The sequence below is a fragment of the Rutidosis leptorrhynchoides genome, chromosome 11 (assembly GCF_046630445.1).
Source record: "Rutidosis leptorrhynchoides isolate AG116_Rl617_1_P2 chromosome 11, CSIRO_AGI_Rlap_v1, whole genome shotgun sequence".
Classification (NCBI taxonomy): domain Eukaryota; kingdom Viridiplantae; phylum Streptophyta; class Magnoliopsida; order Asterales; family Asteraceae; genus Rutidosis; species Rutidosis leptorrhynchoides.
This window is the reverse complement of record NC_092343.1, coordinates 129,486,835-129,558,923: the sequence shown is the minus strand read 5'-3', so window position 1 is coordinate 129,558,923 and position 72,089 is coordinate 129,486,835. Positions and strand designations below refer to the sequence as shown.

At 31.3% G+C, this 72,089-nt stretch overlaps 1 non-coding gene across 1 annotated transcript; it reads right to left on the bottom strand.

The window, feature by feature from the left end:
• Nucleotides 1-32,618: 32,618 nt before the first annotated feature.
• LOC139878954 (small nucleolar RNA R71) lies at nucleotides 32,619-32,725 on the bottom strand. Its single transcript, XR_011769814.1, has one exon. It is a non-coding gene; the product is annotated as a small nucleolar RNA R71 (small nucleolar RNA).
• Between the last annotated feature and the right edge of the window lie 39,364 nt (nucleotides 32,726-72,089).

The window sequence follows — 72,089 nt, the reverse complement described above, 5'->3', positions numbered from 1 at the left end:
ATATAGATTTGGATGGGTCATTTCAGTAACCTTATTCATAACCTTGTTCGATTCATATATATATAGCTATCTTATTCGGAGTATATAACTGGTGATCACTAAAACATAGTTTAGTTAATTCTAAACTTGTTTGCAAACAAAGTTAATCCTTCTAACTTGACTTTTAAAAACAATTAAACACATGTACTATATCTATATGATATTCTAACATAAGGATTTAAAACTTGTAAACACGAAGAACACTGTAAAACTGAACATACGCCGTCGTAGTGAAACCGGCAGCTATTTTGGGTTGGATAATTAAAAATTATCTTAAACTTTGAATTAAAAGTTTGTTTTCTGGAAAAATTTTATTTCATATGAACATGATAATATATCTAAAAATTATGGTTAAACTCAAAGTAGAAGTATGTTTTTCAAAATGGTCATCAAGATGTCGTTCTTTCGACAGAAATAACCACCTCTTTCTAAATGGACTTGTAACCTATAACTCTGACTATAAACCACCACTTTTTCAGTTAAGTTTTAGAAAATTGAATTCATTACAAAACCATAGCAAATTGAATCACTCAAAACCGATTTGTAATGAAGAAATTATGGGCAAAACAATATTGGTTAGAAATAGTTTAAATGGCTACGTGATTTTTTTAACAAAGTCTATACTAACCTTATCCTAGCTAACATTTCCTATATCCTACATGTATTTAAACATGTCATGACTATTTCTTTGTAGTCTTGGTTAAGTCCGAGACAATATAATATAATCTTGATTAGTTAAGACAATAGCTATACAATACGTTCGGATAGATCGTAAGACACCATGTACACAATACGTCTGGGTTAATTATAAGACAATACGCGTACCATGGGTCATGATTGAGTCTATAAAAATACGTATACAATACATCTTGATTAAATTCTAAGATTATATATTGGACTATTGGACTATTGGACAACTAACGTTGGACTAATAACGATGGACTACTAACTTGACAACTTAAATCACCACACGTAATTGAAAATATGATATGAATATAATTGTATTAAATTTTGATATATAAATATATATATTTATTATAGGTTCATGAATCGATTCGAGGCCAAGTCTAATTTTCAACGATTTTAAAATCTGTTCAAGTGAGTTATAGTCCTATTTTTACTATCTAATATTTTGGGATGAGAATACATGCAGTTTTGTAAATGTTTTACAAAATAGACACAAGTACTTGAAATTACATTCTATGAATGAATTATTACATCGGATATTACCCTTTTTGCTTGGTAACCTAAGAATTAGTAAACTGGCCACTAATTGACGCGAATCCTGAAGATAGATCTATTGGGCCTAACAACCCCATCCAGGTTATGGATGCTTTAGTACTTTGATTATTATTAAACAGATGAGTGTTCCTGTATGATTGGGGATATTCTAGATGCATTTTGTTAATGTCGGTTACCAGGTGTTCGTCATATGAATGATTTTTATACAGATGAGTGTTCTTGTATGTTGTTATGAAAATGAAATCTTGTGGTCTATTATTAAGATTTATTATATAGGTTAAACCTATGACTCACCAACATTTTTGTTGACATTTTTAAGCATGTTTTATTCTCAGGTGATTATTAAGAGCTTCCGCTGTTTGCATGCTATCTTGGTCAGGATTTTGAAGTCAGTATGCTTGTATAATATTAAAACTTGCATTCGGGATTCATGTTTTGTAATATAGTTTGTAAACCATTATGTAATGGTTAGTGTGAAAACGTTGTATTTTAGATTATCTTTGATTTATAATCTAGGTTATGTCTTTTAAACCTTTGTCGATAAAATAAAGGTTATGGTTTGATTTTAAAACTAATGCAAGCTTTGAAAAACATCTCATATAGAGGTCAAAACCTCGTAATAAAACCAATTAATATGAAACGTTTATAATCAATATGAATGGGGCATTTTAAACAATACCCACAAACTATACCCATAACCTCCTTAGATATAACAAGTAAATTCCTTAGCTTTAACCCGTTTAAACTTATTTTGAGATCACCCGAACATAACCCCGTCGTAATATTTTATGTGTATTATTTATAACAATAATAATACTACTACTAATAATAATACTAATAATAATACTATGACTAATAATGATATTAATAATCTTAATAATAATAATAATAATAATTTAGATAAAATAAATACGGAGTAATAGATGAGATAGATAGATATATGAATGAATTGAAACCAGAACACGTTCGAGTTTTATAGAACTTTTCTGGAACCCACACCCCCGCGATCGCGGAGGGTTTAAAGGCATTTGGCCCACGATCGCGTGGCCCACCATTACAGCTCAAGATCCATTACAAATTCTGCTGACACTTTTATTTATATATATATATATATGTATATGTATATGTATATATATATATATATATATATATATATATATATATATATATATATATATATAATTAAATCACGAACCGTTACCAATAATAATTGTCAAAAAGTCTCGAAAAAATTCCAAATTTTAGAATATTGTTAAAATCTTTATCCTTGTCATGTCAGTTGAGAAACGAGTTGTTAAAAGTGGTTTTAGATATTTATAAAATTGTATGCATTTTAAAGAAGACGTAACACTCCAAATTATATATATAATTTCTATAATTTATAAAAATAAAAGGTAATGACATTTTTAATAATATTGGTTTCTTTTATATATTCAAAACGTTTTATATTAAAGTAATATATATAAATATTTTCTAACAATATATTTTGAATCGTTGTAAAATATATTATCGTTTTGTAATATAAGTTTGTACGTTTTATATTTTTGAAATAATACATACACACACACACACACACACACACACACACATACACACACATAAAGCTTTAGTTAGGTTTTCTAATTTTATATACATATTCAAATTACATTATAAAATGTTTTAATAACAAAGTTCTTTTAGACTGAAAAACATTTTCGTATGTTTGAAACTAAATCAAATAAATATTATAAAATTTAGTTTTCCAAAACTAATTATATTAAAAATCATTTTATTAAAAGGTTATAATAATAAAAATGGTTATATTATAAAACGATTTCATTTAAAAAAGTAAAATTATATATAAATCAATACGGGTTTCAGGTTTTAAATTACAGTTTGTTCGTGAATCGTAGGATAAAGTCCAATGGATGATTAAACGTATGAAATCATTTTAATGTAACACGTCAATTTACTTAACTTGTCAGGAATATCAAATCATGGAATAGTTCGTTAATATATATAATTATTTATATATCCATATCTATTTACAAATAATTGTTCGCGAATTGTCGGAAATAGTCGAAGGGTAATTGAGTATATGAACACAGTTCAAAATTTTTGAGACTCAACTTAACAGACTTTGCTTATCGTGTCGAAAATATTAATTCATTTAGAGATTTGAGTTAAAAATAAGTCAAAATTTTCTGGGTCATAACAGAAATGACCCGTGAAATCACGGGTTTGTTTAAACGAAACAATTTAATGACATGTTTTAGCTATTAAATGAATGTAAATGTTAAAGTCATTTATTTTAATGACCCGTTTGACTAAGAAACTTGTCGTTGTTTTTACAAATATATAGAGACATGTATTATTATTTTTTGGGTAAAGGGTTATACCCGGGGAATTATAGCGACATGTATTTTCGCATACATATGTAACGTAATTAGTTTCGTAAAAAGAATCCATATTTGAATATTAATAATATAACAATTATAATTATAATTATTATATTAAAAGTAAATAATAATAATAAATTTAGCTCAAAGTTGAGTATTTATATTTATAATAATAATTATTATTATTAGTAATAATAAATGACTTTAAATTTTTTTTATAAAATTAAGATACAATTATTATATAAAAGTTATACAATATGCTTTAAAATTTGGGTGTTCTGTAGAAGATTTTACAATTTAGGAGAGATTAGTATTTTCTTTTATAAAAGATTTTATATTATTTTTTTAATTAAATTAATATAAAATTATGACATCATTATTATGAAAATTAAAGGATACTGTAATTAACTTAATGATGATATCATCATTTTAGAGCTTTATATGACTATATAGATTATGGAATATTAAAATATTAATTTCACCACACATGTATTTATATATTTTAATCACCAAATATTTTATTTACTATGAAAAAATAAATAAATAAGCCAAAAATGTTAATATGTACAATTTTTTTTCCATACATGTAGGCTTGTTAGCTACATATATTTATAGTTATCATTAATTCTTTATGAAAAAAAAAATATGTCACTATCACGTACTACTTCATTCTTTATATTCTTCACATATTTGAGTGTTGAGTTTTTAAGATTGCTTTCATCATCCACTAGTTTTTAATTTTGTTGTAGTGCTTGTTTTTCGGCCGCAAAACCTTGGTTCGTAGTTGTCTATCATAATGTCAACATTTTGAAAGGATTATGGTTGTCCATTGGTGACTTCTGATTTGGTTTGTGGTGGGTTGTCCTCGTTTGTTGGTTCTTTAGTGTTGTCAGAAGTCAGTTTTGGTGACATTGGGATCTCGATAAGTGTTTCAAGTGTTAGTTCATTCAATAAGTGGTTTCGTTCAATTGAATGACTGTAATAGTTTATGTTTGTAATTGGTTGGGTATAGTTTTTTCATTGGATTGGTCTTTAGTTTAGTTTCGTGCAATAGAGTCTAGATCAATTATTAATTCAAAAAATCGTCGTAGCTTCAATCGGGCGGTAATAAGTTATAACACATTTTGATCTTTTTGGTTTCATTATATTTAATTTTCTGTGTTTCGTTTAAAAAAAATAAAGGTACGGACCTTTGGGCCTTGGGGTGGCAGGGTGGGCCTTATTCTTCCCAAAACTTATTTTGAGATCACCCGAACATAACCCCGTTGTAATATTTTATGTGTATTATTTATAACAATAATAATACTACTAATAATAATACTAAGACTAATAATGATATTAATAATCTTAATAATAATAATAATAATAATTTAAATAAAATAAATACGGAGTAATAGATGAGATAGATAGATATATGAATGAATTGAAACCAGAACACGTTCGAGTTTTATAGAACTTTTCTGGAACTCACACCCCCGCGATCGCGGAGGGTTTAAAGGCATTTGGCCCGCGATCGCGTGGCCCACCATTACAGCTCAAGACCCATTACAAATTCTGCCGAATCTTTTATTTATATATATATATATATATATATATATATATATATATATATATATATATATATATATATATATATATATATATATATATATATATATATATATATATATATATATATATATATATATATATATATATATATATTTATATTCAATTAAATCACGGACCGTTACCGATATTAATTTTCAAAAACTCTCGAAAAAATTCCAAATTTTAGAATTTCATTAAAATCTTTATCCTTGTCATGTCAGTTGAGAAACGAGTTGTTAAAACTGGTTTTAGATATTTATAAAATTGTATACATTTTAAAGAAGACGTAACACTCCAAATTATATATATAATTTCTATAAATTATAAAAAATAAAAGGTAATGACATTTTTAATAATATTGTTTTCTTTTATATATTCAAAACATTTTATATTTAAGTAATATATATATATATATATATATATATATATATATATATATATAATATTTTCTAACAATATATTTTAAACCGTTATAAAATATATTATCGTTTTTGAAATAATATATATATATATATATATATATATATATAGCCAAAAGTTCAAACGAGAACCACAAAAAATGAAAGAACTGCGAGAACTTTTAATTTACAAAGATTTTCACATGTGAATAGACGAATCACCCATAAATGTTAATAGAGAGTAAAAAATGAACATAAAATAGTTTGAAAAAACTTATATTTTACCTATATAATCAAATATATAGTTTTCTGTTCACATGTGCATACTTGTTTGTGTAACATGTGAACACTTTATATAATTAACAATTTAACATGTAATTTATGGTAATGAACATATGTTTGTTAATGATATGAACATTAATTAATATTTTCATGTAATTTGTTACATATTAATGCATAAAAACTATGAAATTAAGAAGTTCTCGCAGTTCTCGCCTTTTTGTAGTTCTCGTTTGAACCTGCCCATATATATATATATATATATATATATATATATATATATATATATATATATATATATATATATATATATATATATATATATATATATATATACTTGTAAATTTAATATTTATAACATAAAGCTTTAATTAGGTTTTCTAATTTTATATACATATTCAAATTACATTATAAAACATTTCAATAACAAAGTTCTTTTAGACTGAAAAACGTTCTCGTACGTTTGAAACTAAATCAAATAAATATTATAAAATTTAGTTTTTCAAAAATAATTATATTAAAAATCATTTTATTAAAAGGTTATAATAATAAAAATGGTTATATCATAAAATATTTTCATTTAAGAAAGTAAAATTATATATAAATCAATCCGGGTTTCAGGTTTTAAATTACAGTTTGTTCGTGAATTGTAGGGTAAAGTCCAATAGATGATTAAACGTATGTATGAAATCATTTTAATGTAACACGTCAATTTACTTAACTTGTCAGGAATATCAAATCATGGAATAGTTCATTAATATATATAATTATTTATATATAATTATTTATATATCCATATCTATTTATAAATAATTGTTCGCGAATCGTCGGTAATAGTCGAAAGGTAATTGAGTATATGAACACAGTTCAAAATTTTTGAGACTCAACTTAACAGACTTTGCTTATCATGTCGAAAATATTAATTCATTTAGAGATTTGAGTTAAAAATAAGTCGAAATTTTTCGGGTCGTCACAATACCTACCCGTTAAAAAAATTTCGTCCCGAAATTTGACAGAAGTCGTCATGGCTGACAACAAGAATATTTTCATGAAGAATATGAGTTGAAAAAAAAATAGAGTTTTATCATCATTAAGTAATATGGATAAAACAATTTAATTACGCGAAGAGTATGGGTGAAGCTATCGCAAAAGAGTGAAATGAGGTAATAAAGGTTCGTCTTATCTTTTGACGTAGTCACGGTTGATTTCCAGAATTCAAGGAAAAGAAAATCTTCATAATATATATAAGATTTGATTCTTCGGTAATTAAGGAAATTAGGATTCTCTTTAATTAAATGCGGTAATCTTCTTCAATTGTTCTGTCTGATATTTCACTATAAATTTACCTCTTCCATTCCATTATTTTCACCACTCCTATTTTTTCTTTGATTCTTATTCCAAAAATGCTCAATCCAGTCCTGATCCTTGATATTATCCTGACTATCGCATCTGTTATTCTTCTTTTTCATCTACCACCGGAGGAATTTATTTACTTCTACTATTAACTTGGGGTTATAGTGTTTTTCATTCTCCCGTGTCTTTATAGTGCTATACGCATTGATATACACTGTCTGTAATTTCTATGTCGTTGCCGTGCTTATATTTTTCCTTATATTTCGGAGCACCATGCTTTTGTTTTTCTCTTTTTGACTTTAAATAAGGCAAGTGAAATGTCTAGAATTCGTGGGTATGAAATTTAGAAGGAACATAGCTAATGTTCTAAGCAGAAAGTAATTGAAATAACACGATTTTATTTGTTAAATTACCAGAAATCACGGAAAAGATAGAACTATCAAGAAAATATTTTCTTGATATGTTTAGAGGTTAAGTAAAATGAAAGAGTTATGTAACATGGGACATGATGACGGTATTGTCTGTGAATCATCACGTTCCATTAGAAATTCGGCATGTGTAACACCCCGCCAAATTTCCATCTGATGGCGTGTTAATCATAGGTCCAACAGTTAACTGTTACGCCCTTTATATGAGACGTTTTAAAGTAATCGCATTTAATTTTATTAAAAAGTTGACTTTCAATACATAAGTCAATAAATCCAAAATAAGTAACACTATTGTGATCGTAACCACAAGCCAATAGTATTAAACATATGCAAAAGTTTTAAATGCTAAAGTAATAATTGTCTTTATTAAAAGCATGCTGACTCTACGGCCAGACCATATCATCAAACACAGCGGAAGCATATACCTCTTAAGGACCTGAGAATAAAAACAGGTCAACAATAATGTTGGTGAATCTACAGGTTTAATAATATAACGGTGTCTGAAAATAGTTATCGGAAAATAGTTTAATTTCATTGATCACAAGATTTTAATAGGCACAACCCGAAGTTGCAAAATGTTACATAATCCATGAGCACCTGAATACTAACAATGACTAGAGTATAGAAACCACTACACTCCCTTTACCCCATAAAAAAGTTTACAATTTTCCGAGTGTATAAAAAGTTCAAAGTAAATGCACCACAGTTAATATTGTTTGGGTGAGATTTGTCTAACCTAACGGATCCGTCCATCTAAATTGTGCTTACCCGAAGGTAATAAAAGTATTCAAGCTAGGGGCTTTTTGGACACAACTCAATATGTATAATAAGTACTCGTGTCAACATAAAATCATTTGTACAATGTATAAGTAATAATGTGTATTCTCATCCCAAAAATAATAATTAAAAGTGGGAGTGTAGACTCACCTTTGAATAGCTCTTGAACAAACGTAAGCAAATAACTTACACAGTTTATATCCGACTAAAGCAATCTAAGTACACGTATATAGGTTGGTCATTATTTAAGTCTTATAACATAGTGGTTTCATAGAGTAAGTTGTCTTATTGCTCGACTTGACTCGTTTCAAAATAAAAGTCAACTAATTCATGCAAGTCAACAAAAGTCAACCCAAGTCAAACCAAAAGTCAAACTTGGTCAAAGTGGTCAACTAAAGTCAACATAAGTAGGTTCATGTCAAATGTTGGTTAACATATCAAACTTAGGTCAACTAACACGTTTCATATCAAAGTTTGTCAAATACGCGATCACAGTTTATAGTCTAGCATAACGTTCATGTACAAGTTGCAAGTAATGCACAATATCTCATAGAACATAATTCATGGTAGTATGACAAGCTCCAGATCTTAACTAGACATATAAACGTTTCCAAAAAGCAATATCAGGGTGTCATACGAACTCTATATATCGGGTTTCAGAATGGACGCATTTATGATTCATTAAATCAGTTTCTGACTGCGCACCAATCTCGTATTGGATATAACCGGAGCTAGGGACATGAAATTAATACAAGGTCAGTGGCCATGGTTCAAGGACAAATCAAATTTTCACATATCCAAAAATTAGAAACTTTGGTTTAGCCAATTGGTACAGTTTATTTAATCAAGTTGGACTTTCTGTTTCAGCTCAAATCAGAAGTCCCCAAAACTATGGCCTTAGTGTGCAAAATAGATCAGTTTTAACGCCTTGACATAAACTAAAAATAAGTCACAGAATATACAAAGTTTCAATATCCAAAAGGTCAAGGTCTCAATAGATCCACAACTCATGCTATAAGACTAGAGGTGCATACGTTACAGATTTGGACTGAATTCAGGTTATCGTTTTGATTCGCATATTACTCAAGTTTCGCAAATCCAAATGGTGCAAAGCCTAGGTGAAAAGTTAACTATAACATATAAATTTTCCATAAATGCAAATACCTAAGTCATCAACTCATTGCAAATGAATTAAAAAGTCAATTTCAAGATAATGAGCAATTCAGTTTTTCATGTTCATTCAATTAAGCATAACGGAAGCTATACAAATCCAAACCGCATGAAATCCTAGGCTAAATTGAGTGTTTTTAAGTCATATATACAATTTTTAACATGTCATAACATAATTCACAAGGTATACAACTCATAAAATTCGGATTCATGGCAAGATCACAACAAAACTTTGATTTAACATATCTAGAGCATACGATAACGAAATCCATTGATTCTTGAGCCTAACGTTATTAATTTTTCGACCTCTTTCCATCTAGATAATAATAATTTACAGAAAAAAAGTCCATCATATCATTATTATCAATAAACAATTCGGTTTTCACATGAAACAATCAATACGATCAAATTAACGATTAATAATACATACAAACGCGATGAATCGAGCAATTGACCAACATAAACTATAAAACTTTATGAAATCAGAATTTTTAGAGCTAGGGTTTGTAAAATTATACCTTTGATCAACAAACAAATTTTACCAATGCGTAGAGAACGAAGAGAATTGCAAGATTCGTGTTCGAGGTTTAATCAAAAGTTGAAAATTGATGGTGCTAGGGTTGGTGGTGGTTCGTCGATCAAGAGGGAGGGAGAAGAAGTCGACTGCCAAATTTTTGTGTAGGGGATTATGATTAAATTAGGTTAACACTATGTATTTATATTAGTCCCTAAAATCAATAATTACCAACTAAGTCCCTCAAGTATGCTCAAAACTAAAATATAAGGGGGAGGTGGTGTGGGTCAGCCAAACATGGCCCACATGGGGTTCCCGGGTTCTCGTTTTGCAAAAGCGTGTGTTCGTGGTTCGTTTCAAGTGCCGTTTTGAAGTACCGAAGGCCTGGAGCGCTAAACCAATCGTTAAAACGCAACCAAACGTTTAATTTATTAAAAACCCAATAAATTAAATATTTTTAAAAAGTTAAAAATTTTTAAAAAATATTAAAATAAACCCGAGCGTTTCGTTGCTCGAAAAACAGTTTTTGCAGTTATTCAAATCGTAATGTTTTTATCGTATTTCTCTTATCCAAAATATTTTATCGATTAATATTAACCCATATTAATATAAATAACCCTCCAGGGTTCACGTATGCATTTAATACACTTAAACACATAAAAAGTCAAATAATCACCGTTAAATCAACTAACGGACAGTTAACAGAAGTGACGGAAAAAGCAGGGTTGTTACATTACCCACCTGTTATTGAAAATTTCATCCCGAAATTTTAGTGAACGTCCGCGGAAGTAGTTCCTTCTGGAAACTGTTGCGTGTATTTCAGCCTTATTTGATCTTCACGCTCCCACGTGAACTCTGGTCCTCTTCTAGCGTTCCACCAAACCTTAACGATAGGAATTCTACTTTGCTTTAATTGTTTGACCTCACAGCCCATGATCTCGACAGGTTCCTCAATGAAATGAAGTTTGTCATCGATACGCAGTTCCTCTAAATGAATCACCAAATCCTCGTCGGCTAGACTTTTCTTCAGGTTGGACACGTGGAAAGTATCCTGTATTCCACTAAGTGCTTGTGGCAATTTCAATCTTTAAGCCACTGGCCCAATTCTTTCAGTTATCTCGAATGGTCCAATAAATCTCGGACTCAATTTTCCTCGTTTCCCGAATCGTACCACACCCTTCCAGGGTGATACCTTAAGCATGACTTTGTCGCCAACTTGGAATTCTAAATCTTTCCGTCTACATCGGCATAACTCTTTAATGACTCCGAGCCATTTTCAGTCGTTCTTGAATCTATATGGCTTTCTCCGTTGTCTCCTGAATAATCTCAGGACCTGTCAACTGGCTATCTCCCAATTTGCTCCAACACACGGGAGATCTACATTTTCTTCCGTACAACGCTTCGAAAGGTGCAGCTTTAATGCTCGTATGGTAGCTGTTGTTGTACGAGAATTCAGCTAATGGTAAATACTTATCCCAACCATTTCTGAAATCAATGACACATGCTCGCAACGTGTCCTCAAGAGTTTGAATCGTTCGTTCACTTTGGTCGTCTGTCTGGGGATGATATGCTGTACTCATATCTAGACGAGTCCCTATTGCTTTCTGTAATGTCTGCCATAATCTAGAATAGATATAGGCACTCCATGCCTAGAGAAGACTTCCTTAATGTAAACCTGAGCCAACTTTTCCATTTTGTCAGTTTCTCGTATTGGTAAGAAGTGTGCAGACTTAGTGAGACTATCCACGACAACCCAAATGGTATCATAACCTCCCACAATTCTTGGCAGTTTCATGATGAAGTCCATTGTAATGCATTCCTATTTCCACTAGGGAATCTCTGGTTGAGTTAGTAGCCCTGATGGCTTCTGGTGTTCCGCCTTGACCTTAGCGCAAGTCAAACACTTTCCAACATAAGTAGCAATGTCAGCTTTCAAATTTGGCCACGAATAAAATGCTTTCAAATCTTGGTACATTTTATCTGATCTAGGATGAATTGAGTACCTTCACTTGTGTGCTTCCTCCAACACTAGTTCTTTCAATCCACCAAACTTTGGTACCTAGATTTGGTTAGCAAAATATCGTGTTCCATCCTCTTTGATGTCAAATTTCTTATCCATCCCTTTGATAAATTCAACATCGACGTTCTCTTGCTTCACGGCCTCCTGTTGTGCTTTGAGGATCTATGATATGAGATTCGTATGGATTACTATGTCAAGAGCTTTAACCCTGAGAGGTTTCTCTCGCTCTTTTCTGTTCAAGGCATCCATCACAATAATCGCCCTACCATGATGGTATTAAAGTTCGCAATTATAATCGTTAAGTAATTCCATCCAACGTCGTTGTCTCATGTTGAGTTGTTTCTGGTCGAATATGTGCTGTAAACTCTTATGGTCGATGAAAACAGTAAACTTGGTTCCATACAGGTAGTGTCTCCACATTTTAAGTGCAAAGACAACAGCTCCTAGTTTAAGGTCGTGCGTAGTGTAGTTCTGATCATGAATCTTCTTTATTCTTGGAGTACACCAATATATCATCAATAAACACAATGACGAATTTGTCTAGGTATGGCTTACACACACGGTTCATGAGATTCCTGAACACTGTTAGTGCGTTCGTCAAACCAAATAGCATCACTGTAAACTCATAATGTCCATAGCGTGTTCTAAACGCCGTCTCAGGGACATCAGCTTCTTTGACTCACAACTGGTGGCATCCGGATCTCAAATCAATCTTCGAGTAACAACTAGATCTCTGTAGTTGATCAAATAAGTCATCAATCCTCGGTAGCGGATACCGATTCTTGATTGTCAACTTGTTCAATTCTCTATGGTCGACACATACTCTCATCGACTCATCCTTCTTCTTAATGAACAAGACTGGGGCTCCAACTCAGAAATTCATGGCTATGCGACTCACCTTCTAGTGCTTGTCACACGTTAGGGCATTACAACCCTATTGTTCTTCACCATGGGAAGTTCTTATAGTTCTAAAGGTGCAATTCTGTACATTGTACGCGTAACGAGTGCATTTACTGGCACCAAGTCAATCCGCAAACTGGACGTCCAACTCCAGTACGATCTCTAATGGTCGGGACATATACGGGTCTCTTAATTACTAATTCAACTTGGCTCATATGTGCCAGATTTGTGAGACAACTTTCTCATGTATTTCTGGACCTTCTATTAGTTAACGTAACATAGTGATGTATCGCTCTCCACATCAATTTACAATTCCCTAGTTCTATAGAATACGCATTGTCTAGAGGAGAAATAGGGTTCCTAAGATGGTGACCACTATCTTTAGATATAAAACTTCTATCAGTGCCAGTTGTGAGGGCCAGTCCTAATCCATCCGGACGAACACTTCAACATTTGGTTCTATTGCGAGGTACTGACCTCTATATGATACGTTTTACAAACATTGCATTCGCTTTTAAAAGACATTCTTTCATTACAATGATAATTGACAAATAGACATACCATTTCACAATATCCAAACTATAAATGACTTAATCTGTCATTTACTTTATAATAATCTTTTTGAACTCAACGACTCGAATGCAACGTCTTTAGAAATATGACATTAATGACTCCAAGTAATATCTTTAAATTGAGCAAATGCACAGCGAAAGATTTCTTTCGTACTTGAGAATAAACATGCTTAAAAGTGTCAACCAAAAGGTTGGTGAGTTCATTAGTTTATCATAAATAATCATTTCCATCATTTTAATAGACCACAAGATTTTTATTTTCATTTTCATTTTTATAAACATCATACAGGCATTTCGCAATCTGCATAAAGATAAAATCATTCATATGGTGAACGCCTGGTAACCAAACTAACAAGATGCATTTTGAATATCACCCACATACAGGCATTTCACAATCTGCATGCTATATACCGGCCGTCGTAATCAGTATATATCAATCGAAGTACTAAAGCATTCGTAACCCAAATGGGACGTGTCAAGGTCCATAGATCTATCTTTAGGATTCGCATCAATTAGGAGCTATTTCCCTAATTCTTAGGCTACCAAGCTAATAGGGGCGATATTCGGTATTCGTAATTCAACCATAGAATATAGTTGTAAGTACTTGTGTCTATTTCGTAAAACAGTTATAAAAACAGCGCATGTATTCTCAGCCCAAAAATATATGTAAAAAGGGAGTAATGAAACTCACAATACAATATTTTATAGTAAAAATATTCATATGACTGAACTAAACAATTGCAGGGTTGGCCTCGGATTCACGAACCTATATCAAGTATATATATTAAAATATATAATCGTAATCGAACAAGTTTACATATATTATTATTAATAATATACTTGTTATATCATATGTTATATAGATATAGATAAATTTAATATATTTAGTTTATATATTTTATATAACTAATATTTATCATTATAACATATTAATAATAATAATTTATATTAAGGTCTATATATGATAAAAATGTATATTTATATATTAATTGATATCTTTTATTTATAGCTTAATTAATATCATTTTAATAATGAAAATATAGTGATATGTAATATTAATATTATTGTAATGTATTTTTATATAAAAATATCTATTTGTAATAGTACTAATAATGATAAGAATGATAATAATAATGTTAGTAATAATAGTAATAATAATGATATTGTTAATTTTAATAATGATAAAGATAATAACTTTACTAATAATGTTAAATTTTGGTAAAAATGATAGTTTTAATAAAAGTGATAACTTTGATAATTTTAGTTATAATAATACTTTTAATAAAAATGATAATAATAATAATAATAATTCTAATAATAAATAAAATATAATTTACTTTAATAATATAATGATAATAATAATAACAGTGTTAATAATAATCAGATTTATCATAAACTTCGTGTTTAATTTCTAAACTTATAACTACAGTTTCTATATCTTTAATTCATAACCATATTCATAATTGTACTTGTATTCGTGTAATTATAACCATTTTCTAACATTCTACCATAACAACTTTTATTATAATATAAAAGTTATTAACATGTTCATAATCATGTTAATAATAATAATAATAATAATAATAATAATAATAATAATAATAATAATAATAATAATAATAATAATAATAATAATAATAATAATAATAATAATAATAATAATACTATTAATAATAATGTTAGTAATGATAATACTAATAATATTTAAATGATAATATTAATATAATTATATTAATGTTATTAATAGTCATATTAATAATATTAACATAATAATAATAATAATAATAATAATAATAATAATAATAATAATAATAATAATAATAATAATAATAATACTTATATTAATATTAGTAATAATAATAATAATAATAATAATAATAATAATAATAATAATAATAATAATAATAATAATAATAATAATAATAATAATAATAATAATAATAATAATAATAATAAGTGATAATACTTAGTAATGATAATAATGTTATTAATAACAACATTAATAATAATTATAATTACTATAATCATAATAATAACAATAAATGATAAATAATAATTATAATAATTATAATACTAATAATAATAATAATAATAATAATAATAATAATAATAATAATAATAATAATAATAATAATAATAATAATAATAATAATAATAATAATAATAATAATAATAATAATTTTGATATTGAAAACTACCTTCCAAAGCTTTTCTAAAAAAAATTACCACGAACCGGGCTCGAACTCGAGACCTCTCGCTCACCCTCAAACACTCTTAACCATTCTGCCATTCTTGTTTTTCTGGAATTATAACACCTAAATATATATTTATATCGTCCTTTCTGTTTCTACTTCTTCTTCTTCTTTTCAATTACTCAATCGACCCAAAATCATTTTAATCTTAATAATAATTACAAAATTGATTTAGGATTTAATATCCAACACAGAAACAATTATTTGTGATTAATTGGATTAACCAAAAAAAAAAAAGGTGTTGCTGGTGCTCGCGTTAAATAAAAAAAAACTTTGATTTCAAATTTGAGAACATTTTAGACAATTATTACAACATGAAATAGGTTGCATATCATTCATATAAACTTTCCAAATCATCAATTTAATAGAAAACATCAAAACGAGTTCGAATTTCCTCAAGAACAATTCGGTTGACTTTTATTTCAAAAACTTTGACTCGAAAATTCGAATTCGTTTTGAAGAATTGAGAGATGAAATTTTGCAGATAGTTTGCATAAAGGATTCCTAACAACTCTATATTTTTAGATTTTGAAAATTGGTTCGAATTCGATTTATGGTAAAAATTATAAATAACAGAGTATATCGAGCTTTATTTCTATTTTTCTGTTTTAATTCTTTCTCAATTGCAGATGTATATATAATGAACGAATTGTGATTGAAAATGACCTGTAACAAATTGGAGACAAAAACAAAAATTATATACAGATGATGGATACGTGAAACTGATTCTAATCACTTTTTCTGACTTTTATAAATTATATAATTAATATTAATATTAATAAATATATTAGTAACAATACTAATTAATAATAATTATATTAATAATAATGATAATATTATTATTGATAAGATACTAATAATAATAAATCTAAAAATAATGATAATAATAATATGATGATATTAATAATAACCATAATGATAATTTTAATAAGTTTAATAATAATTAATAATAATTAATAATAATTAATAAGAATGATAATAATAATAATATTATTAATGATACAAATAATAAATTGTATTATTTTCTAATAATTTTTATAATAATAATAATGATTTTAATGATAATGGTAATTATAAAAATAGTAATAATAATAATCTTAATCACAATTTTACTACTCATTATAATATAATAATGATATTAACAATGATAATAATAATATTAGTAATAATAATACTATAATAAATTATATGTATCAACTTTCATATCTATATATTATATATTGAAAATAATAATATAACTAATACTGATTTTAATATTAATATTAATATTAATGAAAGTAATAATAATATTAGTATTTCAATTATATATTTTTTTAAACTTGTAATTACATTTAACATATTAATATTATATATTATAATTATACAATATATATTATATGATAACATATGTTGAATATTTATTATTTATACATTTTAATATAGATACATTATATAATATGTGTTTGCATATTAAATATGAAAATATAATTGTCTTATATATATAAGTATTATATATATATATATATATATATATATATATATATATATATATATATATATATATATATATATATATATATATATATATATATATATTTATTTAATATAGTATATTCTTTCATCATAAAAATAAATTTCGACATATAATATTTATAACCTTTATATATATTCCAATATACATATGATAATAATTATTATATATATATATATTTATATATATATATATATATATATATATATATACATAGATTTATTTTAATAACAACTTATCTTGTACATTATTTTACATATTTAATTCTAATGATTCAATAACATTTTATTATTTCCAATACTTACATTTATATTTATATATATATTTATTTATTTACAAAACAATTGTTCGTGAATCGTCGGAAATAGTCAAAGGTCTAATGAATTCATGAAAATAGTTCAAAAAAAATTTTAGACTCGATTTAACAGACTTTGCTTATCGTGTCAAAATCATATAAAGATTAAGTTTAAATTTGGTCAGAAATTTTCGGGTCGTCACAATACCTACCCGTTAAAGAAATTTTGTCCCGAAATTTGAGTGAGGTCGTCATGGTCGACAACTAGAATATTTTCATAACGAATATGAGTTGATAAATAGAGTTTTATCACCGTTGAGTAATATGAATAAACAATTCGATTACGCGAAGAGTACGAGTGAAGTTATTATAAAAGATTGAAATGAGAAAATAAGGATTTGTCTTAACTTTTGACGTAGTCAGGGTTGAATTCTGGAATTCAAGGGATTTAAAGGAAATCTTCGTAATCTACAAAAGATCTGATTCTTCGGGATTCAAGGAAATTAGGATCCTCTATAATTAAATGCGGTGATCTACCTTGATTGTTCTGTCTGATATTTCCATTATAAATTAAACTCTTCCGTTCCATTACTTCCATAATTCCTATACTTTCTTCCTTAATTCATACTTTCAAAAGATTTGAAAATGCTTAATCCTGTATTGATCCTTGCTATTATATTAACCATATTTACTGTCATTTTTCTTTTCTATCTTCCATCAGAAAAATATTTTTACTTCTACAACGCTCTTGGGATGGTGGTTTTCATAATCCTACCTTATCTCTATATTTCCATAACTATGATATCCACTGTTTATAATGTTCCTATTTGCTGTGATTTATACTCCTATACTTCCTTCTTCGATTCTAAAGATTTTGATCATGCTAAATCCAACATTGGTTCTTGACATTATCCTGACTATTGCCACAATCATCCTTCTTTTTCAACTACCACCCGAGGCATATGTTTGCTTCTACTATGCTCTAAGGATTATTGTGTTTATCATTCTCCCATATCTTTATATTGCTATTCGTATTGATGTACATGGTTTGATTTATGTGTTGTTATTGGGCTTTATATTTTCCCTTATATTTCGGAGCTTTATGCTTTTGTTTTCTCTTCCCGACCTTAAGTAAAGCGAGTAATGGTCCAGAAGTATGGAGTTTCGAATGAACCTAATGTTCTAAGCAGGAAGGAACGTAATAACACGATTTGATTTGTCAAATTACCAGAATCACTAAGGATAGAACTATCAAGAATATAATTTCTTGATATGTTCAAAGGTTAAGTAGAATGAAAGAGTTATGTAACATGGCACATGATGAGAGTATGATCTATGAATCATTACATTCCATTAGAAATTTCGGCATGACTTACTGTAATATAACCACGTTGGCCAGGCGTCATTATATTATACTAACTTATGCTTTAATTCCCAACACTTCTCCAGGAATTATTCATAATTTAAACTCGAAGGTTATAGAGTTTAGAAACTAAAACAGTTTCCTATATGATGTAATACGAATAGTATGAAGAGATAAATAATTTCGGACAAGAATATTTATGAAAATATCCTGAGAAATATCGAAGATATTTATGATGATATTTTGGAATTTCTAAGATCGAAGATTGATGAAGAAAAATTTTTCGCAAGATTTTAACATGAGTACGGAACAAGATATTCGCTAAAGATTTTATCGGATACAGAATTATCTGGATTCTTGATGTACAGGTTTAGTCCTTGTGATTTGTCAATAGTCTCTTTCATAGTTTTGCTTAATCCGCTTTCTAGTATCAAATTTTCTATCGAGTGTTTCCAACACTCCATTCTTTATCATCAAACTTTTGGCCATTAAGACCATCTACAACTTTTTCTGCTTCATCAGCATTCAAGGTTACCATATCTGAATCGTTGGTTATCAATCCGAGGTGTTTCAAGAATTTCGAAGGGTTTGAACGCAGTTTGTAATCGTCAATATACAAATGATGTTTAAGGTGAAATCAAGTGGCAAACTCAAAGAAATATTTAGTTTCATATGTTATAATCAATATTTTAATACCTTTTAATTGTCCAATGTTAGTAGTCCACAGTTAGTAGTCCAAATATAGTCCAATAGTCCAATAGTTCAATATATAATCTAATTAATCAAGACGTATTGTATATGTATTGCCTAACACTCAATCGTGACCCATTGTACAACTATTGTCTTATAATTAATCTAGACGTATTGTGTACATGTGCCTTACGATTTATCCGATGTATTGTATAACTATTGTTTTAATTAATCAAGATTATCTTATATTGTCTCAGATTTAACCAAGACTAGTAAATTATAAGAAAATAGTCATAAAGGATATAGGAACAGTTAGCTAGGATATTGTTAGCGTGAATTCTCAACAAAATTTACATACATAATTAGTTTGTTTCTAACAAGTTTTATTGTGTCCATTATTTCTTCATTATGTCACCTGTTGGATTCTGATCTGTCCAAAATCAGAATATGTAATCGAATTTGAATGAAAAATGGTTATGCTTTGAATGAACGGATACGTATAACTGTGGATGTAGATAGGATATTTAATGACTATTGAATCAGAATTAAGGAATGTACAGTGTAACGCATTAATGTGAAATTTAAATATTTTCTCGGGTATTACCCACCCGTTAAAATATTCTCACACTTAATAGTTTGTACGAAAGAATTTTTAATTAGAATCTTTATGAAAATACATTTACATATATATTTTCTTGCGATGTAATCATGGATTTAATGAGTCAACATGATATTAATCTCATCTGATTTACGATTAGAACTAGAACACATAATCTCTAAAACTTTAGAGATTACATAATCATCATGTAGAACGAAGATAAATGATGTAGAACGATATGTAGCACGAAGATAATCGATGTAGAACGATACGTAGAACGTAGATAATCGGTGTAGAATGATATGTAGAATGATGATTATACTTGAGGTATAGATTGTGTTGTTAAGGTGTGTGATGGTGGTACAGCTGTCGGTGCTGATGTTGGTGGTACTGTTGATGCTGGTGGTGCTTGTAAATTTTGCACCATATTCTCCAAAGTCATTACTCGGGCGCGAAGCTCGTTGATTTCTTCTATTACTCCGGGATGATTTGCGGTTGGAACGAGCGGATGAATAAGGTTCAGACTTGTAGATAATATATAATCGTTGCGAGCTATTCTGGAAATTAGAGTGAAAATGGTGTTTCAGACGGGTTCGCCGGTAAGTGCTTCAGGTTCTTCGCCAAGAGGTGAATTAGGTTGATGGAAAGGATCGCCTTCTTCTTGTCTCCATTGGTTAAGTCGGCTACGAACCCATCCCCAATTCATCCAGAATTGATGATGGCTGATTGGTTGATCCATTCCGGTTATACTGTTTTCAGAGCTCGTGAGGAAATCCATACCGGAATAGCTATCGGAATCCAAGGAACTTGAACTGGTTACAGAATTCATCTTACACGGTTAGATAAAGGATTTTCGATATGAAATAGATTATAGGACATAGATTAGTACCCTGTAATACATAATTTACATATGCATATATAATACCAAAATCCCATAAGTTACGGAGGAATCTTCAGAAGATGTCAGGCAGAGTTTACTGTAACAGATACGTTAAGATATGAATTTTGTCTATACACTATCCATACAATAAATGCAATAAGACATGTCTAGACTTATGAATGATAAGCAGGTAACTTTCGACAAAAATGATAAGCAAAACTTTTTGACATGTAGACACGGTCAAAGTCCAGACTTACTAATGTATCATAACAACTATCAGTTAGACACACTAATGCAAGACTTGGATCGCTAAGACCTACACTCTGATACCAACTGTGAGGTCCCGTCCTAATCCATCCGGACGAACACTTCAACATCTGGTTCCATTGCGAGGTACTGACCTCTATATGATACATTTTACAAACATTGCATTCGTTTTTAAAAGACATTCTTTCATTACAACGATAATTGACAAATATGCATACCATTTCACAATATCCAAACTATAAATGACTTAATCTGTCATTTACTTTATAATAATCTTTTTGAACTCAACGAATTGAATGCAACGTCTTTACAAATATCCCATGAATGACTCCAAGTAATATCTTTAAATTGAGCAAATGCACAGCAGAAGATTTTTTTCGTACCTGAGAATAAACATGCTTAAAAGTGTCAACCAAAAGGTTGGTGAGTTCATTAGTTTCTCATAAACAACCATTTCCATCATTTTAATAGACCACAAGATTTTCATTTTCATTTTTATAAACATCATACAGGCATTTCGCAATCTGCATAAAGATAAAATCATTCATATGGTGAACGCCTGGTAACAGAACTAACAAGATGCATATAGAATATCCCCCACATACAGGCATTTCGCAATCTGCATGCTATATACCGGCCGTCGCAATCAGTATATATCAATCGAAGTACTAAAGCATTCGTACCCCGAATGGGACGTGTCAAGGTCCATCGATCTATCTTTAGGATTCGCGTCAATTAGAGGCCATTTCCCTAATTCTTAGGCTACCAAGCTAATAGGGGCGATATTCGGTATTCGTAATTCAACCATAGAATATAGTTTTAAGTACTTGTGAATATTTCGTAAAACAGTTATAAAAACAGCGCTTGTATTCTCAGCCCAAAAATATATGTAAAAAGGGAGTAATGAAATTCACAATACAATATTTTGTAGTAAAAATATTCCTACGATTGAACTGAACAATTGCAGGGTTGGCCTCGGATTCACGAACCTATATCAAGTATATATATTAAAACATATAATCGTAATCAAACAAGTTTATATATATTATTATTAATAATATACTTGTTATATCATATGTTATATAGATATAGATAAATTTAATATATTTAGTTTATATATTTTATATAACTAATATTTATCATTATAACATATTAATTTAATAATAATAATTTATATTAAGGTCTATATATGATAAAAATATATATTTATATGTTAATTGATATCTTTTATTTATAGCTTAATTAATATAATTTTAATAATGAAAATATAGTGATATGTAATATTAATATTATTGTAATGTATTTTTATATAAAAATATCTATTTGTAATAGTACTGATAATGATAATAATGATAATAATAATGTTAGTAATAATAGTAATAATAATGATAATGTTAATTTTAATAATGATAAAGATAATAACTTTACTAATAATGTTAAATTTTGGTAAAAATGATAGTTTTAATAAAAGTGATAACTTTGATAATTTTAGTTATAATAATACTTTTAATAGAAATGATAATAATAATAATAATTCTAATAATAAATAAAATATAATTTACTTTAATAATATAATGATAATAATAATACCAGTGTTAATAATAATCAGATTTATCATAAACTTTATGTTTAATTTCTAAACTTATAACTACAGTTTCTATATCTTTAATTCATAACCATATTCATAATTGTACTTATATTCGTGTAATTATAACTATTTTCTAATATTCTTCCATAACAACTTTTATTATAATATAAAAGTTATTAACATGTTCATAATCATGTTAATAATAATAATAATAATAATAATAATAATAATAATAATAATAATAATAATACTATTAATAATAATGTTAGTAATGATAATACTAATAATTTTTAAATGATAATATTAATATAATTCTGTTAATGTTATTAATAGTCATATTAATAATATTAACATAATAATAATAATAATAATAATAATAATAATAATACTTATATTAAAATTAGTAATAATAATAATAATACGAAGTGATAATACTTAGTAATGATAATAATGTTATTAATAACAACATTAATAATAATTATAATTACTATAATCATAATAATAACAATAAATGATAAATAATAATAATAATTATTATAATACTAATAATAATAATAATAATAATAATAATAATAATAATAATAATAATAATAATAATAATAATAATAATTTTGATATTGAAAACTACCTTCCAAAGCTTTTCTAAAAAAAATTGCCACGAACCGGGCTCGAACCTGAGACCTCTCACTCACCCTCAAACACTCTTAAGCATTCTGCCATTCTTGTTTTTCTGGAATTATAACACCTAAATATATATTTATATCGTCCTTTCTGTTTCTACTTCTTCTTCTTCTTTTCAATTACTCAATCGACCCAAAATCATTTTAATCTTAATAATAATTACAAAATTGATTTTAGAATTTAATATCCAACACAGAAACAATTATTTGTGATTAATTGGATTAACAAAAAAAAATAAAAGAAAAAGGGTGCTGCTGCTGCTCGCGTTAAATAAAAAAAAACTTTGATTTTAAATTTGAGAACATTTTAGACAATTATTACAACATGAAATAGGTTGCATATCATTCATATAAATTTTTCAAATCATCAATTTAACAGAAAATATCAAAACGAGTTCGAATTTCCTCAAGAACAATTCGGTTGACTTTTATTTCAAAAACTTTAACTCAAAAATTCGAATTCGTTTTGAAGAATTGAGAGATGAAATTTTGCAGATAGTTTGCATAAAGGATTCCTAACAACTCTATATTTTTAGATTTTGAAAATTGGTTCGAATTTGATTTATGGTAAAAATTATAAATAACAGAGTATATCGAGCTTTATTTCTATTTTTTTGTTTTAATTCTTTCTGAATTGCAGATGTATATATAATGAACGAATTGTGATTGAAAATGACCTATAATAAATTGGAGACAAAAATAAAAATTATATACAGATGATGGATACGTGAAACTGATTCTAATCTCTTTTTTTAATTTTTATAAATTATATAATTAATATTAATATTAATAAATATATTAGTAACAATACTAATTAATAATATTTATATTAATAATAATGATAATATTATTATTGATAAGATACTAATAATAATAAATCTAAAAATAATGATAATAATAATATGATGATATTAATAATAACCATAATGATAATTTTAATAAGTTTAATAATAATTAATAATAATTAATAAGAATGATAATAATAATAATATTATTAATGATACAAATAATAAATTTTATTATTTTCTAATAATTTTTATAATAATAATAATGATTTTAATGATAATGGTAATTATAATAATAATAATAATAATAATAATAATAATCTTAATCATAATTTTACTACTCATTATAATATAATAATGATATTAACAATGATAACAATAATATTAGTAATAATAATACTATAACAAATTATATGTATCAACTTTCATATCTATATATTATATATTAAAAATAATAATATAACTAATACTGATTTTAATATTAATATTAATATTAATATTAATATTAATGAAAGTAATAATAATATTAGTATAACAATTATATTTTTTTAACTTGTAATTACATTTAACATATTAATATTATATATTATAATTATACAATATATATTATATGATAACATATGTTGAATATTTATTATTTATACATTTTAATATAGATACATTATATAATATGTGTTTGCATATTAAATATAAAAATATAATTTTCTTATATATATATAAGTATTATATATATATATATATATATATATATATATATATATATATATATATATATATATATATATATATATATTTAATATATTATATTCTTTCATCAATAAAATAAATTTTGACATATAATATTTATAACTGTTATATATATTCCAATATACATATGATAATAATTATTATAGAAATCATATATATCTATACATAGATTTATTTTAATAACAACTTATCTTGTACATTATTTTACATATTTAATTCTAATGATTCAATAACATTTTATTATTTCCAATACTTACATTTATATATATATATATATATATATATATATATATATATATATATATTTATTTATTTATTTATTTACAAATAATTGTTCGTGAATCATCGGAAATAGTCAAAGGTCTAATGAATTCATGAAAATAGTTCAAAAAAAAATTTTAGACTCGGTTTAACAGACTTTGCTTATCGTGTCGAAATCATATAAAGATTAAGTTTAAATTTGGTCGAAAATTTTCGGGTCGTCACACCAGTGTCAAACAAAACATAAACATTAAGATCGCTGGGCAAAAATGTACCTTTGACTGAATTAGGATCCTTGCATGTTCCACTGGGGTGTTGGATGGTTGCAGTACCCTGAGTAGATTCACCTTCCTTCTTTCTCGGACAGTCCTTCGCGTAATGGCCTGCTTCACCACATTTAAAACACTTATTTTTCTCAATATTGACCATACAGTCTAGGGCCTGGTGACCAATATTTCGACACCTGTCACCCATCAGCACCTTGCAGCCCCCACGATGGTGCTATCCGCACTTTCCACACAATGGTAACTTTCCTTTGTAATTTGTGTTGGATGAAGATCCTTTCTCGAAGTTACGGGGCATCCCTTGTTTCTCACCTCGGTTCTGTGTGAGATTTCCATCATGATCCACACACCGTTTCCTTTTCCCATTAACTCCATTTCCTTCAGCAGGTATCCCCTTTCCTTCCATCCGGCTAACTTGTTTCATCCTGTTAATCGCCATGTTGATGACTCCGAGTATTGTCTTTGGTTGATGAGAAAGAACAAAACCGAACACTTCCATCGGCAATCCCGACATGTACCTCTCGATTGCCACATCAACTGATGGAACTAAATGTGGGCAAAGCAACGATAGCTCCCGGAATCGGTTAGTGTAACTAGCAATGTCATTTCCAATGACCCTTAAGTTCAGAAGTTCTGTTTCCCACCTCATTCGCTCTTGTCTGGGACAGTATTTCTCAATCGTGCAATCAAAACCTGCAGCTATAAGAGCTTCGGTCACTCGTTGGGTAACGAGTTCTTCAACTTGAGCCTCGAACATTTCCGCAGTAAACATGATTTCCTTCAACACAAACGATACATCGAAGTAAGCCCAATGAAAACAGGGTTATTAAAAATATACTAGCAACGAGTGTTGAAGACTAGTAAATAATAATAGTACGGAGAGATTCATTAGTAGTGAGGAGTAGTGTTAAGTAGTACTAGTAGTAGTAAGTGGTGACAGTAGCGATAGTAGTGACAGTAGTGTCACTAGTGATAGTAGTGGTAGTAGTGGTGATAGTGGTAGTAGTGGTACATAGTGCTTAGTAGTAACAGTAGCATGAACAGTGTACAATAGTGGTATTAAAGTAGTAACAGTAGTAGTAACGATAACCATTCACAATAGTAACTAAACACTTTAAGTAGAAAAATTCTCATTAAAAATCCATGCATAACCAAAGAAAGTACATAATCCCTCGTGTCATAAGTAAAAACCATAAAAGCAAAACCACATCTAGCAATGTATGTGCAAGTATCAAGTAATAAGCAATAATAATAAAAATAGTTTCTAATAGCGTGGAACAAGTCCAAACGAGCAATCTCTATTTCTGTTTCTGAAGCTCCTTCTACAAATACTCGACCATCCTCTCTAGGTTCTCAACTCTGGACGTAAGGTTATTGGGGTTGTTGTCATTAGCAGCAGTAGCAGCAGTGGATGTACTAGGTTTAGAAGTAGAAGTAGAAGTGTCAGTGGGATGATAACGACGACACATCTCAAGTGATTGGTTGTCATAACGAAAACTCTTACAGAATGGGTTATTGGCTCGAGCAGGTCCTTTAGGTATCCTACGGTGACCTCTCGGTCTGTAGGGGTTAACAAATTTGGGATCAACAAAAGGTGACTGGGAACGAGTAGGTGAATTGGGTAAGTTAGGTTCAGATTAGGCTTCCGGGTCCTCCTCGAAATCCTCTTCCGGTTCTTCCTCGTGCTCGGATTCCATCTCAAGTTCAGACTCAGTATCATCCACAAACTCGAGTATAGTGTTCCCTTGTGCTTGCACAGTTACCTCAGATTCCGTGTCGGAGTTGGTAAGAATGACAGGATTGGAAGAAGTCATCTAGCACTCAAGAAAGACACAAAGTTAGTACACTTAGAAATCATATCATTCAAGTGAGGTAATAAGTAGCGTAACTATGGTTCATGTAACTTAGCAAGTCTAAGGTTACAGTCCAGACACAAAAGACGTCCTAAAATTCGACACTCTAATGCAGCCTAGTCTTAGGTAACCAACCTGGCTCTGATACCATCTGTAACACCCCGCTAAATTTCCATCTGACGGCGTGTTAATCATAGGTCCCATAGTTAACAGTTATGCCCTCTATATGAGACGTTTTAAAGCAATCGTATTTAATTTTATAAAAAAGTTGACTTTCAATACATAAGTCACTAAATCCAAAATAAGTAACACTAATGTGATCGTAACCACAAGCCAATAGTATTAAACATATGCAAAAGTTTTAAATGCAAAAGTAATAATTGTCTTTATTAAAAGTATGCTGACTCCACGGCCAGACCATATCATCAAACACAGCGGAAGCATATACCTCTTAAAGACCTGAGAATACAAACACGCAAAAACAGGTCAACAATAATGTTGGTGAATCTACAGGTTTAATAATATAACGGTGTCTGAAAACAGTTATTGGAAAATAGTTTAATTTCTTGATCACAAGATTTTAATACGCACAACCCGAAGTTGCAAAATGTTACATAATCCATGAGCACCTGAATACTAACAATGACTAGAGTATAGAAACCACTACACTCCCTTTACCCCATAAAAATGTTTACACTTGTCCGAGTGTATAAAAAGGTCAAAGTAAATGCACCACAGTTAATATTGTTTGGGTGAGGTTTGTCTAACCAAACGGATCCGTCCATCTAAATTGTGCTTACCCGAAGGTAATAAAAGTATTCAAGCTAGGGGCTTTTTGGACACAACTCAATATGTATAATAAGTACTCGTGTCAACATAAAAGCATTTATAAAATGTATAAGTAACAGCGTGTATTCTCATCCCAAAAATAGTAAGTAAAAGTAGGACTGTAGACTCACCTTTGAATAGCTCTTGAACAAACGTAAGCAAATAACTTGTACAGTTTATATCCGAGTAAAGCAACCTAAGTACATGATAATGCTAAAAACGAACACATATTTCATAGCATTATCCTTCCAGAAAGACAAGCTTTTAGTTGCAATTGTTCTATTTACAAGTGATTATCATTTAAATAATAAAATGAGAAGACAGAAAACTGAAACGACGATTTGAAGACGCAAATGACCAGAAAGCTCAAACGTACAAGTTACAATCCAGGTGGTTCAATTTATTGATGAATAACGTCTAAATATTGATAAGAGTACAAGTCGTGAAACGTAAAGTACAAGATATCTAAGCATACGAAAAGACGTTCGAAAATCCAGAACCGAGACATAAACCGAGTAACAACGTACAACTCAACAGAGCTAAAATTACAAGTCAACTATGTACAAGATTATAATATAATATATATATAATTATATAAAATTATATATATTATATTATATATTATAATAACTCAGCAGCCCACGTTTTGAAAAGCAAAATATCCTGTCCAGGCTGGTCATGCGATTTCATGGCCAGGAAGAATCTTTTCCATGCGATCACATGGCCCCAGAAAGCTGGCCAAGTCCTATAAATTGCAACGTTTTCGGTCGAAATAAAGACACCATATATTTCTTTCTCTCTTATTCTCTCAATATATATATTTATATTTATAATTTTAATTTTAATTTTAAGTTAATAATAAGGTTATTGTAACGAATGTTTTACGGTTTTTAAGTTGAAACTCTGTCAGTGTAACACTACGCGATTTATAATCATTATAAGTTATGTTCAACTTTTTAAATTAATATCTCGTAACTAAGTTATTATTATGCTTATTTAAGTCGAAGTAATCGTGATGTTGGACTAAATATTAAGACGGGGTTATTGAACTTTGGACCATAATTAGGGTTTGGACAAAAGACCGACACTTGTGGACACAGGACTATTGACTATTAATGGACTTTATATTTGTTTAATTGAATGATAGTTCGTTAATTTAATATAGAGATTTACAATTTGACGTATCTATAAATAACCACATATGCCTTATTGGACACGATGGGTGGGATATTTATATGTACTAATAATTGTTCATTTGACTGGATACGAGTATGAATTAATAATCAATGGACTCATTAAAACATGGGTGAATTATATACAGTGACAACTGGTATAATTTATAACATAGTATTAAGACCTTGGACTACATATAATCGATATCCTGGTGTAGTTATTAACAAAGTGTTAAAACCTTGTTACAGTTTGGATCCCTAATTAGTTGGAATATTTGACTTCGGGTATAAGGGTAATTTAACGAGGACACTCGCACTTTATAATTATGACTGATGGACTATTATGAACAAAAACCAGATAGACATATCAAATAATCTAGGACAAAGGACAATTAACCCAAGGTAATAAATTAAAATAAAAACGTCAAACATCATGATTATGGAAGTTTAAATAAGCATAATTCTTTTATTTCATATTTCATCGTATTTTTATTTACTGTTATTTTATTTATCGTCATTTATTTATCGTTATTTATTTTACGCACTTTAATTATTGTCATTTATCTTTACGCTTAAAAATATAAAAATTGACAAACCGGTCGTTAAACGGTAAAAACCCCGTTTAATAATAATAATAATAATAATACTTATATATATATATAATTGTTTAAAAATATATAGTATATTTTCAATCTGTATCTGTATCTCTGTGGAACGAACCGGACTTACTAAAAACTACACTACTCTACGATTAGGTACACTGCCTATAAGTGTTGTAGCAAGGTTTAGGTATATCCATTCTATAAATAAATAAATAACTTGTGTAAATTGTATCGTATTTAATAGTATTTTATATAAAAAATAATACTATATTTATACCCCTCTAGACGCTTATCAAGTATTTTTGGAGCCGCTACCGGGGAACTAAACACTAACCGAAAGCGGAACGCTATACTATTTTTGTAAAAACATAATTATATATAAGTTTTAAATATAAAAACATAAAAATATATATCTATATATTTAAGTGTTTAAAAATTTATATATTTATTTTTTAAAGATTTTTGTTTATAAAATTAAAAAGTATTTTTATATTTTTTTTAAATATAAGTTTATTATTTTTAATATAAAATTTCTATAAATATTTTCTATAATTAAAAATCAGAAAATTAAAAGCAAAATAAAAAAATAAATAAATAAAAATTGGGTCGAAGCCTGTCGAAGCCCAAAATCATTTCTGGAATCCAGGCCCATGCGATCACATGAACCGGATCCTTAAACTCATGCGATCGCATGAGCTGGTCTGACAGCTGAACCTAGTACGCATTAATTGCAAGATTAGGGTTTTTATTTTTTTAATTATTAACCTAATTAGGGTTTAATTGTTTAATTAGTATTTAGTATTTAGTTTTAATTTATATTTAGTATTATTAAGTTTATTAATTATTATTAAATATATAGATTAATATTTCTATAAAATAATAATATAAAAATAATATTTTTATATAAAATCTTATTTTTATTATTTTTATAATATATCTTTTTATTAATTGTACCTTTTTAGTCGTTTAGCTCGTAATTATAATTTTAGCTTCATTTCGCCTTAGTTTAAGTTTAGTTTTTAAGTTTTGCCGTAATCTTCCCTTAAGATCTTTTTCTTAGAACTAGATTTTAAAAGCCTTAGAATTTTACGACATTGCTTATCGCTTTTTGTATTTAATAAATTTTAGTGCCTTTTAAGTAATTGCTGATTTTCTTTTAGAATTGCATTATAAGTTTTATTACCTTTAGAACTTTAGTCGCAACTTTTTAGTTTTAAGTTTTTAGACGCTAAGTTTTAAACGCAAAATTTTAGTTTCTAAGTTTTAGATTGTTTTTCAACGTTTATTTTTCGACTTCTTGTTTTTTGACGCGCTTTTTCTTTTTCTTTTCTACGCTCTAGTTTTTAGGACATAGAATTTTCTTTAAATTTCTTTAAATTTTGACGAAAAATTATTTTAAGCAATCAAATTAATAGACCCCAAATTTTCTGGTTCGTAGTAATAGTTGGATTTGTTAGTGGCGAGTTGTGGATTTCTGATTTAAAGGGTCCTGGTTACCTGCTGCATCTATTGGCTATTCGAAACGTGGGCAAAATCAGAAAAGTCTATTAATTTGATAACTTATATAATTTTTATTTTTATAACTACTAGGATATTCAGTGAACGCACCGAGCGAAACGTTCACCACCTTTCATACGTTCTCCACCTGTAACTAGATCAAGACATCTAGCCAATATTGTCGCCGTGAATTTTATTTAGAATCATCCTCTAGTCGAACAAATACTCCAATTCAGATTTCCGATAATCCATTTTCTGAACCCGACTTCACAATTGAGGATCCGGAGGATATTCAAGGCCAATTCATAGATCCTGATCCATTAATCATTCATCCTGAACCACAAATTATTCAAACGGAGGTTATCGAGGAAGAAACTATTAAATCAGAATCTTCTAGTGATTCAGATTCAACTATTCATGATATGGCAGATCCAGAACCTCAAAGTATGGAAGACCGAATGAGAGCCACACGTACGGGCCAAGGTCATGCCATTAATCAACCTGAAGTTAGACTGCCAGATTTTAAAATTAAAGGACAAATCCTACACATGGTCACTAATCAATGCCAATTCGGTGGTACAGCAAAAGAAGATCCAAACGAACATCTTCGAACTTTTAATAGGATTTGTACTCTATTTAAAATCCAAGAAATTGAGGATGAAACGATCTATCTTATGTTGTTTCCTTGGACTTTACATGGGGAAGCCAAAGATTGGTTAGAATCATTACCCGAAGGAGCGATTGATACATGGGATGTTTTAGTTGAGAAATTTCTTCAAAGATTCTTTCCGGCATCTAAAGCCGTGAGACTTCAAGGAGAAATTGCCACATTCGCACAAAAGCCAAATGAAACGTTATTTGAGGCGTGGACAAGATTCGGAAAGATGTTGAGAGGATGTCCTCAACATGGTTTAGACACTTTTCAAATAGTTCAAATATTTTATAAAGGTGTCGACGTCGCTCCAAGAAAAGACATCGACACAGCCGCTGGTGGTTCCATTATGAAGAAAACCGCTACCGAATCTCACAAGATTATTGATAATACAGCCTCCCACTAACATGAGTGGCACCAAGAGAAAGATATCTTATATTCATCCAAAGCAGCTAGAGCCGATTCTAGCCATAACTTTGATTCCTTTTCCGCAAAGCTACATTCTTTCAAGAGACGAATGGAAAAGATGACTAAAGATATTCACGCAATACGAATCAGTTGTGAGCAGTGTGGAGGACCACATTTGACAAAAGATTGTCTCAGTGTTGAACACACTATGGAACAAAGAGAGAATGTTTCATACATAAACCAAAGGCCGGAAAATAATTATCAAAATAATTATCAACCGCCAAGGCCAAACTACAATCGAAACGTTCCTTACAATCAAAATGCCCAACACAACAACCAACAAGGTCCTAGCAATCAGCAAAGAAATGGTTACATTAATAAACCACCACAAACCGATGAGAAAAAGACAAATTTAGAAGATATGGTATTAAAGCTAGTTGAATCTCAAACGCAGTTTGTTACATCTCAGAAACAAACTAATGAACAAAATGCTCAAGCATTTAGAAATCAACAAGCTTCAATCCAAAATTTGAAACAAGAAGTGAGTAACCTAGCAAGGTTAATTGGTGAAAGAAAACCTGGAAGTCTACCTAGTGATACAAATGCTAACCCCCAAAATGAAACAGCTAAAGCTATTACCACAAGAAGTGGTATAACACTTAAACCACTTGAAATACCTGTAATTTCTGATTACTCTATTCCTACTTCACATACACCCTAGCCTGAGCAAGAAAAGGAAAAAGAACCGATAGTTGAAAAGGTTAATGAAGATAACACAGTTAAGGCAAAGCTTTATGTTAAACCATACCAACCACCACTTCCATACCCGAGTAAAATGAGAAAAGAAAGACTTGAAGCCGAGCAATCCAAATTCTTGGATATATTTAAACAAATAAATGTCAATCTTCCTTTCATAGATGTAATTTCAGGAATGCCAAGATATGCTAAATTCCTGAAAGATCTAATCACAAATAGAAGAAAAATGGCAGAACTCTCGGCTATCACAATGAATGCTAATTGTTCTGCAGTGTTGTTGAATAAGATACCAGAAAAATTATCAGATCCATGAAGTTTTACAATTCCATATTTTCTGGGTAGTCTTAGTTCAATAGAAGCATTGGTTGATTTAGGTGCTAGTATAAATTTAATGGCGTATTCATTACACGCTAAATTAGACCTTGGAGATTTTAAACCAACATGAATAAGCATACAACTAGCCGATCGATCAATAAAATATCCTAGAGGGATAATGGAGAACATACTAGTTAAAGTTGGTACTTTAGTATTCCCAGTAGATTTTGTTATTCTGGACATGGAAGAAGATTCTCGAGTTCCTCTCATATTAGGAAGACCATTCTTAAACACGGCTAAAACAATAATTGACGTGTTTGGTAAGAAACTGGCCCTAAGTATAGAGGACGAAAGTGTTACCTTTTCTGTTGATAAAGCAATGCAACAATCGTAATCTGGAGATGATACATGTTATTATGTTCAAACTATAGATTCACATGCAGAATTGTTACAAGAATTTCCTGAATTACAAGAAACTGGAGAATGTTCTTTAGGAGAAGGAGATGAACGAATTGATGAAGCTGAAATGTTGGCTACACTTATAGCTAATGAATACGAACCAACAACAGAAGAACTTCAAGTACTGAAAAAGGAAGACAGATATCGATACAAATCATCGATAGAAGAACCACTGATATTAGAGTTAAAGCCACTTCCAAAACATTTGGAATACGCTTATTTACATGGTAAATTTGAATTACCTGTAATAATCTCGTCTTCTCTTACTAAAAATGAAAAATCTCAACTCATTTCTGTGCTAAAAGCTCATAAACAAGCTATTGCATGGAAGATTCATGACATTAAAGGTATAAGTCCTTCGTATTGCACACATAAAATCCTTATGGAAGAAAATCATAAAACATATGTGCAACGCCAATGAAGATTAAATCCAAATATGCAAGATGTTGTTAAGAAAGAAATTATTAAACTGCTCGATGCAAGTTTAATTTATCCAATCTCTGATAGTTCATGGGTAAGCCCAGTTCAATGCGTACCTAAGAAAGGTGGCATCACTGTCATCACAAATGATGATGATGAGCTTATTCCCACTAGGACTGTAACAGGATGGCGTGTTTGTATTGATTATAAAAAATTAAATGACGCCACACGAAAAGATCACTTTTCATTACCTTTCATTGATCAAATGTTAGAAAGGTTAGCCGAAAATAGTTACTATTGTTTTCTTGACGGTTTCTCCGGATACTTTCAAATTCTAATCGCACCCGAGGACCAAGAGAAAACCACTTTCACGTGCCCTTATGGTACTTTTGCTTATAAACGCATGCCATTTGGACTTTGCAACGCCCCTGCAACCTTTCAAAGGTGCATGATGGCGATTTTTCACGACATGATAGAAGAATGCATGGAAGTTTTCATGGATGACTTTTCAGTCTTCAGTGATACTTTTGAAACATGTCTAGTTAATCTTGAACGAATGCTTATTAGATGCGAGAAATCAAATCAAGTACTTAATTGGGAGAAATGTCATTTTATGGTTAAAGAAGGCATCGTTCTTGGTCATAAAATTTCAAGTGAAGGAATTGAAGTGGATAAAGCTAAAGTAGATGTAATTGCTAAACTTCCACATCCCACTAATGTTAGAGGAGTTAGGAGTTTTCTAGGACATGCCGGTTTTTACCGACGTTTCATAAAAGATTTTTCTAAAATTGCCACTCCAATGAATAAACTCCTTGAAAAAGATGCTCCATTCATCTTTTCGGATGAATGCATCAAATCTTTTAATATTCTTAAAGAACAACTCACTAATGCGGCGATTATGATAACTCCAAACTGGAAGCTACCATTTAAACTTATGTGCGATGCAAGTGATTTTGCAATGGGAGCCGTTTTAGGTCAAAGAATTAACAAACGATTCAAACCAATATATTATGCTAGTAAGACATTACAAGGAGCACAAGCGAATTACACAACTACTGAAAAAGAACTCATTGCTATTGTCTTTGTTTTTGACAAATTTCGTTCATATCTCGTTCTAGCCAAAACGGTGGTCTATACTGATCATTCTGCCCTTAAGTACCTATTTTCAAAACAAGATGCCAAACCACGATTAATCCGTTGGATCTTACTCTTACAAGAATTCGATATTGAAATCCGAGATAAAAAAGGAGCGGGAAAATCTCGTCGCTGATCATCTTTCTCGTCTTGAAAATCCTGAATTAGAAGTTCTAAATGAATCGACCATACAAGATAACTTTCCTGATGAATACCTTTTGAAAATCGATAATAGTGAAATTCCATGGTTTACAGACTTTGCAAACTACTTAGCATGTGGATTCCTTGAAAAAGGGTTGTCATACCAAAAACGAAAGAAATTATTTAGTGATATAAAACACTATTTCTGGGAAGATCCACATTTGTTTAAAAGTTGTCCCGACGGAATAATACGCCGATGTGTATTCGGAAATGAAGCTATACAAATCATAAACCATTGTCACACAGGACCAACGGGAGGGCATTATGGGCCTCAACTCACCGGAAGAAAGGTCTACGAAGCTGGATTCTATTGGCCTTCAATTTTCAAAGATGCACACCTTCTTTGTAAATCCTGTGATGCATGTCAAAGGGCCGGAAAAATAAGTCAACATGATGAAATGCCACAAAATGTCATTCAAGTATGTGAAGTTTTCGACATTTGGGGTATTGACTTTATGGGTCCGTTTTCGAAATCTCATAATAATCTCTACATTCTCGTTGCCATTGATTATGTATCTAAATGGGTGGAAGCATAAGCTCTCCCAACTAACGATGCATGAGTTGTAGTCAACTTTTTAAAACGTCTTTTAGCAAGGTTCGGAACACCGAAAGCTTTAATAAGTGATCGGGGTACTCATTTTTGTAATAATCAACTTGAGAAAGTTCTCAAAAGATATGGAGTAACTCATAAACTCTCAACTGCTTATCATCCACAAACAAGTGGACAAGTTAAAAATACCAACCGAGCATTAAAACGTATTCTAGAGAAAACTGTAGGAGCAAATCCGAAGGAATGGTCCATAAAATTGGAGGATGCACTTTGGGCTTTTAGAACAGCCTACAAACCTCCAATTGGCACCACACCTTTTAAACTCCTTTACGGAAAAGCATGTCACCTTCTAGTAGAAATTGAGCACAAAGCATTTTGAGCTTCGAAGACATGTAATCTTGATTTGCATGAAGCTGGACGCCTACGGTTAAGTCAACTAAACGAATTAGAAGAATTAAGACATGATGTATATGCAAATTCGTTAATCTATAAGGAATGAACGAAGAAATGGCATGATAAAAGAATCAGAAGTTCAAAAGAATTTAAGGAAGGAGACAGAGTTCTTCTTTTCAATTCAAGATTCAGACTATTTCCTGGAAAGTTGAAATCTAGATGGTCTAGACCATTTATAGTCAAAAGAGTTTTCCCGTACGGAATAATAGAATTGATAAATTCAAACGGGATTGAATTTAAAGTTAATGGTCACAGAGTTAAACACTATATTGATGGTCCGATGGAAGTTGACGATGAAGTTAATTAAAATTTCAACACCACAGCTAACTGAGTGTGGGGAGATTCAAATGATTTAAGTATAATTCTTATGCTGTCTAATGTTAGATATTCTGTTTTCGTGTAGTTTCCGAGAATGGAATTAGATTGGTCTTTTCTACTAGCAGACCCTAAAGAACTAATCTTCTCCCCCTATTCTGAATTTTTGTTTTATAGGTTTTACAAGATGAAGGATTCTTTTGATTTGAACCATGGTCTATTTCTACACGCTATGATTACAAAATGCAATAACAACAACCTCCCGAGTGAACTGGTATCAGGGATAAGAAGCAAATGTGACGAAGTGAGAAAAGAACTCAGGAACAATCATAATAAGATACATTTCAGTAAAGGAAAATCAGTATTCGCAGCAAAAAGAAGAGCACGACACCTTGAAAGATGTCATAAATGCGGAAAATGGTCACACGAAGGAAAATGTTCTAACAATCAGACATACTCCAATAATGAGTTCGTTACTTTATGCAGAGAAGGACCGTTCACGGGCTTAGATGAAAAGTTATTAAATAAATGAGGTTACGCTTATGTAGCAATGGAAAATCAAGTTCTAACAATCAGACATACTCCAATAATGAGTTCGTTACTCTAGAGCAGGTCACTGAGAATTCCATCTAGCAGGTAAGTATGTACAGTTTTTTTTTTAATTATTTTTATTGCTTTTAACCTTTTATTTTTAAACGCTGAACTTTCGCTATAAAGCATTAAATTGATATTCAGTGAAAAATAGGTATAATAAACCGAAATTATTGATATCAGACAAAAATTTAATCCATCAATGCGAAATTTACCGTTTATTCATAAGGTATAAATATCTTTAATCAATCAACTTAAAATATTTCAAAAATTCGTCAGGAGTAAAACTAGGTAATATAGCCGAAATTACTTTACCTAAAAGAGGGACGTATATTTTTGTTAATATTTGATTGATTAAAGTGGGATAAAAGACCAAAAAGATTTTTATTTTATTTTATTTTGCCTTGTTTTTAAAATTAATATATTACTATTTTATTTTAAATATATGTTAATATAAATTTATAAAATTAATGTATATAAATATTAATAATATTTATATTAATTTAATATGCATTTTAAATTTAAGTTTAAGTTTTGTATGAATTTAAAAATAAAATTTACTTTATTTCATTAAATTACAAAATGATTTCTAAAATTCGTCGTTTGTTAAACACTAAGTCGTTGAACCGAAATTGCTTTACCCGAGGGGGGGGCTAAAAATTTTGTTATCATTATTTTTAATTTTATTGATTTAAAGTATGCCAAAAACATTAAAAAAAACAAAAAATCTTTGCTTTTAAAACAATCACTTTAAAAATGACAAATTTTAAAATTTTGTCGAGGGAGGAACTAGGTGAACGTACCAAAACTACCTCATTCTAAATACCAAGGAAAACAAAATTTTAATTTATTCATTTATTTGTTTAAATTAAGTTAAAGGTTTTATATAAAAAAATAAAAAATAAAAAACAACAGACCCCATGCGATCGTATGGGGTTTGCACTTGGAACCCATGCGATCGCATGGGGACCAGGGGCAGGAGAGATTGATAAGGTCGCTGCTCTCTGCTCTTTGTCTCACACTTTCACACACACATATACGCGAAATCACTCAAAACACTCTCAAAATTCACCATTTTTTCACCAAAATTCTTCAAATTTGTTGCTACAAGTCGCTATAAACATGCCTTTCCTCGGATTTGGGAAGAAGAAGGTAACGATTTCACCCCTAAACTCTTTAATTTATCAATTTTAGTGATTATGAAAACTAATTGTAATAATTTAAATTTGATAATTTCTAACTTAACTATAGTTAAATTGTTCATATAGTATGCTTGTATAGCCAAGATTGATGCTATTTGTCATGATTAGAAGCCTTAAACTTCAAAATTTTTAGAAATCTAGGGTTAGTGTTCTTGAGCAAATTTGGGGCTTTTTGATATAAAGGGGTTATGGCCGATTTTTGTTCTGAATTCATGCTAAATTAAGTAATGTAACATGTTTAGATTACTAAATGATCCAAACTTTGATCCTAAACATGATTTTTGAGCAAGATTGTTGACTTTTTAAGTTAAAAATGCATGAACTTGATTATTTTGATATGAACGCCATTTGGAACTCATTTAATTACTATAATAATTATTTTGACATGTTTTAGAAGTTGAATGAATATGAACATTATATACATTTTCATATATGCTTATTTGAAAAATGTAGAATTGTTAAATTTATGAAAATGTGTATAGGTTCAATTTTGATTAAACATGTTATTGTAATTGTTTCAATTTGTTATTTTGCTAAGACTAATGCATTATCTGGATGCACAAAATTTTGTGCCTAATGTGTTTTGCAGAGAAATACAGATACTGATGGTGCATCATCTTCTAGACAAGCTGCTCAACAACCAGAGCCAGATCCATAACCAGAACCATAACCTGAACCACAACAAGAGAAGCAACATTATGATCAACACCTGCCATACCATGAACCCAACCCAGAATTCGCTAATGCTTACAGACAATTCCAACCTCACAAGTTAATAGTACACCCATTTGTTCATGAACAGGAATTACATCCCAATCTCAGATTTGAGCGATACTAGATAGATTACCCAAAGTACCAACGCAACAAACATAAGCTTTACACTAAAAATGTGGAAGTACTAAGGGTTATAGATTGGAGACCTTTGGAAGCGGTAAACCTAGCCGACCCGGTTAGGAATTTACTGATTCAAAGGTACGATAATTCTATGTTTCATGATTGGAAACGTTTGTTTACCACACGTAGGCCTGTATATAAGGAGTGGTGCGTTGAATTGATGAGTACTGTTGTAATTAATTCTGATGTATCTATGTTAGAAGATAGGAGTTTTCTTAGATTTCTGCTTGGAGGTAGGATGTACAGGATGTCCATGATGGACATGGCTAGGGCCTTACTCATTTACACCCTCGCTGATTTATTATCACCTGATTGTACAACTTTGATTTATGAAGGTGATAGGGTAGATAGAAATTTTGACGCTAATGCCATTTGGAGGCGAATGTCAAAATTTGAGGTGTTTAGGCGGGGTGGAAAACACTCCTATTTAGATATTGACAGGGCAGAGCTTCTCGTAATTCATAGATTTTTAGCGAACTCGATTACACAGAGGGGTAAAAATAAGGAAAATATTACTTTACATGATCTATTTTACCTTAAATGCATTCGAGACCCCAGAGGCTTTGTTAACATCCCCTACTGCGTTGGTAATTATTTGTCTAAAGTTGTAGAAGGTATACAGGAAGGCGGTATAATCGGAGGTGGTATATTTGTTACTCTAATAGGAGAGTATTTGGGTATAGATAGGTATCAAGGGGGTCCAATGGTTGAGGTTCCTGAACAAACTGAACCTATAGGTCTTTCGGTTTATCAAGGGGCACAGGCACTGTCAAAGAGACAGAATTGGGCAGTACCATATCAGGGTAGCCGGCCACAAGTGGAAAGGGGCTCAGATGAGGAAATGGAGGAAGCAGCTGATATTAGGGAAGTTGTAAGAGATAGTTATATTGATGTATATCAGCATTTAGAGGAGTTGGATATGAATGCCGAGAATCGGCATAATTAGTATGTACAGTGGAGAGCCGTAGATGAATATGAGGCATCGAGGCAGCGACAACAAGATAGATGGGACGTTCATCAGCACCAAATCATGAGCCATCTATCATATCAGGTACCACAGAACTACATTCCGACTCAACCAGCATATTATCCGCCATTTCAGCCCGATATGAGACCACCCTACGCCCAATATGACCCGAACCAAGCTTACCAGGACACGTATCACCAACAATGGAACCTGAATGACAACATGAACTGGAACCCGTATCCAGATTGATTATTTATTCGTTGGTTATTATTTATGTTTCTAACATTTTCTTTCTTGTTATGTTTAAATAATTAATTTTTTTTTATTTTGTAGTTTTTAAAATTTTTATTATTATTATGTTCATATATTGTATTTATAATTTGAAAGTGGGATTCTAAGTCCCATTTCAAATTATTGCATGTTTATATTTGTATTGTATGTATATTGTCAATTGTCTACAACAGGGTAAAACAGCGAACTTTCAAAGACTGACATTAAGTTCAGCAAAAGCTACTAATTTTGACGACAAGACGAAAAACAAATGTGATGTAACAAATAATGGAATGAACAAATGATGTGCACCATTTATCATTCAAACAAACAACAATATGTTTGGAAACTTTGGTAAAATTTTAATCATTTTTCCACGCTAATCACCCTCATGAATTTAAATTTTTACTGATTTCTTGCAAATGAGGGCATTGCAAGATCTTAAGTGTGGGAAGAGATTAAATTCTTTCGGTTTAAACATATTATTAATACACTTGGTTTTAATTGCCAAATTTGTATAAATTTGAAAAAATTTCAACTAAATGAATTCAAAACCATGTTTATACATATATATATATATATATATATATATATATATATATATATATATATATATATATATATATATATATGAACAATAAAACTAGGTTTTAATACCAAAATTATTGTTACCTCGGAAAGAACATAAATTGAGAAACAAACCTAAAACGCTTGAATTCATTTAAAAATGGAATAGACGAGAATAAAAAGGCAAAGAAAAAAATAACTAAAAGCTAAGGGTGGAAAGAATTACCAAGTTATTTAAAACATATATCACATATTTTTGTCAAGATTATTGCAGGTAATTTTGCTTTGGACTAAACTAATCAGTTTTACCCGATTTACTGTAATATAAATGAAAGAAAGATGGATCTACACGATGAATCAATTCTATCATTATAGGAAGTAAAGTCTTCCGAAAAAGACACGCGCTTCTTGATTTAGGTCAAGAAGTTGTCTTCCAGACCAGCTGTAGGTTGATGAAAAATCTAGAAAAGACATCTCTAAAATCAGCAGGAAATCCACGGACCTCAGCATCAAACAGGGTCGCCAAGTAGTCAGACTTATCCTAACCATGAGAGGATCTGTCTCGTAAAATGAGGAGGGCGCCGTGCAAATTAGCTGGATAAGACTAATGAATCAGATCCCCAGAAAGGATAATCTCCTTAAAGATCAAAAATCAGCTTGTAAGCCTGATATTACTCAATCCTTGAGATTGACCTTAAAGATTGAGAATTCAAACTCATGGAATTCAATGATATCTAAACTCGAGCTTGAACGAGAAAATATTTTGATCAAAATTAAAACCAATTTGTTTTCTAAAAAACCTATTTTTAATGCGTTCATTACCATTAAACGTAAAATCCTAAGAATTCATCAAAATTCATTAGGTCACCTGAACCAATTCGGGTGTCAACCGTAAGAACGGTGGTTGCATAGCATGGTCGGAGACAGGACCTTGTGCCAGACCAAAAAACTATAGGGTGGTCTTTACTATTGCTCCTACAACGGATAGTAACTGCATCCGACACGTTTTAGACCATGATCAAACGCATATCATTAGGCATCACCTTAACCATTGCTTGTTCATCGCTTTCCTTTACAACCGGACGGTCGTTTACTGAAAGATAATATACAGGACAAGTAGATTGGACTTGTGCTTTTCTAATACAAGGTTAGCAAGTGGGTGACACAAAACCACAAGTTTTGAGCTAAAATTTTAAATCTGAAACCCACAACCCACAAAAATAATTTCGCAAGCACCGGTGAAGGGTTATTCCGGAAAACCTGTCTAGGGTAAAATCTAGCTTGAATTTTCAAAAGATCAAATGTTTTCATAAAGATCCAATTTCCTAAAGGATCTAAATTTTTATAGTCATGTGGGACTGTAAACCACAACGTTACTATCATTGTTCATACCGCTGTATCAAAATCACTGATGTATAAAGTGTGAAGAATAAATAAGTGATTAGTGTGAAGTTATATTCAAGTTTTATATTGCTTGAGGACAAGCAACGCTCAAGTGTGGGAATATTTGATATTGCTAAAAACGAACACATATTTCATAGCATTATCCTTCCAGAAAGACAAGCTTTTAGTTGCAATTGTTCTATTTACAAGTGATTATCGTTTAAATAATAAAATGAGAAGACAGAAGACTGAAACGACGATTTGAAGACGCAAACGGCCAGAAATCTCAAATGTACAAGTTACAATCTAAGTGGTTCAATTTATTGATGAATAACATCTAAATATTGATAAGAGTACAAGTCGCGAAACGCAAAGTACAAGATATCTAAGCATATGAAAAGACGTTCGAAAATCCAGAACCGGGACATAAACCGAGTAACAACGTACAACTCAACGGAGCTAAAATTACAAGTCAACTATGCACAAGAATATAATATAATATATATATATATATATATATATATATATATATATATATATATATATATATAATTATATAAAATTATATATATTATATTATATATTATAATAACTCAGCAGCCCACGTTTTGAAAATCAAAATATCCTGTCCAGGCTAGCCATGCGATCGCATAGCCAGGAAGAAGCTTTTCCATGCGATCGCATGGCCCCAGAAAGCTAGCCAAGTCCTATAAATTGCAACATTTTCGGCCGAAATAAAGACACATTATTCAATCTTTCTCTCTTATTCTCATACATAAATATTTATATTTATAATTTTAATTTTAATTTTAAGTTAATAATAAGGTTATTGTAACGAATGTTTAACGGTTTTTAAGTCGAAACTCTGTCCGTGTAACACTACGTGATTTATAATCATTGTAAGTTATGTTCAACCTTTTTAAATTAATGTCTCGTAACTAAGTTATTATTATGCTTATTTAAGTCGAAGTAATCGTGATGTTGGACTAAATATTAAGAAGGGGTTATTGAACTTTGGACCATAATTAGGGTTTGGACAAAAGACCGTCACTTGTGGACACATGACTATTGATTATTAATGGACTTTATATTTGTTTAACTGAATGATAGTTCGTTAATTTAATATAGAGATTTACAATTTAACGTATCTATAAATAACCACATACGCCTTATTGGACATGATGGGTGGGATATTTATATGTACTAATAATTGTTCATTTGACTAGACACGAGTATGAATTAATAATCAATGGACTCATTAAAACAGGGGTGGATTATATACAGTGATAACTGGTATAATTGTTAACATAGTATTAAAACCTTGGACTACATACAGTCGATATCATGGTGTAGTTATTAACAAAGTATTAAGACCTTGTTACAGTTTAAATCCCTAATTAGTTGGAGTATTTGACTTCAGGTATAAGGGTAATTTGACGAGGACACTCGCACTTTATAATTATGGCTGATGGACTATTTTGGACAAAAACCAGGTAGACATATCAAATAATCCAGGACAAAGGACAATTAACCCAGGGTAACAAAATAAAATAAAAATGTCAAACATCATGATTATGGAAGTTTAAATAAGCATAATTCTTTTATTTCATATTCTATCGTAATTTTATTTAATATTCGTACTTTTATTTATCGTCATACTCGCAATTTTATTTAACGCAATTTTAATTATTGTCATTTATCTTTACGCTTGATATAAAAATTGACAAATCGGTCGTTAAACGGTAAAAATCCCCCTTTTATAATAATAATACTACTTATATATATATATATATATATATATATATATATATATATATATATATATATATATATATATATATATATATATATATATATATATATATATATATATATATATATATATATATATATATATATATATATATGTGTGTGTGTGTGTGTGTGTGTGTGTGTGTTAGGACCCCGAAGTTGTATAGTGTTAATGTGAAATAAGCTTAAATGAAGGTTCTTTAGAAGAGGGCTATATAAGGAACCTATGTAATCCTAACACAATAGCCATTGTATTGTAACTGAGTTCTAGAAGCTGTGGAATGTAAATTTTACCGAAACTCTCTCATACAGAATCTCATTCTTACTTACCGAATCTCCATCTAACTTGTTAATTCTTCCAATCTAAACATGATCTGACCTATCATTTGGTATCAGAGCTTCCAGGGAGTGATATTACATCACTATATCGATCCAGAGATTGAAGATTACAGAATCTGATCACATTCGGTTAGATTGAATCAGACTCGGTACATTCGAATTTGATAATCTGACGTTCAGATTCTTGTGATAAGTTCAGCGAAGGTGTATTAGATTGATTAGAAAGAGTTTCGATCATCATTTCAGCTTTTGAACAACAATTATGAAGAATCAAGTCGATTTTTAGAGTTTGTGGCTAAAACTCTCGGTACTGATCAATTCTAGCTTGATTCTGTATTTTAATAAAGGTTTGAGGATTCAGTTGTGTTCGTGAGGTGATTAATCAAGTTTTTGACGGTTTAATTTCATCAAATCATCAAGTTTTGAAGATTCTGTCAACACTCGGTATCGTAACTGTCATACCGAGTCTGCTTCAAAGTTGATAATTAGTGCTAATTGTTACAGATTGTGGTGTGACAGTGATTCTATCACATTCGGTTTGATCTTACGCAGCTATTTGGTGTGGTTTGAGAAAGGATTCGATTGAATTTCTAAGTTTCTATACTTAGAATCGGTATTGTCAACTGCTACAGTTGACATTCGGTATCCTATACATTCGGTATTATTGATATTCTATGTGTTACTAACTTGTTTCCTTGTGCAGCAAGGTTACCGAATCTAATTCAAAGGAATTGGATTGTGTTTGCATTCAAAAGTTTACAGAATTTGACTACCGAGTCAAATACCGAACCAGGATCTCTGTATCACTTAATTCATTGGTTTTAAGTGTTCTAAGGCTTCAAATCTTGTGGTTACCGAATCCATACCGAATCTGGGTGTGTTACTTGTGTTACTGATCAGCTTCTGTTACAGAATCTGGTTTACCGAATCTGCTACAGTACCGAACCTGCTACCAAACCAATACCGAATCTGTTATTTTACCGAATTTGACACTTTTGTTAGATTTTTGTGAACCTTCATCCTAGATTTGTTTTATACCGAATCTACCTTAATTTTAAGATATCTACACAAGATACATTGATCATTGGATCAGATTCCCGTCCTCCAGTGTTGTTTGATGGAAAGTACACTCAGTGGCTCTACCGTATCACTCAGTACATAGACTACAAGGGTGAGAAAGCAAAGTACATATGGGCTTCTCTGAGAGATGGTCCAGTTGTTGAGTTTCATCCAGATACTGGTATGCCAATTCCAGTCTATGAACTTTCTGGAGAAAAACGTGAGAGAGCTCAGGGTGACATAAAGGCTAAGAACATTGTTATGCAAGCCATCCTGTATGAGTTGTTTGAAAATGTTGATAGCAACACCACAGCAAAAGACATATGGGATGAGATCAAATGACAGCAGGAAGGTTATGACATGTCTGATGTTACTAAACTAAATAAGGCTCTTGGATTTTATGAAGATTTCAAGCAAGAATCTGATGAACCACTCAAGGATACCTATCGTCATTTCAATGGTGTTCTCAATGAGTTGAAAAGGTGCAAGATTACAAAAGTCAATGCTGAAATCAACATGAAGTTCCTCAAAAAGCTCAATGCTAATTGGCTTCCTTATGGAACCATCATTCGATCTACCAAAGAGATTGACAAAATAACTATTCATGAGCTTGTTGGAGTTCTTATGCATTATCAACCAGAAGTGTCTAAACTTCAAGAGGGAAGGAAAGAGTCATCTCCAAGTGATCCACTTACTCTCATTGTCAAAAAGAAGGGCAAATCATTTCCTACTTCCAAAAGCTTATCAAAGAAAGTGCTTGTTGAAGAATCAACTGATTCTGAAGAGTTGAATCTTTCTGATGTTGATGATTCTCATATTGAATTAGTCAAGATGGCCGCCATGTTCAACAAAGCCTTGAACAAACACAAGTTCAAAGGCAAATCAAGCAATCAACGCAAGAACTCATCTTCTTCCTCTTACTACAAGAAACCTGATCAAACAAAACATCAACGTGCTGATGATTCTAAGAAGGATGATTCAATCTGTTTCAATTGTGGCAAAGCTGGTCATTACTCTCGTGAGTGCAAGATGCCTAAGAAAAAGGATGCAGCTTACTACAAGAAGAAAATATTGATGGCAAAGATTGTGGAAACTGGAGGAGAACTGAAACCAGTTGATGATACTTGGTTTAACTGGACTGATGATTCAGATTCAGAGGTGGAACATGCAAATGTTTGCACTATCACTGAAGATTTGTACTTGTACATAATTCAAAGTTTTTCTAAGTACAAATCTTGTTTTGAGAAAATTCATAAATTTTTGAAATGTTAAAATCCAAAAAGATTTTAATTTTTACTGAATAAATGCTAGTTTTGGCATTTTACCGAATCTGACAACCAACAGTATAGATTCGGTAAGTTCAAAGTTTTTTTAGAAATTGTCTCAGAAATGTTCTTTTAATTGAAAATGTGATAATCTAAAATATCCTTGATAAAGATTTGTCAAAATTTGAAGTTAAAATTGTTTAATTTTGAACAAAAATGAACTGTAGTAGGTACAGATTGGCCCATTCGGCAAAGTCCATAATTTCAAACATATTCGGTATCTGTAAATAGGAGGGTCAAAGTCAAACTTTCTCTCACTTTGTATTAATTGCATACCGAAACTGATAAAACTTACCTAGTCTGCCTAATCTACCAAATCCGTCCTTCTCCTTCATCAAATCTTTGGTATATCTTTGTTTAAATCAAATCTAAATATCACATGTTGTAGATCTGAGATAATTAGATGTTTATAAACCAGAAAAAGATCAAAAACTACAGATTTTGACACTTAATATTGTGAAATTGTTAAATATACCGAATCTGAGTCGCATGTCTTTAATCTTAGATTAAACTCATTTGATTAGATTGTTTAACATGAAATCTTGTCAAATCTATGTTAAATTGATTGATCTATCAATTGACCTAATCTGATTACATGTTTAATTGAGTATTTGATGGATTCTGTATATACAGAATGTGTTCTTGCTACAGTACCGAATCTGTTCTATCAGTTAACATGTTTTCCTGTTTTTAAATGAGTGGTTAATTGTTTATGGTTTTGATTCTGCATGATATGAGACTGAATATGCATGTTTGAGTGATTATCTGTGAATTTTGAGGTTTACTGAATCTGTTCTTGACTTGATACCGAGTCTGCTATTTGGTACTTTGAAATATTTTGATTTTTGACTTGAAACACCTCACATGTTTATTCTATGTCTTTGTATTGAAAACTCAAGCTTATTTGGTTACCGAATCTAAAGTTTTCATGCCTACCGAATCTGCTTGAAGCCTTGAACTGTGTTAAAAAATTGATTAAGTGTTGTTCTGATTTGTTATGGTATATATTTAATTTTACATGAGAGGGTGAAATGTGATGAATATCATATGAATGTCATGTTTGTCAAATGTTGATACTTGTTTGGAATAAATGATTTTTATAACTTGGAAAAACCATAAAAATTATAAAATCTGAAAAATATAAAGGTTTTCAAAGGAAAATAAGAATAGAGACATATGCTTTATGATAACATCTTGTGGTCTGCTATTTCTTATTTATTCAGCTAAATGGCGAACAATCATTTCATCAATTCTGAAACCAACATCCCGTGCAATTACTGGACTGCTATTCTAGAGAGGCATACTTTATGGCTTGCATTAAGCTCAACAGTTAGTGTGCCAATCACAGACTTAGATCTTCTGAACAGAACAATAAGGTTTGTAGAGGCTACACAACCTTTAACTGCCAATCCACAGGGAGAACCAGCTAGATTTGAATTTAAGCTGAGAGGGGTACAAGGATACAGGAGTTTCACAAAAGCTGATTTCAGAAGGATCTTTCAGCTTCCTCTTGTACAGAATGTTCCTACTCTTCCTGCTACTCCGCAGATGATGAGATCAATCTTCGCACTTGGATATGTTGGGGCTACCAATGTTCCACCAGCTAAGTTTCAAAAGAAGTTTTTGCACCCTCGGTGGTATGTGATCTTCTCGATCATCAACAGATGCTTGTTAATGACAAGGAGTGGATCCGATAGTTTAACTGTGCCAATGCTCAAGCTGTTCTACTCATTCATAAGAGTGAAAACTCCAGATTACGTAGAACTTTTGTGGGATTTGGTTCAAGCTCAAGTTGATAAACCAAGGGGTTCCTACATCCCTTGTGAAAGGTTTTTCTATATCTTTATCCATGATGCCATTAATGCTTGCAGAAATGCAATTATTTTTGTACCAGGTACACATGGATTACTTATGAAGAGATTTGGGGAGTTAAAGATGAATACTCCAGTGATTGCTGACAATCAATTCACTGCGCCAATTCCAACTTGGCTAGTGAGGCTAGCTGATCCCCAAGACGCTCGAATGCATTCTTATTATGAGGCTGTAAGTTTACCTCTTCCGAACCCGGTGCAACAAGTACAAGTTGAACCAGCCGCGGTTCCAGCCCCAGAGGTAGTAGAGGAACCTGTAGTACAACCACCCGGGCCAGCTAATCCTCCACCTAGGATAAACCTCAAACGCCCTAGGGTAGCACGTCAAGCTCAACCCGTGAGGATCACAGAACCTAGTCCTCCTAGGATTGAACCTACCCTTTCAACTACACCTGAGGAAAGCAGTGACACCGATTCATCATCAACTGAATCATCTCCCAAACATTCTCTAAAGATGATTCAGACTCCGCCAACCCAACGAATAACTAGATCTAGGACTAGGACTCCTATCGTATGCCGAACAGTTACTCCAACAATTGGTGATACGGTCCAAGACTTAGAGCTAAATAGGTCACCCTCACCCATCTTCATATCACATCCAATAATAATTGAAGGCTCAAAAAGCATTGATGGTAAAAAGACCAATCAGCCCATCCAACCTAATCAGGACTTAACAATAAATCCTACTATGAAAGGTGCCTCAGCATCTAAGGAAGTAAAGTCTTCCTCTGCAGTAAAGTCTGCGATGACTCAATTAATTGAGGAAACTCAGTCATTGAAGTCCGGAATGGCCGAAGGGGAGCCGAAAAATCTTGAAAATGCACCCTGCGTATCGGCTGGAAATCCTCTTGATATACTTCATCCTCGTGATGTTGTAGAGCCTCAACATACAACAGGGCCTGGAGGTCCGGCTAATCTTGATGAGGGAGATCTGCCGCGTCCCATGGAAACGAGTCAACATGACAATCCTTCGGGATATTTATCAGACTTCCAGCAGAGTGTTCCTATGGTTCAAGAAATTGATCCATTGGTTCAAACCACTTCTCTTCCGGATTCTGAAACTCAGGGTCTGGAGGATGAGTCTTTAACTGAAAGAGATGTGCCACCTCATGGTATGTCGATGATTTTAAGAGTCGGAGATAGTAATATCTCTGCGAGAGCTAAACTGACGGGTAGTTCTGCTACTCTGTCAGAGTCTCATGAGACCAAAGTCATGGAGGAAAGTGATTTGAAAAAATCTTCGCCGGTGACAACTCCAGTTGTTACCCAACCTCCATCAGAAGGGGATATCACGAATCTGACTAGTAGTATGTACAGCCCTACCTATAAGAATAATACCGCACGCTTATCCCAACCAGCCCTCACGGCAACTCAAACAATTTCATCGACATCACCTTCAACAGTTGTTGCTGATGCTGGTGCTGTTTATGGTTACACCGTTGATTCACCTACTGGATCACCTTCAAGGACTTCTAATAGATATGGATTCAGATATCTCTCTGATAAAGAGGTCGAGGAACTCTATCTTGCTAAATTTGCACGAAGAACTGATCTTGATGAAGTTCGTGATACGATGATGATTTATCTTGAACAAGCACGGGTAGTGTATCCTCTTTCTCCTTGCAAATCACCTGACACAATGTATATGCCTGAACATGATGATTTCGATCCCGACAATCTTCATGAGGGGGAGAATAGACATGGTTCAAGGTCAGGTGCTTCTTTTCAACGATCAACATATGAAGCTGGTTCGTCTAGTCAACATATGGGAAACGATGATGTAGTTGTTATCTCCAACAATGAAAGTGATGAAATTGAGGAGATTCAACATGACAGTTTTCTAGATGAATCGGTTATTCCGAGAGAAGGTGACTCAGGATTGTTAATGATAATGGATGTAGTTACACAGACTGAGGATAAGTCAGCACCAGAGGATAACCGTAACCTTGATAATATCAAAGATATCTTGAAAGGAACAAGTGTTGTGAATGAGTTTAATGAACATCAATTCGTCAACATTACATCTCCAACCGACGAATTTGGGATTCATTTTGAAAAGGATATTTTCTCTAACGGTGACATTGATACTACAACACCTCCTAATCCTGATGTTTCCTTTCAAATATCAGAGATTGTTTTTGAGCATAGTGCTGATTATCTACTTAGTGGTGAAGAAGAAAAGATGATTCTTCGTTCTCCGTTCATTGAACAACAAACTTACAGGATCTATGGTGACTCTGATCTCATCCTTTCATCCTCAATGAGTGTTCTTGGTGCATGGAAATATCATAAGAAACCAGAATATCTCAAAGCTTATCTGAATGTTCGCAATCAAGTCAAATTCAATCAAGTCAAATTGAAAAATGAAGAGAGACTTAAAGAACAGCAGATCTCAGAAATCAAAAGCATTAACAGAATTTTGATGATAAATAGGGATGGAGTGAAGATGCCACTATTCTACGTAACACGAATGGATGATGAGGAATATCATTTTTCATAGGCAGATTTCGACAATTTAAAGATGGATGACATCATCTTCATCTACAACTACTTCATCGACTTAAATGAATCTATAACAATATATCATACTACTGCAATGAAGGCAGTTTACAGATTTATTCTTGACTCAATGAGATGGATGTCAGTTCATGATTTCCAAATGGGTTTGGAGTCTGGACATAAAAAGATTGGAATCAAACCTCCAAATCAAGTGATTGACAATTTGAGATACATGTCCTTACTTGAAGTAAGTGACTGTCCATATGGGTTTGTGTTTGTCAACACTCACTACACAAAGGTCTTCATCAGAGTTTCAGACTTCAGAAGATATTCAGACGGAACGTTGATGTATGGTTTCAAATATCTTAGATGGAGACTGATCAACAAATGTTATTCATCTGAAGATAATGAGATTGTCAAATACATTCTCACAAGATTGAAGAGTCGTCTCAAAACAAGAGTAAACATAAGAAGATATGAGAGACTGAGAGACTCAAAGGATTAAAATCAAAGATTCATTTCAGAGGAACAAAGTTCCTTTTGATGTTTCAAATAGGATTATATTGTAAATTTCACATTTAACACTAAGGGGAGATTGTTAGGACCCTGATAATGCTAAAAACGAACATATATTTCATAGCATTATTCCTCAAGAAAGAAAAGCTTTTAGTTGCAATTGTTCTATTTACAAGTGATATTCGTTTAAATAATAAAAGGTGAAGACAAAAGACAGATTCGACGAATTGAAGACGCAAACGACTAAAAAGCTCAAAAGTACAAAAGACAATCAAAGAGGTTCCAATTATTGATAAGAAACGTCTCGAAATTACAAAAGTACAAGATTCAAAACGCAAAGTACAAGATATTAAATTGTACGCAAGGACGTTCGAAAATCCGGAACCGGGACACGAGTCAACTCTCAACGCTCGACGCAACGGACTAAAAATTACAAGTCAACTATGCACATAAATATAATATAATATTTAAATAATTCTTATAATTATTTAATATATTATATTTATTTATAAAATCGTCGGCAAGAAAGACTCCAAAATGGAGTGAGCTGTATTTACAAACTCCGCGACTCGCGGAGTTTGAAGGCAAAAAGGGCCGCGAGTCGCGGAGCCCCAAATTCTGAAACTCCCTATAAAGCCAACCGAATTCTGATCATTTTCAAAAACATATATCCATCCATCTCTCTATCTATATCGTAATATTTATATTTATAATTTATATTTTAATTTTAATTTTAATTATAATTCTAATAATAAGGGTATGTTAGCAAATGTTGTAAGGGTGTAAGTCGAAATTCTGTCCGTGTAACGCTACACTATTTTTAATCATTGTAAGTTATGTTCAACCTTTTAATTTAATGTCTCGTAGATAAGTTATTATTATGCTTATTTAAAACGAAGTAATCATGATGTTGGGCTAATTACTAAAATTGAGTAATTGGGTTTTGTACCATAATTGGGGTTTGGACAAAAGAACGACACTTGTGGAAATTAGACTATGGGCTATTAATGGGCTTTATATTTGTTTAACTAAATGATAGTTTGTTAATGTTAATATAAAGATTTACAATTGGGCGTCCCTATAAATTACCATATACACTCGATCGGACACGATGGGCGGGGTATTTATATGTACGAATAATCGTTCATTTAACCGGACACGGGAATGGATTAATAGCAACTAGAATAATTAAAACAGGGGTGAAATTATGTACAAGGACACTTGGTATAATTGATAACAAAATATTAAAACCTTGGGTTACACTCAGTCAACATCCTGGTGTAATTATTAAACAAAGTATTAAAATCTTGTTACAGTTTAAGTCCCCAATTAGTTGGAATATTTAACTTCGGGTATAAGGATAATTTGACGAGGACACTCGCACTTTATATTTATGACTGATGGACTGTTATGGACAAAAACCAGACGGACATATTAAATAATCCAGGACAAAGGACAATTAACCCATGGGCATAAAACTAAAATCAACACGTCAAACATCATGATTACGGAAGTTTAAATAAGCATAATTCTTTTATTTCATATTTAATTTCCTTTATTTTATATTTAATTGCACTTCTAATTATCGCATTTTTATTGTTATTGTATTTAATTGCACTTTTAATTATCGTACTTTTTAATTATCGCAAGTTTATTTTATCGCACTTTTATTATTCGCAATTTCATTATCGTTATTTACTTTACGCTTTAAATTAAGTCTTGTATTTATTTATTATTTTACATTTGGTTTTAACTGCGACTAAAGTTTTACAATCGACAAACCGGTCATTAAACGGTAAAAACGCCCCTTTATAATAATAATATTACTTATATATATATTTGTATTTTTATAAAAGTAAACTAATATAGCGTTAAGCTTTATTTAAAGATTTTCCATGTGGAACGAACCGGACTTACTAAAAACTACACTACTGTACGATTAGGTACACTTCCTATAAGTGTTGTAGCATGGTTTAAGTATATCCATTCTATAAATAAATAAATATCTTGTGTAAAATTGTATCGTATTTAATAGTATTTTCCTGCTAAAATTAATAGCTATTTTATATACACCTCGCGAAACATCAAGTTATTTTTGGCGCCGCTACCGGGGAACAATCTAGCTTAAAAGCCGGAAGCAACACTAATATTTAAAAAAAACAGATTTTTATTTTTAGTTTACTTTTATTAAAATTCATTTTTATAAAAATACGTTTTAAATATTCAAAAATATAAAAAGAAAAATAAAAATTTAAGTATTTTTAAGATTTTGTTAAATATTTAAGTTTTATAAAGTTTCTTTATTTTTATATAAGTTTTATTTAAGTATTTTGTTTTTATTTAAAACATAAAAAAAACCGAAAAAAAAAAATTTTAATATATATAAATCTATTTTTAAGATATTTTTAAATTTATAAAGTAGTTCTATTTTTATTTAAGTTTTTAAATATAAGTTTTTATTATAATATCTTGATATAAACATAAAATATAAAACAGAAAATAAAATAAAAAAAAACGCGTCGAATTTTACACAAGCTGTCATTTGAATTTCGGAACCCCGCGACTCGCGGAGTTTTCTGCTTGGAATACCGCAACTCGCGGAGAGACTCTGACACGCGACAGAACCCTAATTCAGCATTAATTACGGGTGATTATTAATTATTATTATTATTAACCCTAATTTATTATTATTATTATAATTAATTTTATTTTTAGTTTTACTTTTTATTTAATTTATATTTTAGTTAAATTAGTTTAATTAAATTGTAAAATTAATAGTTTTAATAAATAAATAATATAAAAATAATATTTTTATAAAAATTGTACTTTTTACAACTTTTTGTATATTTTTATATTTTGTCCCTTTTTAATCGTTTCAGCGTAATATTTGTATTTTTAGCTCATATTTAGTTTTAAACTTAGTTTTTGCCATAGTTATTTTTACTTCTAGATTTTTAGGCCTTGCCGTAAAATCTCTTAAGTGCTTTTTCTTTAGACTAACATTTAAGTGCTTTAGAATTTTGCGACGCCTTTTTAAGTTTTAGTTTTTTTTAAGTTATTTCCATTTGGGATTTAGTTTTTCCTGCAAGCTTTAATATTTTTAGACGACTTTTACCTATGTATCAATTATCATTCCAATTAGTAATCTCAATTTGCGATTATAATTTTAAGTTAGTTGTAGTAATAAGGTTAGGTTAGTCAAGTGTTTTTAAGTTTTATAAGTTTCTTTTATTTTTCCGTCACCTTTTATTTTTCAACCATTTTTCTTTTTCGACCTTTTTCGACGAACTCTTTTTCTTTCTTATTTCTCGCTATTCTAGTTTTAGGACATAGATTTTTATTCTACTTCTTATCTAAATTTCTTAAAATTACGAAAATTTATTTTAAGTGGTTAAATTGATAGACATAAAAATTTTCTGGTTCGTAGTAATAGTTGGATTTGTACGTGGACCGGGTTATTGGAGCCAAACAGTCCTCAATTATATTGAGACCAAACGAATCCTGCCCCTCTGCTGCATCTTTTGGCTATTCAAAACGTGGGCAAAATCAGAAAAGTCTATTGATTGGATAACTTATTATAATTTTTCTTTCCTTTTAAAAACTAATAGGATATTCAGTGAATGCACCGAGCAAGACGTTCACCACCTTTTGTACATTCACCACCTTTTGTACGTTTACCACCTGTAACTAGATCAAGACATTTAGTAAATATTACTGCCGTTGATTTTTCTTTAGAATCGTCATCCAGTCGACCAAGTACTCCAGTTCAAATTTCCGATAATCCATTTTTTGAACCCGACCTCACAATTGAGAATTCGGAGAATATTCAGGAACGATTCGTATATCCTGAACCATTAAAGTTTCCTCTGGAACCACCAATCATTCAAACAGAGATTGTTGAGGAACGAACCATTAAATCAGAATCCTCTAGTGATTCCGATTCAACAAATTCAATTATGGAGAATCTGGAACCTTTAAGTATGGAAGACCGAATGAGAGCTAAACGCACTGGCCAAGGTCACGCAATTACTCATCCAGACATTAATGCACCAGATTATGAAATCAAAGGACAAATTCTACACATGGTGACTAATCAATGCCAATTTAGTGGTGCGCCGAAGGAAGATCCAAATGAACATCTACGTACCTTTAATAGGATCTGCACACTATTTAAAATCCGAGAAGTGGAGGATGAACAGATATATCTCATGTTATTTCCCTGGACTTTAAAGGGAGAAGCCAAAGATTGGTTGGAATCGTTACCTGAAGGGGCGATTGATACATGAGACGTTTTAGTTGAAAATTTTCTTAAACAATTCTTTCCGGCATCTAAAGCCGTAAGACTTCAAGCAGAAATTGTTACGTTTACACAGAAGCCGAATGAAACTCTATATGAGGCGTGGACAAGATTTGGAAAGTTATTAAGAGGATGCCCGCAACATGGTTTAGACACCTGTCAAATAGTACAAATATTCTATCAAGGATGCGACATCACTACAAGGAAAGACATAGATATAGCAGCTGGTGGTTCTATTATGAAGAAAACCGAAACTGATGCTTACAAAATTATTGATAACACTGCTTCCCACTCACATGAGTGGCACCAAGAAAAAGATATCGTTAGATCATCTAAAGCAGCTAGAGCCGATTCTAGCCATGACTTAGATTCCATTTTCGCAAAGATAGATGCTGCCGAGAGACGAATGGAAAAGATGACTAAAGATATTCACTCAATACGAATTAGTTGTGAGCAGTGTGGAGGACCACATTTGACAAAAGATTGTCTCAGTATTGAATTAACAATGGAACAAAGAGAGAATATTTCATACATAAACCAAAGGCCTGGAAATAATTATCAGAATAATTATCAACCGCCAAGACCTATTTACAATCAAAACCAGAATTATAACCGAAATATTTCATACAACAACAAACAAGGTCCTAGCAATCAACAAGTATCCAACAATACTTATAATCAGCAAAGACCTAATTTTCAAAACAAACCACCACAACAAACCGATGATAAAAAGCCGAATTTAGAAGATATGATGACGAAGCTAGTTGAAACTCAAACGCAGTTTTTCACATCTCAGAAACAAACTAATGAACAAAATGCTCAAGCATTTAGAAATCAACAAGCTTCTATTCAAAATCTGGAACAAGAAGTAAGTAACCTAGCAAGGTTAATAGGTGAAAGAAAACCGGGAAGTCTACCTAGTGATACAAATGCTAACCCCCGGAATGAAACAGCTAAAGCCATTACCACAAGAAGTGGTACAGCACTTAAACCACCTGAAATACCTGTAACTTCTGATGAAGCTATTCCTACTCCACAAGAACCACAACCTGATTAAGATAAGGAAAAAGAACCGGTAGTTGAGAAGGTTAATGAAGATAACACAGTTAAGGCTAAACCTTATGTTAAACCATACAAACCACCACTTCCTTACCCGAGTAAAATGAAGAAAGAGAAACTTGAAGCCGAGCAATCCAAATTCTTAGATATGTTTAAACAGATAAATGTAAATCTTCCTTTCATTGATGTGATTTCAAGAATGCCTAGATAAGCTAAATTCTTGAAAGATCTAATCTCAAATAGAAAGAAAATGGAAGAACTCTCGGCTGTTACTATGAATGCTAATTGTTCAGCAGTGATGTTGAATAAGATACCAGAAAAACTATCTGATCCAGGAAGTTTCACAATTCCATATTTTCTGGGTAGTCTTAGTTCAATAGAAGCATTAGCAGATTTAGGTGCTAGTATAAATCTAATGCCGTATTCACTATACGCTAAACTAGACCTTGGAGAATTGAAACCAACCAGAATAAGCATACAACTAGCCGATAGATCAATAAAATATCCTAGAGGGATAATGGAGAACATGCTAGTTAAAGTTGGTACTTTAGTATTTCCAGTAGATTTTGTTGTTCTGGACATGGAAGAAGATTCTCAAGTTCCTCTCATATTAGGAAGACCATTCTTAAACACGGCTAAAGCAATGATAGACGTGTTCGGTAATAAACTGACCCTAAGTATAGAGGATGAGAGTGTTACCTTTTCAGTTGATAGAGCAATGCAACAACCACAATCTGCAGATGATACATGTTATTATATTCAAACTATAGATGCACATGCAGAATTATTAGAGGAATTTCCAGAATTACAAGGAATAGGAGAATGTTCTTTAGGAGAAGGTAATGAACCAATTGATGAAGCTGAAATGTTAGCTACACTTATAGCTAATGGATATGAACCAACAACAGAATAAATTCAAATGCTAAAAGAAGAAGACAGATATCGATACAAATCATCGATAGAAGAACCTCCGAAATTAGAGTTAAAGCCACTTCCAAACCATTTGGAATACGCTTATTTACCTGGTGAATCTGAATTACCTGTAATAATATCATCTTCTCTTACTGAAAATGAGAAATCACAACTCATTTCTGTGTTGAAAGCTCATAAACCAGCCATTGCATGGAAGATTCATGATATTAAAGGAATAAGTCCTTCGTATTGCACACATAAAATCCTTATGGAAGAAGGTCATAAAACGTATGTGCAACGCTAACGAAGACTAAATCCTAATATGCAAGATGTAGTTAAGAAAGAGATTATTAAACTACTAGATGCAGGTTTAATTTATCCAATTTCTGATAGTCCATGGGTAAGCCCAGTCCAATGCGTGCTTAAGAAGGGTGGCATGACTGTCATTACAAATGAAAAAAATGAGCTTATTCCTACTAGAACTGTAACAAGATGGCGTGTGTGTATTGATTATAGAAAATTAAATGACGCCACCAGAAAAGATCACTTTCCCTTACCTTTCATTGATCAAATGTTGGAAAGATTAGCCGGAAATAGTTACTATTGTTTTCTAGATGGATTTTCCGGATATTTTCAAATTCCAATAGCACCCGAAGATCAAGAGAAAACCACATTCACGTGCCCTTATGGTACTTTTGCTTACAAGCGCATGCCATTTGGACTTTGTAACACCCCTGCAACCTTTCAAAGGTGTATGATGGCGATTTTTCACGACATGATAGAAGAATGCATGGAAGTTTTCATGGATGACTTTTCAGTCTTCGGTGATACATTTGAAACATGTCTAGTTAATCTTGAATGAATGCTTATTAGATGCGAACAATCAAATCTAGTACTTAATTGGGAGAAATGCCATTTCATGGTTAAAGAAGGCATCGTTCTTGGTCATAAAATTTCAAAAGAAGGAATTGAAGTGGATAGAGCTAAAGTAGATGTAATTGCTAAACTTCCATATCCCACCAATGTTAGAGGAGTTAGGAGTTTTCTAGGGCATGCCGGTTTTTACCGACGTTTCATAAAAGATTTTTCTAAAATTGCCACTCCTATGAATAAACTCCTAGAAAAGGATGCTCCATTCATCTTTTCAGATGAGTGTATCAAATCTTTTAATATTCTTAAAGAGAAACTCACTAATGCACCAATCATGATAACACCAAATTGGAATCTACCATTTGAACTAATGTGCGATGCAAGTGATTTTGCAATGGGAGCCGTTTTAGGACAAAGGATTGAAAAATGATTTCAACCTATATATTATGCTAGTAAGACGTTACAAGGAGCACAAACGAACTATACAACTACTGAAAAAGAACTCCTTGCTATTGTCTTTGCTTTTGACAAATTTCGATCATATCTCGTTCTAGCAAAAACGGTGGTCTATACCGACCATTCTGCTCTTAGATACCTATTTTCGAAACAAGATACTAAACCAAGATTAATCCGTTGGATCTTACTCTTACAAGAGTTTGATATTGAAATCCGAGATAAAAGAGGAGCAGAAAATCTCGCCGCTGATCATCTTTCTCATCTTGAAAATCCCGAATTAGAAGTTCTAAATGAATCGGCCATACAAGACAACTTTCCTGATGAATATCTATTGAAGATAGATTATAATGAAATCCCATGGTTTGCAGACTATGCAAACTACTTAGTTTGTGGATTCCTTGAAAAAGGATTATCAGACCAAAGACGAAAGAAATTCTTCAGTGATATAAAACACTATTTTTGGGAAGATCCACATCTATTTAAAAGTTGTCCAGATGGAATAATACGCCGATGTGTATTTGGAGATGAAGCTAGTAAAATATTAAACCATTGTCACACAGGACCAACAGGAGGGCATTATGGGCCTCAACTAACAGCAAGAAAAGTTTATGATGCTGGATTCTATTGGCCTACAATTTACAAAGACACACACCTTCTTTGCAAATCCTGTGATGCTTGTCAAAGGGCCGGAAAAATAAGTCAACGTGATGAAATGCCACAAAATGTCATACAAGTATGTGAAGTATTTGACATTTGGGGTATTGACTTTATGGGTCCATTTCCAAAATCTCATAATAATCTATATATATTCGTAGCCATTGATTATGTATCTAAATGGCCGGAAGCACAAGCTCTCCCAACTAACGATGCACGAGTTGTAGTCAACTTTTTAAAACGTCTTTTTGCAAGGTTTGGAACACCGAAAGCTTTAATAAGTGATCGGGGTACTCATTTCTGTAATAATCAACTTGAGAAAGTTCTTAAAAGATATGGAGTAACTCATAAAATCTCAACCGCATATCATCCACAAACAAGTGGACAAGTTGAAAATACCAACCGAGCTTTAAAACGTATTCTAGAGAAAACTGTAGGATCAAATCCGAAGGAATGGTCCATTAAATTGGAGGATGCACTCTGGGCTTTTAGAACAGCCTACAAAACTCCAATTGGAACCACACCTTTTAGACTTGTTTATGGAAAAGCATGTCATCTTCCAGTAGAAATTGAACACAAAGCATTTTGGGCTTTGAAGACATGTAATCTTGATTTACATGAAGCCGGACGTCTACGATTAAGTCAACTAAACGAATTAGAAGAATTAAGACATGAAGCATACGAAAATTCGTTAATCTATAAAGAAAGAACGAAGAAATGGCATGATAAAAGAATCAGAAGTTCAAAAGAATTTAAAGAAGGAGACAGAGTTCTTCTTTTCAATTCACGATTCAAGCTATTTCCTGGAAAATTGAAATCAAGATGGTCTGGACCATTCATAGTTAAAAGAGTTTTTCCATACGGAACGATAGAATTAATAAATTCAAATGGGATTGAATTTAAAGTTAATGGTCACAGAGTTAAACACTACCTAGATAGTCCAATGGAATTCGATGATGAAGTTAATCACAATTTCGACACCACAGCTAACTAAGTGTGGGGAGAATCAAGTCTTTAAAGGATAATATGTATTTTTGTTAGAGTTAGATTGTCTGTTTTCGTGTAGTTCTCGAGAATGGAACCCGAATGGTCTTTCCCTAGCAGACCTTAAAGAACTAGTCTTCTCCCCCCATTCTGAATTTTTATTTTTTTTAGGAAATGAAGACTGCCTGTGAACTAAACCATGGTCTAATGCTACACGCTTTGATCACTAAACGTAATAATGACACACTACTGAGTGAAATAGTATCGGTAATCAGAGAAAGAATGGACGGAGTTAGAAAAGAATCCAGATGCGAAGATAATAAGTTACAATTTGGTAAAGGAAAATCAAAATCCGCAGCGAAAAGAAGAGCACGACACCTAGAAAGATGTCACAAATGCGAAAAATGGTCACATGGAGGTAAATGTTCAAATAATCAAACCTATTCAAATACTGAATTTGTTACTTTATGCAGAGACGGACCGTTCATATGTTTAGAAGAAAAGACACTGAATGCTCGAGGTTACGCCTATGTAGCCATGGAAAACCAATTAAACCGACTATCTTATGAATGGGATAGATCATATAACTAAGAATACTATCTCACAGGTATGTTTGTACAGTTTTTATTTTATTTTTTTTAACCTTTTGATAATAAACGCTAATTTGTTCACTATAAAGTATTAAATTGGTATTGAATAAAATTAGGTTTGGCGACCGAAATTATTGATATCATTCAAAAATTTATTACATCACTGCGAAATTTAATGTTTATTCTTAAGGTATAAATATCTTTAATCAATCAACCCAAAATATTTTAAAAATTCGTCATGAGTTAAATTAGGTCTTGGAACCGAAATTACTTTACCGAAAAGAGGGGCGCATATTTTTGATAATATTTGATTGATTAAAGTGGGATAAAAAGCAAAAAGATTTTTAATTTTATTTTTACCGTGTTTTTAAAATTAATATATAAATCTTAAATTATTATCGTAAACTTTGTAAAATCAATATATTTAAAATTGTAAATATTTGAAAAATTAATATAAGTTTGGTGTGAATTTATAATATAAATTTTTAAATTAAGTTTGGTGTGAATTTTTAATTTTTAAAATATGAATTTTATTTTTATGCATTTCAAATTTTAAGTTTGGTGTGAATTTTTAATATTAATTTTGAATTTTATATTTAAATTGTGTGAATTTAAAAACAAAAATTTACTTTATCTCATTAAGTTAAAAATATGATTTTTAAAATTCGTCGTAAGTTGAAGACTAGGTCTTTGAACCGAAATTGCTTTACCCGAGGGAGGGACGAGAACTTTTATTATCATTATTTTTAATCTTATTGAATTAAAGTATACCAAAAACATTAAAAACCCCAAAAAAATCTTAGCTTTTAAAACAATCGCTACAAAAAGACAAATTTTAAAATTTTGTCGAAGGACGGACTAGGACATCGATCCGAAACGACCTCGTCCTAAATAACAAGGGAAACAAAATTTTAAAATTAATTACCTAATTGTTTTAATTAGTATATAAAAAAAAAAAAAAAACTCCGCGACTCGCGGAGTTTGAAGCTTTAAACCCCGCGACTCGCGGGAGGATCGAATTACAGAAAAAAAAAAATAGGAGCTGGAACAGATCAGTCCCAACCCACAGAAAAAAAAACTCCGAAAATAACCCTCGCAAAAACCCAAAAAAACACCCCCAAAATCACAATTTTTAACCGTTAATCATCAAATCTTTTACTAAAATCATGTTGAGAAGGATGCTATCAAGGAATTACTCAAGAAAAACGGTAAATTTCTACACCTAAACACCATTTAATCCGAAAATTAGTGTTCTTGAGCAATTTTTTCCCTAATTTGATTTTGATGCTTTTTAGTGTAATTATGCTTAAATAGTTTATGTATTATGCTTGTATAACCTAGATTGATGCTATTTAACATGATTAGAAGCCTTAAACTTCAAATTTTGAGTAATCTAGTGTTTGTGTTCTTGAGCAAATTTGGGGCTTTTTGATATAAACAGGTTATGGCCGATTTTTGTCATGAATTGTTGCTAAATTAAGTAGTGTAACATGTTTAGGTAGTTAAATGATCCAAACTTTGAGCCTAAACATGATTTTGAGAATTAAAGTGGACTTTTTCAAGTCTAAAAATTCATGAACTTGATTTTTGAGAGATAATGCCATTTGAAACTTGTTTAATTGCTAGTAATGATTATTTTGACATGTTATTTGAGTTGAACGCTTATGAATTTGGCGAACATTTTCGTATATGCTTATTTGAAAAAGTGTAGATTTGATGAAAATATGAAAATGAGTTTAAGTTTGATATAAATTGATCATGTCATTGTAATATTATTTTGATTGATGATTTTGCTGACACTAATGCATATTTGGATGCACAAAAATTGTGTTTGATGTGTTTTGCAGACTGAAAGGGGTGAATCTTCATCCCAAGCTCGCAATGCTCCTGCTGAGAATGCGGAACAACAGGAGGTGGATAACTACTACAAACAAGATATACCTCATCCAGTCATGACATTTTCTGATATGCACTTGGAAGATTTGCACCCGAACCTGAGATTTGACAGACTTTGGATAGATTATCCAAAATACCAAAGGGGTTTGCATACTCTTCATTCTAAAGTTGTTGAGGTACCTAGGGTCATAGAATGGGGACCCTTAGAAGCTGTAGAATTGGTCGGGCCAATTAGGGAATTACTTGTACAGATGTATGGTAATTCTACTTTTAACGACTGGGTACGTTTATTCACCATGCGTAGACCTGTATATAAAGTATGGTGTGAAGAATTGTTGTGTAGTATAGAATTAAATGATCGGGTAGCTAGTTTAACCGATCGATCTTTTATTAGATTTTTGTTAGGAGGTTCGATGCGCCACATGTCTTTACTAGACATGGCTCAGGCTTTACGTATATATACGCCTGAGGAGTTAGCATCTGCCGATTGTAGAGGGTTGATACTAAATGGTAGAAAGATAGATGAAAATTTTGATACACACGGTGTATGGAGTCAAATGACAAGCCATCACCGATTCAAAGGGGGAAATTACTCTTATTTGGATATAGATAGAGCTGAATTAAGAGTGATTCATAGGTTTTTAGCTAATTCGATTACACAAAGAGGTAAGAACAAGGAAAAGGTAAATGAACAGGATTTGTTTTACCATATGTGTATTCGAGACCCACAAAGCGCTGTAAGTATACCTTATTGTGTGGGTTATTATTTATCAGCTATGGTTAGGGGGATGAGACCGCATAGCATAATAGGAGGTGGTATTTTTATTACTTTGATTGCTGAATATCTCGGTGTGGATATAAGTCGGGGGGGATTATTAGTCGAAGAACCAGAACCCCGCGATACTATAGGTTTAAATGTATACCATGGTGCGAAAGTTTTGAAGAGGCGAAATAACGCCGCAGTAAAATACCATGGTAGACATCCACAGGTTGAGAGAAACCAACAGCAAGGTAATGTAGGAGGGGGAAATGAAATGCAAGAAATGCAAAGGTTTATAGCTTCACAGGAGTACGAAAATGCTAGACAGAGAGCATTTGAAGATTGGCAAGTTCATCAAAACCAAATCATAGCTCATTGCCAACATATAGGTAGAAACAATATTCCTACGCCAAAACCCATATTCCCTCCCTGGTCTATAGAGATGCAACCACCGTATCCTACGTATAACCCTGCCGAAGCATTCTATAGCACCTATGGTTATGCTTGGAACCCCTATTGGTATCAGTATCATCCCTAGTCTACTTAGTTTTGTTTATTTTGTAATTTGTAATGTTGATACGTTTAATACTTATGTTAATATTGTAATAGTTTTTATAATTTTCTAACTTATATTCTTAGATTTTAATAATTTTTGAATGTGGGGTAATATACCAAACTTCAAAAATATGTATATATGTTTGCAGTTATCTTATGTACACAACAGGGTAAAACAACGCATTTTCAAAGACTGGCATTAAGTTCGGCAAAAGCAACTAATTTTGACGACAAGATGCAAAATATATGTGAAATAACAACAAGACGGAATGAACAAATGATGTGCACCATTTATCATTCAGCAAACAAACGCCAATATATTTGAAAACTTTGGTAAAAATTTAATCATTTTCACACAAATCACCCTCAATAATTTAAATTGTTACTGATTTCTTGCAAATGAGGGCATTGCAAGATCTTAAGTGTGGGAAGGGGTTAAATTCTTTCGAATTTTAAAATTTTTATCTTAAACACTTGGTTACCATTAAAAATACTAGTAAAGCAGTAGTTGTATTAGAATCTAGTGCTCTCTGATAATAAAGAACAGCCCTAGTCTTATATACTGACTACCCAAATCTAGTAAAATTTTTCAAAATTTTCAATTAAATGAACTCAAAATCATGTTTATACATATTTATGAACGATAAAACTAGGTTTTAACACCGAAATTATTGTAACCTCGGAAAGGACATAAATTGAGAAACAAACCAAAATGTTAAAATTCATTTAAAATGGAATAGAGGACAATAAAAAGGAAAATAAAAGCCAAGTGTGGGAAAATTCTCCAAGTTATTCAAAACATATATCACATATTTTTGTACAAATAACTGAAAATACTTTTGCTTTGGACTAAACTAAAAAGTTTTACCTGATTTACTGTAAGAAAGATGGATCTACACGATGAATCAATTCCATAATTAAAAGGAAGTAATGTCTTTCAAAAAAGAAACGCGCTTCTTGATTTAGGTCAAGAAGTTGTCGTCCAGACCAGCTGTAGGTTGACGAAAAATCTAGAAAAGTCATCACTAAAATCAGCAGGAAATCCACGGACCTCAGCATTAAACAGGGTCGCCAAGTGGTCAGATTTATCCTAACCATGAGAAGGATTTATCTCGTACAATGGGGGGGCACCATGCAAATTAGCTTGATAAGACTAATGAATCAGATCCCCAGAAAGGATAATCTCCTTAAAGACTAAAAATCAGCTTTTAAGCCTGATAATACTCAATCCTTGAGATTGACCTTAAAGATTGAGAATTACAAACTCATGGAATTCAATGATATCTAAACTCGAGCTTGAACGAGAAAATATTTTGATCAAAATTACAAACCGATTTGTTTTCTGAAAACCCTATTTTCAATGCGTTCATTACCATTGAACGTAAAATCCTAGGAATTCACTTGGAATTCATTAGGTCACCTGAACCAAATCGGGTGTCAACCGTAAGAACGGTGGTTGCATAGTGGTCAAAGACAGGACCTTGTGCCCGACCGAAAAATTATAAGGGTGAGCTTTACTATTGCTCCTACCAATGATAGTAATTGCGTCCGACACGTTATAGACCATAATTAAAAGCATGTCAGGGAACATTGCCTTAACAGTTGCTTGTTCAACGCTTTCCTTTACAACCGGACGGTAGTTTACCGTAAGGTAATATACGGGACAAGTAAACTGGACGTGTTGCTTTCCTAATACAAGGTTAGCAAGTGGGTGACACAAAACCGCAAGTTTTGAGCTAAAATTTTCAAATCTGAAACCCATCAAACCCACAAAAATATTTTGCAAACACCGGTGAAGGGTTATTCCGAAAAACTTATCTAGGGTAAAAACTAGATTTAATTTTCAAAAGATCAAATGTTTTCATAAAGATCCAATTTCCTTAATGGATCTAAATTTTTATAGTCATGTGGGACTGTAAACCATATCGTTACTACCATTGTTTATACCACCGTATAGAAATCACTGATGTACAAAGTGTGAAGAATAAAGAAGTGATTCTAGTATTTCAAGACAATATTGCTTGAGGACAAGCAACGCTTAAGTGTGGGAATATTTGATAATGCTAAAAACGAACATATATTTCATAGCATTATTCCTCAAGAAAGACAAGCTTTTAGTTGCAATTGTTCTATTTACAAGTGATATTCGTTTAAATAATAAAAGGTGAAGAAAAAAGACAGATTCGACGAATTGAAGACGCAAACGACCAAAAAGCTCAAAAGTACAAAAGACAATCAAAGAGGTTCCAATTATTGATAAGAAACGTCTCGAAATTACAAAAGTACAAGATTCAAAACGCAAAGTACAAGATATTAAATTGTACGCAAGGACGTTCGAAAATCCGGAACCGGGACATGAGTCAACTCTCAACGCTCGACGCAACAGACTAAAAATTACAAGTCAACTATGCACATAAATATAATATAATATTTAAATAATTCTTATAATTATTTAATATATTATATTTATTTATAAAATCGTCGGCAAGAAAGACTCCAAAATGGAGTGAGCTGTATTTACAAACTCCGCGACTCGCGGAGTTTGAAGGCAAAAAGGGCCGCGAGTCGCGGAGCCCCAAATTCTGAAACTCCCTATAAAGCCAATCGAATTCTGATCATTTTCAAAAACATATATCCATCCATCTCTCTATCTATATCGTAATATTTATATTTATAATTTATATTTTAATTTTAATTTTAATTATAATTCTAATAATAAGGGTATGTTAGCAAATGTTGTAAGGGTGTAATTTGAAATTCTGTCCGTGTAACGCTACGCTATTTTTAATCATTGTAAGTTATGTTCAACCTTTTTAATTTAATGTCTCATAGCTAAGTTATTATTATGCTTATTTAAAACGAAGTAATCATGATGTTGGGCTAATTACTAAAATTGGGTAATTGGGCTTTGTACCATAATTGGGGTTTGGACAAAAGAACGACACTTGTGGAAATTAGACTATGGGCTATTAATGTGCTTTATATTTGTTTAACTAAATGATAGTTTGTTAATGTTAATATAAAGATTTACAATTGGGCGTCCCTATAAATTACCATATACACTCGATCGGACACGATGGGCGGGGTATTTATATGTACGAATAATCGTTCATTTAACCGGACACGGGAATGGATTAATAGCCACTAGAATAATTAAAACAGGGGTGAAATTATGTACAAGGACACTTGATATAATTGATAACAAAATATTAAAACCTTGGGTTACACTCAGTCGACATCCTGGTGTAATTATTAAACAAAGTATTAAAATCTTGTTACAGTTTAAGTCCCCAATTAGTTGGAATATTTAACTTCGGGTATAAGGATAATTTGACGAGGACACTCGCACTTTATATTTATGACTGATGGACTGTTATGGACAAAAACCAGACGGACATATTAAATAATCCAGGACAAAGGACAATTAACCCATGGGCATAAAACTAAAATCAACACGTCAAACATCATGATTACGGAAGTTTAAATAAGCATAATTCTTTTATTTCATATTTAATTTCCTTTATTTAATATTTAATTGCACTTCTAATTATCGCATTTTTATTGTTATTTTATTTAATTGCACTTTTAATTATCGTAATTTTTAATTATCGCAAGTTTATTTTATCGCACTTTTATTATTCGCAATTTCATTATCGTTATTTACTTTACGCTTTAAATTAAGTCTTGTATTTATTTATTATTTTACATTTGGTTTTAACTGCGACTAAAGTTTTACAATCAACAAACCGGTCATTAAACGGTAAAAACCCCCCTTTATAATAATAATATTACTTATATATATATTTGTATTTTTATAAAAGTAAACTAATATAGCGTTAAGCTTTGTTTAAAGATTTTCCCTGTGGAACGAACCGGACTTACTAAAAACTACACTACTGTACGATTAGGTACACTGCCTATAAGTGTTGTAGCAAGGTTTAAGTATATCCATTCTATAAATAAATAAATATCTTGTGTAAAATTGTATCGTATTTAATAGTATTTTCCTGCTAAAATTAATAGCTATTTTATATACACCTCGCGAAACATCAGACCCCGAAGTTGTATAGTGTTAATGTTAAATAAGCTTAAATGAAGGTTCTTTAGAAGAGGGCTATATAAGGAACCTATGTAATCCTAACACAATAGCCATTGTATTGTAACTGAGTTCTAGAAGCTGTGGAATGTAAATTTTACCGAAACTCTCTCATACAGAATCTCATTCTTACTTACCGAATCTCCTTCTAACTTGTCAATTCTTCCAATCTAAACATGATCTGGCCTATCAATATGTTTGTATAAAAATATATAGTACGTTTTCAATCTGTATCTGTATCCCTGTGGAACGAACCAGACTTACTAAAAACAACACTACTCTACGATTAGGTACACTGCCTATAAGTGTTGTAGCAAGGTTTAGGTATATCCATTCTATAAATAAATAAATAACTTGTGTAAATTGTATCGTATTTAATAGTATTTTATATCAAAAATAATACTATATTTATACCCCTCTAGACGCTTATCAGTACACGTATATAGGTTGGTTATTATTTAAGTCATATAACATAGGGGTTTCATAGAGTAAGTTGTCTTATTGCTCGACTCGACTCGTTTCAAAATAAAAGTCAACTAATTCATGCAAGTCAACAAAAGTCAACCCAAGTCAAACCAAAAGTCAAACTTAGTCAAAGTGGTCAACTAAAATCAACATCAGTAGGTTCATGTTAAATGTTGGTCAACATGTCAAACTTAGGTCAACTAACACGTTTCATATCAAAGTTTGTCACATACGCGATCACAGTTTATCGTCTAGCATAACTTTCATGTACAAGTTGCAAGTAATGCACAATATCTCATAGCACATAATACATGGTAGTATGACAAGCTCCAGATCTTAACTAGACATATAAATGTTTCCAAAAATCAATAGCAGGGTGTCATACGATATCTATAAGTCGGGTTTCAGAATGGACGCATTTATGATTCATTAAATCAGTTTCTGACTGCGCACCAATCTCGTATTGGATATAACTGGAGCTAGGAACATGAAATTAATACAAAGTTAGTGGCCATGGTTCCAGGACAAATCAAATTATCACATATCCAAAAATGAGAAACTTTGATTTAGCCAGTTGGTACAGTTTATTCAATCAAGTTGGACTTTCTGTTTCAGCTCAAATCAGAAGTCACCAAAACTATGGCCTTAGTGTGCACAATAGATCAGTTTTCACGACTTGACATACTAAACATAAGTCACATAACATACAAAGTTTCAATATCCAAAAGGGAAAGGTATCAATAGATCCACAACTCATGTTATAAGACTAGAGATACATACATTACAGATTTGGACTGAATTCAGGTTATCGTTTTGATTCGCATATTACTCAAGTTTCAAAAATCCAAATGATGCAAAGCCTAGGTGAAAAGTTAACTATAACATAAATATTTTCCATAAATGCAAAGACCTAAGTCATCAACTCATTGAAAATGAATTAAAAAGTCAATTTCAAGATAATGAGCAATTCAGTTTTTCATGTTCATTCAATTAAGCATAACTTAAGCTATACAAATCCAAACCGCATGAAATCCTAGGCAAAATTGAGTGTTTTTAAGTCATCTATACAATGTTTAACATGTAATAACATAATTCACAAGGCATACAACTCAGAAAATTCGGATTCATGGCAAGATCACAACAAAACTTTGATTTAACATATCTAGAGCATACGATAACGAAATCCATTGATTCTTGAGCCTAACGTTATTAATTTTTCTACCTCTTTCCATCTAGATGATAATAATTTATAGAAAAAAAGTCCATCATATCAGTATTATCAATAAACAATTCGGTTTTCACATGAAACAATCAATACGATCAAATTAACGATTAATAATACATACAAACGCGATGAATCGAGCAATTGACCAACATAAACTATAAAACTTTATGAAATCAAAATTTTTAGAGCTAGGGCTTGTAAAATTATACCTTTGAACAACAAACAAATTATACCAATGCGTAGAGAATGAAGAGAATTGCAAGATTCGTGTTCGAGGTTTACTCAAAAGTTGAAAATTGATGGTGCTAGGGTTGGTGGTGGTTGGTCGATCAAGAGGGAGGGGGAAGTAGTCGACTGCCAAATTTTTGTGTAGGGGATTATGATTAAATTAGGTTAACACTATGTATTTATATTAGTCCCTAAAATTAATAATTAGCAACTAAGTCCCTCAAGTATGCTCAAAATTAAAATATAAGGGGGAGGGGGTGTGGGTCGGCCGAACATGGCCCACATGGGGTTTC